Raw genomic sequence first — 72,089 nt, 5'->3', positions numbered from 1 at the left:
CTATTTATATTTGGGGTTCAGTTTAGTTACTTTACTTGATGGGCGCCCCCGCACTCCACGAACGTGATGTCAGTGCGTCTGCTGGCGTCAGCATAGCGTAGCACGCCTAATCACAGCTCTAAAGGTAACGTCCCTATTTGTGACTCACGATGTTGAATTTAGATTTATTTGTGAGAGCCTTTTATTGTTGCATTTTTAAGTTAAATGTGGGTGGCCACACGCGGTGTTTACCCTCTGGTGATGCCTGCGGAAGAGTCATGACCTGGCTGACCCCTGACATAGGAGGCTCCCCCCGGGCACGCGGGCCTCTGGGGTGACCTCAGCAGCATGGACAAACTCCCTGTGGTATCTTTACACGGCGGGAGGGAGAGACCCCATGAAGATTGGAGGTATGTCTTGAGCGGAGGAAAGCCTGGCACATTATAGTCTGGTATCTGGAAGTCCCCTCTGTTTTAATATCAACTTTCTATGCGCGAATCGCAGTCACCAGGCTCCTATTTTCTTTTTTTCTAGCGCCGAAGAGGTGTGCCCAGCCCTATGTAAGCGCTTTGGTATCGGGAAATACACTTTCCACAAGCTGCGAGCAGACACTTTAAAGAGCGCACCCCGGCAGCACCAGTCTCTTTGGCTTTTGTACTATGCACGGATGTTGATGCTCTTTGAGTAATAAGAGGGCATGCCGAGGGGGGGTCTAAGCCTTGCCTTACTCCCACCCCCACTGCTCCACACCGTTACTGTGGTTTATTTTAGTGAATAGTCTGTTAAATACACAAGTCACCACATGATTGGCTCTTGCAGGGGAGGAGTAGGGTAGGGGGCAGCTGCTTACCAGGACATCCGGGTTACAGGGAGTAGGGGGGCATAACAATGGTATGTTGAGTGTGAAGGGGCGGTTAGCACGTGACCCCAGGTCATCAGGGAACAGGCTTCAGCCCCGAGCCTCCCTTTTGTAAATCACCCCTTTCACGTGTATTAATCCAATGGTGTCAGTTGAAATAATCAATATTGCATCTCCCAGAACGCTTTGATTTTACAGGAACGCCCAGAGCTGGAACCTGGTGTCCCCGATGGAATCAGCCAGGCCATCTGATTCTTACCAGAGGGTCCCTCCCCAGTCAAGAAAGAGAGGTAACCTTGTAGGCTCAGTATATGGCCCAAAGGGGCTTGGTAATGCAGAGTCTTGGGGCCTCGAATAACCCATTTGTAAATAAGGAGAGTCCCCGGGGTGAGGGTGTGTGTGTGTGGCTGTGTGTGTGGCTGTGTGTGTGGCGCTGTGTGTGTGGCTCTGTGTGTGTGGCTCTGTGTATGTGTGGCTCTGAGTGTGTGTGGCTCTGTGTGTGTGGCTCTGTGTGTGTGTGGCTCTGTGTGTGTGGCTCTGTGTGTGTGTTGCTCTGTGTTTGTGTGTGGCTCTGTGTGTGTGTGTGTGTGGCTCTGTGTGTGTGTGTGTGGCTCTGTGTGTGTGTGTGTGTGGCTCTGTGTGTGTGTGTGTGTGGCTCTGTGTGTGTGTGTGGCTCTGTGTGTGTGTGGCTCTGTGTGTGTGTGTGTGTGTGGCTCTGTGTGTGTGTGTGTGTGGCTGTGTGTGTGTGGCTCTGTGTGTGTGTGTGGCTCTGTGTGTGTGTGTGTGTGTGTGTGTCTCTGTGTGTGTGTGTGTGGGGGGCTCTGTGTGTGTGTGGCTGTGTGTGTGAGTGTGACTCTGTGTGTGTGTGTGTGTGTGGCTGTGTGTGTGTGGCTCTCTGTGTGTGTGGCTCTCTGTGTGTGTGGCTCTGTGTGTGTGGCTCTATGTGTGTGTGGCTCTGTGTCTGTGTGTGGCTCTGTGTGTGTGTGTGTGGCTCTGTGTGTGTGTGTGTGGCTCTGTGTGTGTGTGTGTGTGTGGCTTTCTCTCTGTGTGTGTGTGTGGCTCTGTGTGTGTGGCTCTGTGTGTGTGTGGCTCTGTATGTGTGTGTGGCTCAGTGTATGTGTGGCTCTGTGTGTGTGTGTGGCTCTGTGTGTGTGTGTGTGTGTGGCTCTGTGTGTGTGTGTGTGGCTATGTGTGTGTGGGGGGGCTCTCTCTCTCTGTGTGTGGCTCTGTGTATGTGTGTGGCTCTGTGTGTGTGTGTGTCGCTCTGTGTGTGTGTGTGGCTCTCTGTGTGTGTGGCTCTCTGTGTGTGTGTGTGGCTCTCTGTGTGTGTGTGTGTGTGTGGCTCTCTGTGTGTGTATGTGTGGCTCTCTGTGTGTGTGGCTCTGTGTGTGTGTGTGGCTCTCTGTGTGTGTGTGTTGGGCTCTGTGTGTGTTTGTGTGTGTGTTGGGCTCTGTGTGTGTGTGTGTGTTGGGCTCTCTGTGTGGGTGTGTGTATGTTGGGCTCTGTGTGTGTGTGTGTGTGTGTTGGGCTCTGTGTGTGTGTGTTGGGCTCTGTGTGTGTGTTGGGCTCTGTCTGTGTGTGTGTGTGGCTCTGTCTGTGTGTGTGTGTGTGGCTCTGTCTGTGTGTGGCTCTGTCTGTGTGTGTGTGTGTGTGGCTCTGTGTGTGTGTGTGGCTCTGTGTGTGTGGCTCTGGGTGCGTGGCTCTATGTGGGTGCATGTGGCTCTGTGTGTGGGTGCGTGTGGCTCTGTGTGTGGGTGCGTGTGGCTCTGTGTGGGTGTGCGTGGCTCTGTGTTTGGTTCTGTGTGTGTGTGTGGGTGCAAATGCAATAGGTCTCGCATTTGCGAGAGATTAAGCTATTGGCATTGTAAATGACAATGCCATTTATTTATATGTTTTAAAAATAAAAATAATGTTATGAGCAATGCCAATAGCTCTAACTTTAACAAAGACGAGACCATTGCTTTGTAAATGCTTGTTTATGCTCTTGCCCTTTCTAAAGAGCATGTATTTAACCAGTGGTTAATTTGTAAAAATAAGTGCTGAGGCTCTCTTCAGGAGGCAGCTTGCAGCAGCCCATTTCTCCTGTTAGCACCACCTAAAAAAGCACCATACAAGGGGGGGCCAATAGGCCCCCACGCAAGCATGGCGGGGCCCGGCCCCTCCCGCAACCCGTCCCCTTCGGGGCCGCGTTCCCCGCCCCCTCGCCCCGGAAGTACTGGTGTGCTTCCGGGGCGAGGGGGCGGGGTCGCGGCGGCGAAGGGGTTAAGAGCCTGGGGAGCGCGGGAAGCGGCCTCTTTGTGCCCGCGCTCCCCAGGCTCGCTCCTCGCCCCACCGTGGGGCCGTTTAATTTTCTTTTGTCTATTTTTCAGGTGACTCTTGCTTTCAGGCGCCGCTTGGAGCACAGGACGCGGTATTCCGGAGACTGCAGTGGGTGCATCGTCGTCGTTGACGCCTGCGGAGGGAGCCGACGGAGAACTGCGGTGTGTGTGCTGCCGGATTATCAGGGATAGCGGAGCGAGGTCACCCAGGCCGACGAGGTTGTTTCGGCTTCCACAGCGAAGGAGGGAGAGCTGCGGTCGGTCGTTAGCGATACGAGGTATTGTGCGGGGCGTAGGGGGGCCTTAGCGGACGTCCGTAAGAGCCGGCATTGAGGTATTGTGTGCGCGCTGCAGGCTGCGCATTGTGAGGGGTACATCTAAAAGCTGTTGCAGGTACGCGAGTGCCCCGTGTAAGCATTGTTTGCAAATTGTTGGGCGGGTTAAGGAGCCGGCATTGAGGTTTGTTGTGAGCGCGCTGCAGGCTGCGCGGTGTGGGGGGTACATATAAGAAGCAGTCTTCAGGCACACGAGTGCCCCGGGAAAGCATTTTTGCAAATTGTCGGGCGGGTCCTATTTGAGACGCGTTCAGGGAAACTAAGTGAAGCAGGGACAGCTAGGGCAGAAGCCGGATGGGAGACCAAAAATCCCTTTGTTAACAAATCAATTTCGGCAGAGTGCTAGAGTTTACTGGGGTTACAATTAGCGGACTCCCTTTATTAGTGAAAACAAGGGCAGCAGAGTGCTAAACTGTACTGGTTTGATATTTTGTTGGGATTTACATGCCAAAGGTGCCCTGCCTGGTTTAAGTTGAGTTCTATTGCTGCATATCACTGCTGTTATATTTTCTCTGAAATTGCACGCTAGGTGCCCTGCTTGTTTATGCTGTGATTTAGCTTGGGTTCTATGTGCTCATACTACTGGTAGGGCTGAATTCGCACAGAAAAGGGGGCACTTTTATGTATGTGGGGTTTACTGTTCTCAGATCAAAGTGTCTCTAAGTAAAGCAATTAATTTTGGTTGTGCTGTTGTGAAGGGTGATCTGTTTGCTGGTACTGCTTGCTGGAATTGGAGATAACGTACTTTCTAATTTCAGGGGGACAAGCTTGGGACCTAAGTCTGTGTGATCCAGCTCGGGCACCTTCAACAGGGTCAGGTACGGAGCACGGTGTGCTCATAAATATGTCTCAAAGAAGGGGGCGTGTCAATCCAAATGTGGGTGTAATGTTACAAAAAATGATGCGCAGAATGTCTGCAATGGATAAGAGACTGGGGAAGGTTGATAAAATGGATAAGGCGTTAGCGGTTCTAGGGGCCAAAGTAGATGCCCAGGCCGGTCCATCTGGTAGACCCAAGCGGACGATAGTACCGCCCAAGCCAAGGGGCGTCTTTGTGTCACCACCCAGGCGAGCAAGAAATAAGAGAGTGGGGGGGCAGCCACAGAATATTACTCCCATCCTACCTCCTGCTGGACCAATTCTGCCACCACAGGTACCCCCAGCTGCCCCACTCCCGCCACTTCAGGTCCCGGTGCCCGTTCCAGGCCCGGTGCCCCAGTTGCCAGTGGCAGTACCAAATGTGCCAGTAATACCGGCGGCGGCACCAGTGCCACCCGTCGCGCCACCACAGCCTCCTGTGCCCCTAGGTGCGGGCCCTACTCCCACTCCCGCGCCAGGGCCCGTGCCAATAGACCTGGCAGCTCAGGTGGCGGCTATTCTACCTTGGTTAGGGGGGGGTGCGTTGCCGGTCAATACTGCTCTGACAGCGGAGCAGCAAACATTGGTGACGCAGATATTGTTGGCTAGTGGTAGGGGCGCAACGCCGCCTGCACCGGTTTCTCCCCAAACAGGTCCAGCCAATGACGGAGGCAGTGCCAAGACTGCGGAAGCAATGTTACCAAACGACAATGGGAATGGTAAGGAGATTGCCCTGCCTTTGCTGGGCGAAGGAACATTGCCCTCTAGGGGTGAGTGCTTAGCACAGCATGTGTCACAGAGTGTAAAGGAATTGATATGGGCCGACAAGTATGTGAACATGTTTTCATTGCTGATAGATAACAGGGAATGGGAATATGCAAAATCGCAGAAGGAAATGTTTTTGCCCAGTGAATGGAGAGCGAAGCTGTACAAGTTTAGGGTAGAAGAAAATCTCATCAACTGGCTGAGGGGTTTTGCAGTGTTCGGCGCAGTAATGGGCGAACGTTTTAAGGGGATGCAACCAGCCATGAACTGCTACCAAAGTAGGATAACAATGTTCCATGAGAATCATGCAGGGGATGTGTGGAAGGAATATGATGTCGCGTTCAGAAAGTCCAAAGAATTTGATAAAACTTTATCATGGGACAAGGTAGACTCTATCTCATGGCACAATCAATTCGAGAAGGGTCAGGGGGCAAGCACAAGCACAAATGCAGGTAGAGGTTATTTCCCCAGGCCGCAGCAGGCTTTTCAACAGCCCTTTCGATCAGCACCGGGAGGGGAGGCGGCCCAAAAGCAGAGAGCAAGTGGAGGGGCAAAGGGGGTATGTTGGGACTTCAATAGGCGGACATGCAACAGGGCACCAGGTACCTGTAAGTTCAGGCACGCATGTAGCGTATGTGGCCACACGTCCCACCCCGAAACAACATGCAGAAATAAAACTGGGGGTGCAGGAAGCAGGGGTAGGAGGAAACCTGAATAGGAAGATCCACCCGCTAATAGCACATTCACCCATCCAGCTGTCAGCATTGATCCCCTGGTTGAATAGGTACCCGAATCACACATCTGCTAGACTATTACAAGAGGGTTTCACACATGGTTTTCGAATTCCTGCTGGGGGGTACGTCGGGAGACCACAGTGTAGGAATCAGCTATCAGTCCTTGCCAATCCAACAGTGGTGTCAACTAAAATAGCTAAAGAAGTGCGTTTGGGGAGGGTGGCAGGCCCATTTCACGTCATTCCCACGCAGAATTTTGTGTGCTCTCCTCTGGGGGTGGTGCCTAAGAAAGAACTAGGGGAATTTAGGCTCATCCACAACTTATCCGCGCCAAGGGGGGCATCATTGAATGATGCTATTGATGACACAATTTGCTCTGTGAAGTATGCGTCCTTCGATCAGGCAGCAGGCATGCTGAGGAGTTTGGGCGCAGGTACAATGATGGCTAAGTCAGACATTGAGTCAGCCTTTAGACTACTCCCGGTTCATCCAGAGGACCAGCACCTGCTGGGTTTCTCCTTTCAGGGAAAGTACTACGTGGATAAGTGTATGCCCATGGGTTGCTCAATTTCATGTGCTTATTTTGAACAGTTTAGCTCCTTTTTGGAATGGGCATTAAGACAACATACGGGTCACCAATGGGTGATGCACTACCTGGATGACTTTCTTTTTCTGGGCCCGGCGGGTTCACGGGAGTGTGCGTTGGCATTGCAGGAATTTTGCGTGCTCATGCGCTCTTTCGGGGTCCCGTTGGCGCAGGGGAAGACAGTTGGACCAGTGACATGCCTGGAATTTCTAGGCATCGAACTGGATTCTGTGGAGGGGTGTTTTAGATTACCAGCAGAAAAGATCCAAAAATTCAAACAGACTCTAGGACTGTGCTTACAAGCGAAGAAGGTGAATTTAGGGCTGTTGCAGCAGACAGTGGGACAGTTGAATTTTGCGTTGAGAGTAATTCCTATGGCTCGCCCATTTTCACGCTCAATTGCACAGGCCATGAGGGGTCTTCGTGAAAAACATCACCGGACACGGCTGTCTGCTGAGGTGCGCCAGGACATGCGGATATGGATGGCATTCCTGGCGGATTTCAATGGAAGAGTGCTGTGGGGTGCACCTACGGTGTCTTCGGCGGACATTGGTTTATGGACCGATGCGGCGGGCAGTGTGGGGTTTGGTGCCATCCTTGGCAAGAAATGGGTGGCGCAGAAGTGGCCCGCCTGGTGGGAGGAGAGCGGGCTGACGGTGAACATTGGTTTCCTCGAGCTCTTCCCAATCTGGGTGGCACTGAAAGTCTGGCCCGAGGAACTGGCCAACAGATCGGTAATATTCTGGTCAGACAATATGTCAGTGGTTGAATGCATCAACCAACAAGCTGCAAGGTGTCCACTCATTTTACGCCTGATAAAAGAGATTGTATTGTGTTGCATGACAAGGAATGTACTTTTCAGAGCAAAACATGTCCCAGGCGTGTTAAACAATGCAGCTGATGCCCTTTCTCGCTTTAAGATGCAGGTGTTCAGGGATCACTTGCCGGAGGCAGAGACAGCGCCAGCCCAATTCCCGGCGATTCTCTGGCAAATTGGTGCCCCCAACTACATGACCTCGTGGCAGCCAGCCTAGCACCCAAGACCAGGACGGCATACGAAGGGGCGTTCAGGTCTTACTGCCATTTTCTGGGACAAGGCTGGGAGAGTAGTTGGACTAGGGAGGCGAGCTTCAATGAGTATTTGGGCAGCTTACACAAGGAAGGGCGCACGGTGGCAACAGCCAACAGGCACAAGGCCGCTATCTCCTTTTTCGCACGGGCACGGGGGGGCAGGGACCCTACACACAGCTTTCAGGCCCACAGGGCATTAAAAGGATGGCGGCGCATGCAGCCCCCCTCCGTAGATTCCAGGAAACCCATAGGTTTTGAACGTCTGTCAGCTGTTCTCCGCGCGCTGCCAGACACATGTAGCTCTACGTCTGAGGTGGGCCTATTTAAAGCTGCTTTCTCGTTAGCCTTCTATGGGGCATTCAGGGTAGGTGAACTCGTGGCGGCCAACAAAGGTGATAAGATAGGCGGCCTTCAGCTGCAGGATATCAGCATAAGGGGCGACACTATGTGGATCAACATCAGGAAATCTAAAACTGATCAGAACGCTAGGGGCCAAAGTTTGGCGTTACATCGGGCAAGGAACAATCCCTGCTGCCCGGTGACGCATGTGGAGGATCTAATAAGACAGCGGGCGCAGGAGTGTGTGGGGTCACTGCTAATGCATGTGGATGGGACCCCTCTGACCAGGTTTCAGTTCCAGAGGGTACTGGCCATGGGCATGGCAAAAGCGGGTTATAATCACAAAGATTTTGGGACACACTCTTTCCGGATAGGGGCAGCCACAGAAGCAACAGCTAGGGGTTTGACCACAAAGAGTGTACAAAGAATTGGGAGATGGTCCTCAAACGCTTATAAACGCTACGTGCGGTTGCACATGTTGTGAGAGCTGCCGCCATGTGGAGTATTGCTAATACCTGCTGTTTTTCTGGTTATTTACAGTTTCACGGGCCTGTGACGCAGGACGGAAACTACCCATGGAGCATCAAGACAACTTTACTACAGCATGGAGGGACCAGGAGGACAGACAGAAGACCGTAGTCATTTGGGTAGTGGGGCATTCATATGTCAAACGTGCTAACAAAATTTTTCTTGCAGGTCCAGGCAAACAAAGGGTGGAAAGTAGGGGGTGCAGGGTCTCCTTCCATGGCAGGGGGGGGCTCCGCCTCAATCAGTTCAAGGACTATATGTCGGACTTACTAGCGCGACATACTACACCACCCTCGGCGGTAATACTTCACTTAGGGGGAAATGATTTGGCAGGTCTGGGCAGAAGGGTCCTCCTGGAAGAAATTATATCTACAGCGGGTTGGCTAGCAAAGCGGTTACCAGGTAGTGTTGTAGTATGGTCACAACTGATACCAAGGATGCAATGGAGGGGGGGAAACTCAGTCAGCGCGTTGAACAGCTCGTTAAAGAGGGTCAACAACAAGCTGGACAGGTTATTTAGGACTCCGGTCTTACAGACCATCCCTCACGGTTGCATTTGGGGGGAACACTTCTACCTGCGGGATGGGGTGCACTTAACGGAGGAGGGGAATGCCCTTTTTATAAGAAACATCCTGGCATGGGTGGAGGTTTTTGCAGGAAGGGTATGACCTTTCTAGAAGGGGGGAGTTCTGGGGGGGGGCCAGATAGTCGGTTAACTACCTGGCCTGTGGCGGTAAGGTCATTAATCGGTGAGCAGCATTTTAAGGTCCTTACGGGGGGGGCGGACCCATTCACGAAAGGGGCCGCCCGCGGGAGGGGCCATATGGTCTCTCTCAGAACTTCAGGGGCAGGAGATGGTCTCCATTAATTTAAAGGGTGCGGGGGAGGGAGTCTACGCTTTCCTCAGGCTGGTAGCCACCCCTCACAACACTATGACGTCATTAAGGTGCGCGAGTGTCTGGGCCCTCCTGTTATGGTTAAATGGAGTTCGGGGAGCGCACGTGGGTGTAACGTGCCCTGGGTTGCGCATGCGCATCTTCAACGCGAGAGCGCAGCTGTAAAAGGATCTGACACCGGTTGGCGACCTTGCCGTAGGCCTTTATTAAAGTTATTAAAAAGTTATTAAAAAGTATGGAAATATTAGAATGCAGTTTAATTTTCAGGATGATTAGATTACGTTAGGAGACACGCTGTATTAGCTATTTGTTAAGGTTAGCCCATCATACCATGTCGAAACGGATGTCAATCTAATATTCTGAAAAGTGTGCATTTTAATAATTATCAGAAATGTTTATTTGATTAAAATTTTTGATTTGTTTTATATTTTAATAAATACGGCCGGGGGGGGGGGCCCGTACCCCCCCCCCTTGACTTCCAAAGACCCCCATGTGTTGACTGGTTGAGTTGGGTAATTCGGTCAGTGTTCAAGGGGGGGAGGTGGCCGGCAGTCCAAGACCATGATACAAGGGGGGGCCAATAGGCCCCCACGCAAGCATGGCGGGGCCCGGCCCCTCCCGCAACCCGTCCCCTTCGGGGCCGCGTTCCCCGCCCCCTCGCCCCGGAAGTACTGGTGTGCTTCCGGGGCGAGGGGGCGGGGTCGCGGCGGCGAAGGGATTAAGAGCCTGGGGAGCGCGGGAAGCGGCCTCTTTGTGCCCGCGCTCCCCAGGCTCGCTCCTCGCCCCACCGTGGGGCCGTTTAATTTTCCCCACCCTCCATCCCTTTTTAGCAGACCTTGGGGCTTGGCAAATGGTGAGTATCAGGTTTTGTCAATGTGCCAGAACATAGATGTAAGGGGGTCTTGATCCAGTGGGCCTGGAATTTCCTGTTTACTGGAAGGAAGTACAGAATTTAAACGTTGGTGCAGTGCCGTGATTTTAACCAATTCTTTCCTTAGGCCCCTTTTTTCCCGCTTACAGGAGTAATTGTATATGTAGATGTTATGCTTTGCTGTGTGTTAACAATTTTATCCTTAGGCCTTTTTTCCTTTAGAATAGCATTGTCGTATTTATTATGTGTGTCTGGCGGTAAGGTCATTAATCGGTGAGCAGCATTTTAAGGTCCTTACGGGGGGGGCGGACCCATTCACGAAAGGGGCCGCCCGCGGGAGGGGCCATATGGTCTCTCTCAGAACTTCAGGGGCAGGAGATGGTCTCCATTAATTTAAAGGGTGCGGGGGAGGGAGTCTACGCTTTCCTCAGGCTGGTAGCCACCCCTCACAACACTATGACGTCATTAAGGTGCGCGAGTGTCTGGGCCCTCCTGTTATGGTTAAATGGAGTTCGGGGAGCGCACGTGGGTGTAACGTGCCCTGGGTTGCGCATGCGCATCTTCAACGCGAGAGCGCAGCTGTAAAAGGATCTGACACCGGTTGGCGACCTTGCCGTAGGCCTTTATTAAAGTTATTAAAAAGTTATTAAAAAGTATGGAAATATTAGAATGCAGTTTAATTTTCAGGATGATTAGATTACGTTAGGAGACACGCTGTATTAGCTATTTGTTAAGGTTAGCCCATCATACCATGTCGAAACGGATGTCAATCTAATATTCTGAAAAGTGTGCATTTTAATAATTATCAGAAATGTTTATTTGATTAAAATTTTTGATTTGTTTTATATTTTAATAAATACGGCCAGGAGGGGGGGGGGGCCCGTACCCCCCCCCCTTGACTTCCAAAGACCCCCATGTGTTGACTGGTTGAGTTGGGTAATTCGGTCAGTGTTCAAGGGGGGGAGGTGGCCGGCAGTCCAAGACCATGATGAAAGTGGGGCATGGAGGTGGCGTAATGGCGAGAGCTACCAACTTCTGAGCTGGGGAACCAGGTTCGAGTCTCAGCGTCAGCTCGACATCCTGTAATTCTGGGCAAATGACTTAATTTCCCCGTTCCCATGAAAAACGCTGATGTTGATGATTAAGTGCAGATGCTGAGCACTAAAAACCACGGGCTCAAGTTAAGCACTTCATTTCACACTGAATTTCTCCAGGTTAGTTAGTGCTGTAGATGGCACAGCGTTGAAACAGAGGCAATCACTGTTCACTGAGACCGAATCCAAACTGTTTTGTCTGTAGCAGTGCTCGAGTCTGGGTTACACGCAGGTACACGGCGTCCCCCCACTCTTTTCACAGGGTGGACACCATCCCCCTGCCAAGAAGTTGGGCCTCACCGAAATATGCTGAACTTGTCCTGGGGACACATTCAGCAGCACCTGCACGTTTCCTGCTTTCCATTCCCAGCAACAACGTGCAGGCAGAGAGGGAGCCTTTTTTCATCTCCTGCTGAGCCGAAGTTAAGGGGCCATCCGGCCTCCTTTTGTTTGTATATGCTGACTAGGGGCCGCCTGGAACCTTACATTTAAATGCAAATGCCACAGAGGGAAAGAAAGGCACACAGCTTGCCTTCTCTTCACAGGTACTTAAGAGAGGCATGCTTTTGCCTTTGTTCTGTCCGTGTATATAGATGCAGATACTCTAAGACTGTCAGATGGGTTAGTCTGTCCCGGTATTACACAAATAATTTAAATAGCACTATTTTGTTTCTTTTATAGCGCTACGTCGTTACGTCATGAGGTCATTTGCATATTATCTTACTTGGTCAGTCCCCCCACTTCTTTTTATAGGACTTGTGACCTGTCTGTAGCACATGGCAGATTGAGAGAAATTTTGATTTAAACATATGCTCTCTAGAAAGTACAATTGTATAAAAACAGGTATGTAGCTGTGGCCTGGGTGAGTGCGCCTGCGTATGATGCAGCCCTTGATGTTTGTTGCGTCTGCATTCGGCAGTACAGCTTGTCTCCTTCATCATCTGCATGCTGTGACACCTGAAATATGTGTTGTACTCCTGCTGTAGAAACTGAGAAGGAGAGCCGAATGGGCTGTGGCTCAGTGGCAGCCGTGGCACTTGGCAGGCACTGCGGCAGCAAGCCCGTTTCAGGCTGGCCGATGGAGGGCAGCAAATCTAAGAAAGAAAGCAGACTCCTATGCAGCGTTCGCCTCGACAAATGCCTGCTTGCCCAGATGGCCAGTCTTTTGTTAATTTAATATGTCGACTCCATGGCATGGGGATAGAAATCTTGGAGACTCCAGAGCCAAATTCCTGGTATTTCTACAAGAACACTGTACCATAATGTGCCAGATTTACCCATTGCCACCAGAATACTGTAGTACAATATGTGGCAACTGATGTAATTACCTTACTGCTATTAGTATTTTAAACCAATTATAACATTTTAGTAATACAGTGTAACATGCGCTGAACTACTTTATAGTTGTTCAAGCTTCATCATCTAAGCTGCACCGAGATCAATTTTCACTCTGCCTTTGGGGCATCAACGCCACACACCTCAAATTTTTAACCAATCGGTACTGTGACTTGTGTCTAAGAGCACACATTCCTCTTCTTATCTTTTCTGTGACCTCAGAATGAGTACACAGCCACGATTGAAATCTCTGACTTTAATCCTAGGTTCTATTGCTTCAAAGACCCCAAATATGGCATTCTCCCAAGAACCATCACAAAGGTGTGAGGTCATCATCCCCACCACATAGAATTCTAAAAATGTGGACTGACCCAGCGGGCAGCTATGGTTTTGCAAAGACGAATGCGATGGACCACTGGCTCATAGTTAGTTTGGTGCATGTGCCCCAACTCTACCTAGCGAGAGTACCTTTCTTCTTTCTTCAGGCTCCTGATTTGGCCATATCCGAGTGGGTCACAGAGGAAGATTGGAACATTGCATTGAATCCTGCAGTTGGCAGGTCTGAAACACCTACTAATGTCAACACCAAAGTGATTCTCCACAAAGTCATAGGGGATAATGAGCTTTCAGATCCTTGGTATCTGGCCAACCCCAAGGAAAAAGAATATATGTGCACATCATGCGTGCACTGCCCCCATCAGAGGGAGGGTGGACCTCTCCAAAACCAAGCCACTGTCTGTGAAGGAGGCTCTCTGCAAATATTTACACACCACCTAGATCAAAATAGAGGTTCAGTTGCTTCAGTTCAAACCCCCTTGCTGCAACAAAGCAACCGAATGATGGCAAATGATGAGGGACTCAGTGCTAACTAGATTTAAACTCAAGCAAGAACAGGGTTGTTGTTAATGCAAAATTTGTGGGGCAACAACACAATATTCTAGAAGGAAGACGTGATGTTCTATGCCCTTTGGAAAGCAAAACTTTTGACTTTAGTGCCTTTCAACTTCCAGAGCTGACTATGACTTATCACAGTGGAAGTGGCAGCACTATGAATATGGTGGAAAAGGCAGTTCTCCTTACTGTAAAGTTAAAACAGGAGGAGGCACAAAGTATGTAATTGTTACATTACAGTAAGATGCCTTTAAACAATCTAAAATGAATGACTGACTTTGTTGAATAAAGCACTGGTATATCTTCTTCTCTTTAAAAAAAAAAAAAAAAAAAAAAAGACCCCTCTCCCCTGGGCCAGTTATTGATCCATTTCTCTCATCAATGCTGATGCATACATGCTGGCTAAAATACTAGCGACCCCCCTGAAGAATGTAAGACCGACTCTCATCCTTGGCTCACAGGTTGCTTTCGTTCCAAGAGACTTCTGCAGGATTCTCCTCAGACGCTCACTAATTATTGTGGCAGGTTAAAGATAATCAGGGCAATGGAATGGCTATCTCATTGGATGCAGAGAAGGCGAAATATTATTGCAAGAGGTGGTGTAATATTTTGAGGTGCTGCACTTTCTCCTTGTCTAACATGAATCAGATAACTACTTCCTTTGGTTGCTCATTGTTGGACCCAGCCTCGTGGCGTGGTCCTACCCCTCCCACATGGCGGGCCCTGGACGACATCGGCCCTCCATCGACCCGCTTTCACCCCCCTGAAACTACCCTCAACGAACTCTCGACGAGAGCAGCCCCCCTGGCAACCCACGGCTCTCCCCCCTGGAACCCGGCGAACCCTGCTCGCCCCAACCCTGCAGGTCCGGCCATCACCCCGGACCGCCATTTCAGGCCCGACTCCATCTTGGGCCCATCACGTCCCAAGTAGGTGGCCTCGGCCCGACCCCGGCCCCGGCCCCAGCGAAGCCCCGACCTCGAGGCACCAAGATCCGCCCAGGTGGTAGAGTGACCACTTGACGGATCCAGGAGGAGGGGAGTTTCGATGGCCCTCCAGCCGTCCCCGGACGCCTGGTATCGATCGCCCTCCGGCCTCCCTGGGCGCTGGCTCCACCCCCCTGCGGGGTGTCTGGACACTCTCATCCCGGCCCCTCTGACCCCCAGGCGCGAGGGTCCGGACATCAAAGGACTTCAGCCCTATATCTGGGCCAGCCCTGGATTAGGACTCCAGTTGTATCTTGGAGTCGAAGCCCTGCTGACCTCGTCGCGGCTGATCTTGATAAGAACTCTTGTACTCGGAACCAATCTCGGAGCCCTGCTGACGCTGTCGCGGCCCGACCACTCTGAACCATCCTCGGAGCCCTGCTGACGCTGTCGCGGCCCGACCACGCTGAACCATCCTCGGAGCCCTGCTGACGCTGTCGCGGCCCGACCACGCTGAACCATTCTCGGAGCCCTGCTGACGCTGTTGCGGCCCGACCACGCTGAACCATCCTCGGAGCCCTGCTGACGCTGTCGCGTCCCGACCACGCTGAACCATTCTCAGAGCCCTGCTGACGACGTCGCGGCTCCTTGCACCCCCCAGCTCGAGGATTGAGAGCTGTGCGCAGGGTATCCTAGTACCAGTTGGTACCAAGACTGTCCCGCTACCCCCTTCCCCCTGATACCGAGACTTTAAGGATCCCTCGATCCCCCTGTACATATTGCTGCGAGAACTTGGCTTTATTCTTTATATAAAGACTCTTAAGAATCTACTTCCGTGTGGTGTCCCTTTGTAGTGGTGTGATTGCTCGGCTGTTACGATTGTAAGAGAGGAGCCTCGCCAAGGAGGCCTCTCGACGGCGCTCGGCCAATTCCATTTGGAGAGGTGGGTCTCGGGGTGGTCAGTCAGACATCTTCTGTCTCCCCTGGGATCGCCTTTCTAACATTGGTGGCAGGCGACGGGATCCGAGCCGACTCAAATCGTACAGCGCGTAACTCGCCCACTACTAACAAAGACACACAGCAACCATGAGTACTAAAGAAGCCGGAACGACCGCAGAGTTCCAGAAGGAACTATTGGAGGAGTACACCCATAAAGAACTCAAACAATTTTGCAAAGACTTAGGTATCGCTACCACCGGACTAAGCACCAAAGAGGATTTTAAAGAAGCGCTGCAAACATGGGTGGAGGCCAAAGCGACACCACCCCAAACCGAAGGTGACACGGTCCCAGACGTGCCCCAGGAAACCATAACAGCCCCAGAGGAAGAAAGAACCGCCAACATAGACACTGGCCTCTCCCACGAAGACGCCCGAGATCGAGAGAGAAGCCGGCTCCATGAGTTGGAGCTCGCCCGACTCCGGCTGGACGGAGAACTCCAGCTAGCGGAAAAGAAAATGGCCCTTGAGCAACTACTGCTGCAAGGAGACCTGGAGGAGAGACGGAGGCAGAGAGAATTGGAAGAAAAGAAAATCACGTTCGAGCACGAGCGTGGCCTCAAAGAACTGGAGATCAAGGCCAAGAGCGAAGAAGCTGGCGCCGCTGTGAACCCAAGCCCCCCGCCTCCTGCCGACACGAAGGTCCACATTCCCAAGGACGTCGTCAAAGAATACTATAAAAATGACGACATCCAGCAGTGGTTTAAGGCCTACGAAGTCGCCATGACCGCGCACCGCATACCCCAAAAAGATTGGGGTGCCGGCTTATGGGGGAAATTCGTTAGCGAAAGAAGAGACACCCTGCTGGAACTGCCCGACGATGTGATGTCCTCCTATGATCACATGAAGGACGCCCTGCTCACCCGTTATGGCCTCACCCCTGAGATGTACCGGCAGAGATTCAGAGACTGTAAAAAGATCCCCGGTACTACATGGGTAGAGTACGTGAACTTTTATAGCAGGGCGCTGGAAGGGTGGATCAAGGGCAGCAAAGTGACCACCTACGAGCAGCTGTTCAACCTCATTGTATGGGAGCACCTCTCCAACAACTGCTTTGTCGAACTCAGACAGCATCTACTCGACAGCAAACTGACCGAGCCACGGAAACTCGCCATCGAGGCCGATAGATGGGTGAGCACCCGGGTCCCCCGGGCCCCGATAGGAGAATCAGGACGGAGCCCCCGGGGGCACCTCCGCCAGCGAGGTGGTGGAGGAGGACAGAACCGGAACAGAGACTTCCCGGCTGCGCTGCCCCGGAGTCCGCCCCGGGGGTCGCCCCAGAACAACACTTCGCCATCCATGACGAGAAGAGGGGCCCCCTCAGCGCAGCCGGGGCCCCGCCCAAACGTTACCTGCCACAGATGCCAGCGGCCATGTCACTATGCCAATGATCCCCTCTGCCCGATGAACCAACGACCCGGCACCACCGGGCCTCCGACCCGCCAGATCGCTGCCGCAGCCCTGGGAGAAGGAGAAGAAGAAGAAGAGGTCTACAACGAGGACCAGACCGAGTGGGAGCCCACCGCCATGGCCCTAGTCTGTCTGGGCGAAAGAGACATGATCCCCCGGGCTCCACTCCCGAGCACCACCCAAAAATACCGCCAGTGGGTCAACATTAATGGGCGCCGGGCCGAAGCCCTCCGTGACACTGGGGCCAGTGTGACGGCCGTCCGCTGCCACTTGGTGACTCCCGAACAGATACTACCAAATGTGCTGTGCCCCGTGCTGGCCGCCGACAATTCCGAGACCCTGTGCCAGATGGCCCGAATCCCCTTCGAGTGGGGGGGGGTGTCGGGCCTGCTAAAGGTGACCATCCAGGACGACGCCCCCGTGGACTGCCTCCTCGGAAACGACCTCGAGAGTTCCCCCTGGGCCCAAGTCGAGCGAAGAGAGCATCTGGGGATGCTGGGACTACCCGAGTGGGTTTGCGCGACCACCCGATCCATAGCAGCCCGAGCCCCGGCACCGACCGAGGCCGCCCCGACCGAAGGACCGGAGTGGCCTGCGCCACCGCCGCCCGCCGTCGATGAAGAAACCGACCCTGAGTCCGGGCCACCGGAGCCCAACCGCGAAGACATCGCCGAGCTCGGCGACATCCCTGAACTAGCCCAATGGCGCCAGGAAGGTGGACCCACCCGGGAACAATTACGGCAGGAACAAAAGGCCTGTCCCCCCCTCGAGGGAACCCGGCAGCAAGCCGCAGCTCAAGCCGCCGGGGACACTTTGGGGTCCCGCTGGGTCTACTGGGACCACGACCTCCTATACAGCGAACAGAAAATTGCCGAACTGGGGGCCAGCCGAGTGTTGGTGGTCCCCCTATGATTCAGAGACTTCCTCCTAAACCTGGCACACGACGTGCCCCTCGCCGGGCACCTGGGGCCGCCTGGTGACCCATTTTTTTTGGGCCGAAAATGCGCAACGATGTGAACAATCACTGCAGAACCTGTCCGACCTGTCAAGCCAGCGGAAAGAGCGGGGGAAAAGTCAAGTCCCCGCTCCAACCCTTTCCCGTGGTAACCACCCCCTTCGAGCGAGTGGGGATCGACATCGTGGGGCCCCTGGACCCCCGAACCTCTCAGGGGCACCGCTTCATCCTCGTCCTGGTGGACCATGCCACCCGCTACCCAGAAGCCATCCCCCTCCGGACCATAACGGCCCCCGTGGTGGGACGAGCGCTAATGGGGATCTTCTCCAGAGTGGGGTTCCCCCGAGAGGTCATGAGTGATCGGGGCACAAACTTTATATCAAGATATATGCGGTCCCTATGGCAACAGTGCGGGGTCACATATAAGTTCACCACCCCGTATCACCCCCAAGGGAATGGACTTGTGGAGCGGTTTAACCGAACACTCAAGGGGATGATCAAGGGCCTGGAAGAGCCCCTACGCCGCAAATGGGACGTCCTGCTGCCCTGCCTCCTGTTTGCCTATCGGGAGGTGCCACAGAAGTCCCTGGGGTTTAGCCCCTTTGAACTATTATACGGACACCCTGTCCAAGGTCCCCTCAGCCTGGTCAAAGAAGGCTGGGAGACTACAGTCCGAGATGCTCCGCCAGATGTCTACCGGTACCTCCTGACCCTTCGAAACCAGACTCGGAAGTTCCGGGAACTTGCCGAGGCCAACCTAGAGGCCAGTCAGGAGGAGATGAAACGCTGGTATGACCAGAATGCCTCGTCCATCGAGTTCGAGCCGGGCCAGCAGGTCTGGGTCATGTCCCCGGTCGAACCTTGTGCCCTCCAGGACAAATGGACGGGGCCCTTCAAAGTGGTGGAGCGCAAGAGCCCCGTCACCTATCTGGTAGACATGGAGTCCCCCAGGAACCCCCTCTGGGTTCTGCACGCCAACCGGCTCAAGCCTCACTTTGCCCGCACGGAGCTGAGCCTGCTGCTAGCTACGGATGATGGAGCCAAAGACGACTCCGAGCCCCTGCCCGACCTCATGAAGTGCGCTGAAAAACACGGCTCCGTCGAGGGAGTCACCCTCTCCTCCGCCCTGACCCCCGAACAGCGCCAGGACTGCCAAGAGCTGTTGGGGCAGTTTGCGGACCTGTTTTCGCTCACTCCTGGGATCACACAGTGGTGTGTCCACGATGTCGACACGGGGGACAGCCCGCCCGTGCGACACCGGGCCTACCGAGTTCCCGACCGAGTTCGGGCCTGCATCCAGTCCGAAGTTGCCAAGATGCTAGCCCTGGGGGTGGTCGAGCCCTCAGATAGTCCCTGGGCCAGTCCAGTTGTCCTGGTCCCTAAAGCCGCTGCCCCCGGCGCCACTCCGGAACTCAGGTTTTGTGTCGACTACCGGGGACTGAATGCCGTCACCAGGACCGACGCCCATCCCATCCCCCGGGCCGATGAACTGATCGATCACCTGGGGGCCGCCAGGTACCTCAGCACCTTCAACCTCACGGCCGGGTATTGGCAGATCGGCCTCACCCCTGGTGCCCAAGAGCGATCTGCCTTCTCGACCCCCGATGGCCACTTCCATTTCAAGGTGATGCCCTTCGGCATGAAAAACGCCCCGGCTACCTTCCAGAGACTGGTGAATAAGGTGCTGGCGGGGCTAGAAGAGTTCAGTGCCGCATATCTGGGCGATATTGCGGTGTACAGCCTCCCTTGGGCCGAGCACCTGAAGCACCTCTGGGAGGTCCTGACGGCCCTCCGACGGGCCGGACTAACTGTGAAAGCAAGCAAGTGCCAGATAGGCCAAGGGTCTGTGACCTATCTGGGGCACCAAGTGGGGAGCGGCCATGTGGCTCCCCTCCAACCAAAAATTTACGCCATCGTGGCCTTGGAGCCTCCGGTCACCCAGACAGCAGTCAGAGCCTTCCTTTGGCTCACTGGGTATTACCGGCGCTTCGTAAAAAACTATGGGAGCATTGTGGGACCCCTCACTGAACTGACCTCCAAAAAGCAGCCACAGAAGGTGCACTGGACCCCCGAGTGTCAGACGGCCTTCGAGACTCTGAAGAACTGCCATGTGCACCGCCCCTGTGCTCCAAGCCCCCGACTACAGCCGAGAGTTTGTAGTCCAAACCGACGCCTCGGAGCACGGCATCGGGGCGGTCCTATCGCAAGTTAACCCCGAGGGGGTTGACCATCCTGTGGCCTTCATCAGCCGGCGACTGCTGGCTCGAGAACAACGGTGGAGCACCATCGAGAGAGAAGCCTTTGCCGTCGTGTGGGCCCTTAAGAAACTCCGGCCCTACCTCTTCGGCACCCACTTCCGGGTCCAGACCGACCACCGGCCCCTGCGGTGGCTGATGCAGATGCGTGGCGAGAACCCGAAGTTGCTGCGATGGTCCATCTCCCTGCAAGGGATGGACTTCACTGTGGAACATCGCCCTGGCAACGACCACGCCAATGCTGATGGCCTGTCCCGCTTCTTCCGCCTCGGCGAGGAGAACCCCCAAGAAGATGGGTGACTCTCCCTGCCTTCAGCTGGAGGGGACGTGTGTTGGACCCGGCCTCGTGGCGTGGTCCTACCCCTCCCACATGGCGGGCCCTGGACGACATCGGCCCTCCATCGACCCGCTGTCGCCCCCCTGAAACTACCCTCCACGAACTCTCGACGAGAGCAGCCCCCCTGGCAACCCACGGCTCTCCCCCCTGGAACCCGGCGAACCCTGCTCGCCCCAACCCTGCAGGTCCGGCCACCACCCCGGACCGCCATTTCAGGCCCGACTCCATCTTGGGCCCATCACGTCCCGAGCACGTGGCCTCGGCCCGACCCCGGCCGCGGCCCCAGCGAAGCCCCAACCTCGAGGCACCAAGATCCGCCCAGGTGGTAGATTGGCCACTTGACGGATCCAGGAGGAGGGGAGTTTCGATGGCCCTCCAGCCGTCCCCGGACGCCTGGTATCGATTGCCCTCCGGCCTCCCTGGGCGCTGGCTCCACCCCCCTGCGGGGTGTCTGGACACTCTCATCCCGGCCCCTCTGACCCCCAGGCGCGAGGGTCCGGACATCAAAGGACTCCAGCCCTATATCTGGGCCAGCCCTGGATACTCCAGTTGTATCTTGGAGTCGAAGCCCTGCTGACCTCGTCGCGACTGATCTGGATAAGAACTCTTGCACTCGGAACCATCCTCGGAGCCCTGCTGACGCTGTCACGGCCCGACCACTCTGAACCATCCTCGGAGCCCTGCTGACGCTGTCGCGGCCCGACCACGCTGAACCATCCTCGGAGCCCTGCTGACGCTGTCGCGGCCCGACCACACTGAACCATCCTCGGAGCCCTGCTGACGCTGTCGCGGCCGGCCACGCTGAACCATCCTCGGAGCCCTGCTGACGCTGTCGCGGCCCGACCACGCTGAACCATCCTCGGAGCCCTGCTGACGCTGTCGCAGCCTGACCACGCTGAACCATTCTCAGAGCCCTGCTGACGATGTTGCGGCTCCTTGCACCCCCCAGCTCGAGGATTGAGAGCTGTGCAGAGGGTATCCTAGTACCAGTTGGTACCAAGACCGTCCCGCTACCCCCTTCCCCCTGATACCGAGACTTTAAGGATCCCTCGATCCCCCTGTACATATTGCTGCGAGAACTTGCCTTTATTCTTTATATAAAGACTCTTAAGAATCTACTCTTGTGTGGTGTCCCTTTGTAGGTGTGATTGCTCGGCTGTTACGATTGTAAGAGAGGAGCCTCGCCAAGGAGGCCTCTCGACGGCGCTCGGCCAATTCCATACGGAGAGGTGGGTCTTGGGGTGGTCAGTCAGACATCTTCTGTCTCCCCTGGGATCGCCTTTCTAACACTCATTCATGAATTGCATGCTGACTGTACCTGGTGTTCTATTATACTTGCCTCCTGAGTCCGTGAAGTTCTCCTGGGCCTGGTAAACAAATAAGTGCCAGGGCTCTTGTTAGGGTATCGCTGCAGCTTGAACCACCGATTGACTCAGTCAGCACTACTAATGACAATTCAGACTTTTCATACATTAAAATGACTAATACCTGCCATCCAAGTTATTTTTAGAGCTTTGGGTGGCAAGTATTAGTCATTTTTTATGTACATAGAATTATTAAACAACTGTTGTTGTATTGATCACAAAATTAGACAAACAGCACCACCATGTGGCTGGCTGTCATAAGTCCCTGTGCTGACAATTAAGTGCTTGTGCCAAGCACCGGAAACCACCGGCTCAAATTAGGCACTGTGGTCTTGTGATCTTTGAACGCCCATAAATTTTATAGTCATAGAAATGAAAATTCCAAGACCCACAGCACTGCCATCGAAGATCATCTCTGTGTTTGTGTAAAAATATTTAATTGTGCTGTTATGTAGAAGCGCATCCTTGAAGTAGTCCCAGAAGTTCTAACATTGTCGTACGTTTTGGAAAATCCCTGCTGCAATAGTTTACCATGCCCAGCTGTGGGCTTCTGAAGCATTCTGGTAACTTCTGCACTGGATACAAAATTATCATAAAACTGGATGATGCCAGTCAGGAACATGCGATGAAGTGTAAGGCCACAGTCTAATGTCCTCTCAAGAGCAGCTTTTGAGTTATGGTGATGTTCTCCTTCAGTACTGGCAAAGAGTAGAACTCCATTGAGTCTGGAGACGGCTGTGCTGTGGAACAACTCTGTTGCTGAAGATGTTCCAGAATTCAATCCTCATGGGTCAAACAGGTGGTTATTTATAGACTGCATTAATCCAATATCAGCTATGATAGACAGAATTGAGCTCTCTATTAGAGAACCATCTGGCTTTGCTGAGGTCATCAAAGATATTGTAGATGCCAAACGTCTTTGTCTTTTGAATGCCTTATTTGGTAACCTCATGTTAATAGAGAGTCCCAATACCCCTGTCTGATTTGGCTTCATAGTGACAACCATGGGTCAGTCCAGACAGACACCTACTCTGCTGCTCCACGTTTCTCCAGATTTTAAAGTTCAGCTTCATCTTGGGGTCTCAAGTGAAATGGGATTGCCTGGTGTCTCAGAACTACTGGTTTAACCCTGTGTTACCGATGTGCAGTGTCACCGGCTGCGCTTTGAGGCACCTGATACTTTTGGACAAATGGTCAAACCCATGTAGCAAATCACCCGTTTTGCTATGGTGGATGATCTGGGTGAAAAAGATGAGGTCTAGTGGTTCGACCACCGTGCAGCTGTTTAGGTTGCCTGTCCTTGTCTCAATCACAAAAATGGTGAATGTGCTGTTGTGACTTCTCCATGCTTGATCAATGTTACAAAGATACCTGCAAGGTTCAAAGGCATGCACACTCCAAAGGAGTAAAATATTTTTTGTGAGTGGTATTTTGGGGGTAAGTTTGAGTGTCAACCGCTGGTTTCGGTCCGCATTGTTCCCCAATGTCCCAGTCTTGATACGGGCAAGATCGTCAGCACCTTGTATCTATTCTTGGCACTCTAGTTGTGGCCCTCTACTGGATGCTTTTCCCACGGAGGAGATGAGAAACACTTCTTCCTCTTCTTCATCTTCAAGAACTGGATTGGTCACTGATCCAGCTGGATGATGCAAATCATCCTCTTGGCCATGTGTCACCCTGGGAAAAGTTTGTGACATTGTAGTTTTCTTCTGGGGTTTCTGGCACCGAGTCTGCGTGTCCAGCGTACTCGTGCACAGTGGTTGAGTCTACCTGGATTAGAGTATGTTTTATCCTGGGCAGGGCATGCAACGGCAGGCGGGGTTTCAGCACCACAATATCCAGAGTTTATTCTATCTGGTGTGTATCTGTTTCGAGTTTTAGCGCCCCCACAAAAAGAATGCTGTTCCTGGATGGGGAAGATAGTTTGTGCTTTGAAGGTTCCTCTATTTCTGCTTTCATGGATAGCTTTGCGGTGGCTGGTTCCATCTGCTCAAGAGTTGGCGAGCTCATGTTACCGTCCCAATGTCAGGATTAGGATTAAGGCTAAACCAGGCTGTCCTAATATAAGGCTTTGCAGCACAGATGAGTGACATCCCTGTATGATCTGAGCTCAGACTTCCTTGGGGTGGGATTCTCTTCCATGCATATGCGGGCTAGTTCTCTCAGCCTACTGTAAAACCGATCAATCGACCCACCCTTCTTCTGATGTACTTGCCCTAATTTGATGAAGTGGGTATCCAGAGCGGCTACAGAGCTGTCATCGTCTTTCTCACCTCTGGTGTTAGTAAGGCTTTGAATGAGTTTGAAGATCACCTGACCAGCATAGGGGAGTAGAACGTACCACTTGACTAAGTCAGCAGTTTCTTTTGTAGCCTAGAAATATTTGTTAAGTAGGTGTACCCAGGCTATGGCTGGTGCAGCCAGCTCACTGAACAGTGGTCACTTGTATGTGGTGGCTCCACCATAATGGTCCTCGGTCCTCTGGTCAAAATCATGCATAACGTGAGCTACGGGACAAAGGGCAGCTGCTGGAATGGTGGCACTACACTGACCATCCCCACTGATAGCAGGCATGCAGGGCAGCTTTAGCGGTCTTGTCTTCCAGCCACTTGACCAGCATGTCGATGCTTGCTTGGCAGTATGTACCACTTGTCCGGCTACCACTGTGTCCCTTTCCTGTGTCGTATGCAAAAGACGAATTTATGGATGTTAGTACCGAGTAGCACTCGTTACAACGCATGCGTTTCGTTGCATAAGTGATTTCGCAGTTGTGAAAGAAGGTAGTTGACTGTGTAAGTCAATTTACATGTGGAACTAAGTTTGTGAATGGGAGTCCCTTGTATTTGAGCAGAAATACCACCGACTGTGATCATTTGTTACGATAAATATGTGTTTATATATGAATTCATGGAGCCAGATTACATAAAGTATGCAACTGTGTGTTCACATTAGCACTGATTGACATAAACTCAGTGTTTCGAGAGTGTGGATGTTGAGGCCCAAGTCTCTGGGACAAGCTGAGAATATCAAGCTCTCCACCTAAGGGTGACAGAACACACACAATTGCTAAACGGACAACAACATGGAATAAACATTGGATATAGTGATAACAAGGTGCAGTCAGCGGGGATGCTGTAAGCAGTCCCTTGCATCCAGCAGGCCCCACACAGAAGCTGAAGGCAGCACACATAGAATGAGGAAGAAACTATGAGAAATGGAGATATTTCACCCTGCGTAGGAAGGTGTAGGATGTTGATGCATCCCTAGGTTTACAAGTTTTTATAAATCTGGGGATGCGTCAAAATCCATGGGAGCTGCATGGGAACACCCACACAGTGCCCATGGAACGCTTTCCCAGGGCAGAGTAGTGCAACACATCGATCTGTGCTGCGTTACTCCCGAAATTCTGTATTCACTCAGAGCCACGCAAAGTGGCGTTGCATGATTTAAAAAATCTGTCTTACCGGTCCAATCTTGCACCACGCAACATCATGCAAGAGCAATGGAAACGGCCTCATAAATAGGCCCCTAGGTTTGCCATTATTGCCCTGGAGGATTGCCTTATTGTGCTGGTGCTCTACTGGCTGGGGCTGTGCATGTGACTCTGGAAAATGTAGTCTTTGAAACACCACCAGTGCATATTTTCCACTGTCCTGAATGCCATCGTTTTCAAGTTCCCAAGCTCTTGCGCCCAAATATTTTTTGGTACCTAACACCAACTGGTGCAAAATGCTGTTTAGCAGTGTAAAATTACCTGAAATGCTTGCTGCTAAGCCTACGCATCCTGGTTCAGTGGTTTTTGTATAGTGTCACTTGTACTGAAGCAAATTCAACTCTTTCGCTGAAGCAGACTCGGAGAAGCAGATTTGATTTGAAAGCATTTATTGTGGATACAGAGGAGAAGTATCATCTCAAAGCAACAAAGGGGGCTCCAGTGCCTCGCCGCCCCGGGCTGGGATCATCAGAAGTTGAGAGGCTGGAATAAATCGACCAACCAGAGAAGGTTGTCTGGGGAGTACAAGTTCGCTGTGTTCTTAGGGTCGAGGCTCTGGCAGCCATGTTGGTCCACCATCAGCAGAAGCAGAGGACCTTTCTCTTCTGAGCACCCTGCAAGAGAAACATATTGATGTCAACGGGGAGGTGGATAATGTTGTACAAGGATGCTCCTGGTCTCCTGAACCTGCCCACACCTCATGCCAGTCTATAACTGCGTTGCACCGAGTTCTGGGGAAGTCGAGAGAGAGCCCTAGTGCTGAGTAATTATTATTACTGAGATGCACTAGCTATTAAATGTGCGGACCTAATAACTGCAGTGGAACTGCAGCAGGGGCTGAGGGTAGCTGGCAAATATAAGTACAGGGCGTAGCAATGGGTGCTTCTAATGGGAGTAGCATGTCAGGGTAGAAGTGTACAGAGTGCTCTTTTAAGCTAGCGAGGGAGTAGCATGGGATGCTGAAGGTCACGATTGAGGTGCATGGGGTGTACTGTGGAGCTAGTAATGGAGTAGCATGGGATGCGGAAGGCCACGATTGAGGTGCATGGGGTGTACTGTGGAGCTAGTAATGGAGTAGCATGGGATGCTGCAGGTCACAATTTGGGTGTCTGGGGTTTACTGTGGAGCTAGTAAGGGAGTAGCATGGAATGCTGCAGGTCACGATTGAGCGGCATGGAGCGTACTGTGGAGCTAGTAGTAGAGTAGCATAGGATGCTGGCGGTCACGATTGAGGTGCATGAGGTGTACTGTGGAGCTAGTAATAGAGTAGCATGGGATGCTGCAGGTCACACTAAAGGTGCATGGGGTGTGCTGTGGAGCTAGTAATGGAGTAGCAAGTGATGCTGCAGGTCACGATTGAGGTGCATGGGGTGTACTGTGGAGCTGGTAAAGGACTAGCATGGGATGCTGCCGGCCACAATAGAGGTGCATGGGGTTTACTATGGAGCTAGTAATGGAGTAGCATGGGATGCTGCCGGCCACAATAGAGGTGCATGGGGTTTACTATGGAGCTAGTAATGGAGTGGCATGGGATTCTGCAGGTCACGATTGAGGTGCATGTGGTGTACCGTGGAGCTAGTAATGGAGTGGCATGGGATGCTGCAGGCCAAGATTAGGGTGCATTGAATGTATTTAAGGTGCTATTACGGGAGCAGCCTGGGATGCCACAGGCCCGGATTGAGTTGAATGGTGTGTACTGTGGAGCTAGCGCGGAAGTAGCATGGGATGCTGCAAGTCTGCATTGAGGTGCGTGAGGTGTACTGTGGAGCTAGCGTGGAAGTAGCATTGGATGCTGCAAGTCTGCATTGAGGTGTGTGGGGTGTACTGTGGAGCTAGCGTTGAAGTAGCATTGGATGCTGCAAGCCTGCATTGAGGTGCGTGGGTGCCCTGTGGAGCTAGATTGGAATAGCAGAAGTCTTGGGGCAAGAACCGAGGTGTATTGATGTAACGTGAGGCTGTTGCTTGAATAGCATCGGGTGCTGAGGATCAGGACTGAGGCGCATAGGTATCCTGTGGAGCTAGTACTGGAATCGCATAGGTCTGGGTTAAGAGGCAGGAGGGGTACTGTGGAGCTAGTGTGGGAGTAGCTTGAGATGTTGAAGATCCAATTAAGGTCCAGGCAATGTATTTTGGACCTAGTCATGGCGTAGCCTGGGATACCGCGGGCCGGATTAAGATGCATGAGATGGACTGTGAACCTAACACTGCGGCAGCATCCTATGCTTCAGATCTGGATTAAGGTCCTGTTGATGTACTTTGGAGCCAGTAATAGAATAGTCAGTGATGCTGCAGGTGGGGTTTGAGGTTCATGGGATGTACTGTGAAGCTAGTATTTTTTAGGTTGACTGGATTTAGAGTGACCAATACAAGAAGGAGCCCCCCAAAACTGATATATGGCAGACAGACAGGGGAAGAAAAGCAAACCAATCACAAATAATGTCTGCCAAGCAGGATTAATAAAGATGGCTCACTCAGAGTCCATTAGGGTATATCCAGCAAAATTGAGCTCACCATAATCAGGACCAACACACAGAATCAGCCGTGCATCAATCTTAAATATAACAAATTTTTATTTTTATTTTATTTATTTTTTGTGTTTACACTTTAAATCACTGTTGCCATTTTTTAGCTTTAGAAAAATACAATTAGATTTAGAGTGAATCTATTACCATGGGATGCTGCTGGCGGTCAATTAGATTGGGATACTTCAGATGCGATTAAGGTCCAGGGATGTATTGTGGAGCTTCGACTTAACAGCATGTGAGATGCACTGCTCTGCTTGTACTAGCTTGGGGTACAAAAGCCAGGACTTGGTTGGAAGAACAGAGCTGTGATTTCAAAGGATCTCATTATTTAATGTGTGTCAGTGTACTCCAGCAAGTATTTTCTCTTCCCAATACTGGCCTTGGCTTACTCTGTTGCATTATGCTATGGGTGGCAGCGGTCAATGGAATTATCTGGCAGGGGAGGACCAAAGTATGCAGCAGGGTTGACTAAATTATGTGGCAAAAAAGGCAAATTATGCGGCCTAACGCAGCATCATTTTTTACACTATTTGATAGTATTACTTCATTATTTTGTCACTAGCAGCCCGTCCCGACATTGTCCGGGTATGAATTGCTGCCGGCCAGTAGTACATTGTTTTGTAGAATTTTGTTTTGATAGCATTTCTTATCTGTGACAGGCCTGTGAAACGCTCCGATTCACAGTGCACTGCTGATGCACTTAAGAGTGCGCGTTCAGTAGTGTGTGAACTCGAGTTTCCCTACTTTATTTTTCCTTGCAATATTATATAGCTCGAACTCGACAACATGGCATGAGCACAATTTACATTACTGAAGAACACATTCATTTGTTGTAGGCACGGGGAGACAAAGCGATTTGCCTGGAATCACAGGATGTTGAGCTGATGCCGAGATTCGAACGTAGCTCCCCAGCTCTAAAGTTCGCAATTCTAGAACTTGTGGCGGGAGGTGTGTCTAAAAGTGTATGTCGGTGCTGGCCATCAGTGAGAGAGACCTGTGCATTTTTCTAATCGGTGGTGAAAAAATATGAGTATGTTGCTGGAGATGTGGGCCACCGTGCCACCAATGTACTTACCGGGGGAGGGTAAACACTCATTATTCCGCAACTTTCTTTCCGCACACCATCACTCCGCATACTTTCATTACGAAAGTACCATGACTCCGCAATGCCATTATAACGCATGGCATTACATTTTATATGCTTTTACCACGCATACATTTACAACGAAATTCGTTGTAAATGCATGAATGGTAAAAGCATGTTTTTTTAAATGTTTGGATATGGTAAGTATGGGTATAGGGGTATATGTTTTGGGGTACTGAGGTATATGTTTTGGGGTGTTTAAGTATTTTAAGGGTTCAGATATAGTTTTGGGTTATGGGGTACAGGGGTAGTTTTAGGGTTTAGGGATAGGTATGGGTTTTGGGGAACAGGGGTATTTTTAGGGTTCAGGGCTAGGTTTGAGTTTTGGGGTATAGGGGTATTTTTAGGGTTCAGGGGTAGGTTTGGGTTTTGGGGTACAGGGGTATTTTAAGGGTTCAGGGCTAGGTTTGGGTTTTGGGGTACAGGGGTATTTTAGGGTTCAGGGCTAGGTTTGGGTTTTGGGGTACAGAGGTATTTTTAGAGTTCAGGGGTAGGCTTGGGTTTTGTGGTACCGGGGTATTTATAGAGTTCAGGGCTAAGTTTGGGTTTTCGGGTACAGGGGTATTTTTAGGGTTTAGAGATAGGTTTGGATTTTGGGGTACAGGGTATATTTATAGGGTTAAGATGGGTTAGTGCTTAAGGGTGTTGGGGTATTTTAAGGAGTAAGGGTGGGTTATGATTATGGGGTGCAGGGGTATTTAAAGGGAGCAGGGTGGACACCCGGAGCTGGAATGTACAGAACCTGGGAAGAAAAAACGATGAAATATTGGGTACAACGCTCGCTTTTTTTTCCGTAATCCCGCGCCCCGCACACGCCCACGCCCCCAGCACACACCCACAGCACACGATATGAGACATGGCATGAAGGGCGGAACGTACCACACGCCCCCAGCATTTGTCACGCCCCCAGCACACGCCCACAGCACAACGCAGACACGCCCACAAGGGACTACTTTGCCGGCACGGTTCTTTTACCTTTTAAATGTATATGGTGGGCGTCTGCATAGCCTATGTCCTTCTGCTGCAACTGCCCTTTCCAACGCTGTATTGGGTGTTGTGATTGGTGCTGTGGTTCCTGAGATTACCCGCCTCAAAGGTTTGGGCTCTCTTTTTATTATATTAGTATAGATTTGTACACGTTAAAATTGTATTGCTGTATTGGTAAAGATTTCACCGCAGCTTTACTTCAGTAACACCTAAATACAGCAATAGGCAACTGAAAGGTGATCAGTATACCTTTACGAAGCATTTCTTGATAAAATATGCAGGTTTGCAGCAGGTGATGGATTAAGTGGCAAATGCAGTGAAAGCATAATTACATGCATGTGATACCTCACATTCAACAGCAGCCTATATGTTTGTCTTGCGTAATCATGGAAATTTCGTGTACCAATTCCGTTCTTTTTCCAAGTACCATTTCTGCCTAATTTCTGCCTTGTCCTGCCAGTTCTGCCATGCCATATTATTTCTGTCTCTCACGCTAGTTTTACATTGCCTTTCACTTCTGCCTACGATTGCCAGCTCTGCCTACCTAAACCATTAGTTTATAACTGTGCCAGTTCTGTTTAATCATATCATTTGTTAACTATTACCTGCTATCCGCGAATAGAACAAAAGGAAAAAAAGGGGGGGGAGTGGCAGCCACTATAAAAAAAGGATTATCCACCATCAATATCTCTCCATTGGTAATAGAATTAGTGGATAACCTAGTCTTCAAGCTATACTTTACCAACAGCACCATGATATGTGTACTAGTGTACAGACCTCCAATAGCTATGCCTAAATTCCCCAAAACGTTTGCAAATTGTATCGCATCCCTGACAATTGACTTCTCCAAAGACCCGGTCATTGGTGACCTTAATTATTAGGCAAATGAAGAAACAGGGGGAAAGAGTGCCAGGGAATTGACCAACGCCTTACAAAGCCTGAATCTTTCACAACACATTCAAGCGCCAACACACAATAAAGGTCACACTCTTGACCAAGCATGGTTGATCAATCTGACCCTCCAAAATTTAGAAATACAACCATGTATATGGTCCGAATATTATATAATCAGGTTTGCAATAGGCGATATCTACACGTCCAGAACAACACCTTCTCCAAAGATCTTATCGAGAAACTGGCACCACATTAACTTGGAAGTATTATGTGATGCCTTAAAACAGAAACCTCCTAAAAGTAAGGATCATATAGACAATCAGGAGCAAGAAAGTGCAGACTAGCAAAGGAAGACTATCAGCTCTTATACACCCTTAAAAACTCAAACCTCACGCGTTAGGGAACACAAAGCATCTAAATAGTTTACGCAAGAGATAAGATTAGCCAAACTCCAAACTCGTCAGGCAGAGCGGAAATGGCGTAACTCCTACTCACCTGAATCCAAAGAACACTATAAAATTAATCTCAGGACATACAAACACGCCATAATGGAGGTAAAAAAACAATTCTTCTCCAATAATGTGTTGAGCTCAATTAATAAAACCAAAGATATCTTCAACACAGTAAGGGCATTATCTAACCTCGATCGTGTCACCCCACCAATCCCCGTTACTCAGAAACTCTGCAATGACCTAAGCAATTTCTTCATTGAAAAAAATGAGAAAATTCAGGAATCCATTGATACCAAACATCAGGAGGCGGAAAATTGGTTTGTAAATACCAACACTGACATCCTGACTATCTTCCCATGCATAGGCCAAGACCAACTCTTGGAGTACCTAAACATAATAAAATCAGGCTCGCCAAACAATGTCTGTCCACCTGAAGTACAAAAATCCTTCTTCAAAGCATTTCCAAAAATCACCCTCTCTCTTCTGAACCTATCTTTAACTTAAGGGACAGTTTTCAAAGAAGCAGTGATTATTCCACTTCAGAAAAAACAGGGAGTTGATCCCCAGAGGCTGGATAATTATAGGCCAATATCCCTCCTCCCCGTCTCAGCTAAGGTGTTGGAGACACACATAGCAAAGTCTCTCAGCTCCTTTATTGAAAAAACAAATTTCCTAGACCCACATCAGGCCGGTTTCCATGCAACCCACTCCACGGAGTCCATTATTCTATCTGTAATGGATGATCTAAAGGGGAAGGCAGATGTAGACAGCACTCAAGCATTGATTCTCCTGGACCTGTCTGCAGCCTTTGACACCGTCAACCACAACATCTTGGTGGACTGCCTGGCTGCAGCAGGTCTCAGTGGCACAGCCCTGAAATGGTTTCTATCATTTCTTGCAGGTAGAAAACAGTCAGTTTGGCTCTCTCCGTACAAATCGGGCACAGTAAACTTGAAATGTGGAGTACCACAGGGCTCATCTCTTTCCCCGCATCTTTTCAATATATATCCGCTCTCTTATCTTTGTGTTACGGCCGATGGGAGTGCAACTCTACAACTATGCTGATGATATTCAGCTCGTCTTCTCCATCAATGAATCTACAGAGTCTCAGGAATTGCTAAAAAAATCCATGCTGTTCATCATGAAATCGATGAACAAAAATCAACTAAAACTTAATGCCGAAGAAACAGAAATCATTATCCCAAACAATAAACTCCAGCATTGGACTCCCGCCCACTGGCCCTCCAAGTTAGGCCCGCCTCCGGCACTAAAAAACTCAATAAAAAAGCCTAGGCATACACAATGAATCAGACCTAAACATGAACACGCAAATTGGAGCAGTCACCTCCTCTTGCTTCCTCTAACTGCGTAAACTGAAGAAAATCAGAAGATTTTTCAGCAGAGAGGCATGTATCCAAATTGTCATCTCTATGATTCTGTTAAGAATTGATTATGCTAACTCTATATACCTAGGTCTTCAGCCCAATCAGATACATCGTCTGCAGCTAATACAAAATCAGGCAGCCAGAATTATATTCCAACAAGGCAGACAATGTCATATCAAGCCGCTGCTAAAAGAGTTGCACTGGCTCCCAGTGGAGCAACGCTCCAAGTTTAAAGCCAGCTGTATTCTTTTTAAAGCCTTACATGGGACTGGCCCTAAGTACATTTCATCAAAAATCCATAAGTACACCCCCCACCATACTTTAAGATCTATGCACATGAACTACTTAGAGGTCCCAGTTTTTAGACCCAAACTCTGAAACGCTCTTCCGCCCCCATTGAGACTCGAGTCAGACCTCTTTCATTTTAGGAAGATGTTGAAGACCTGGCTCTTCACCCAAGCTTACAGCTAGACCTGGACCATCCTTACCAGTAACTCTTTTTGGAAAGTAACTCCTCCAGCACCAAGAAACCTGTTGGTGAACTAGCGCTATAAAAGTTCCTATTAACATAACAAAACATTTGTGCCTACCAAATGTCTATTCTGCCTATTCAAGCTCGTTATTCCTAGAACATCTATGCCTGATTCCTAATTGGTGAAGCAAGTTTTTGAGATTAATGTCTGGGCGAGAGGACCACTTTCGGGGCACAGTGTAAAGTAGTGAGTTAGCATACCTGTTCTCTTTTATAACATTGGATGTATTTAATTTCAGCATCGAGACTTTCCCTGAAACATAAAACAGCTGACACTTGTTTCGCCCATTTGTGCTTTTTAAAGACAAATGTCATATTTTTCTGTTGCTTATGACTACTGTGTTGCATTTCTCATCTTATAACTAGTTGCTCTGATCCTAATGCTGACAGCTTCATTCTTGATAAGATGTTCATCTGCAGAACGGGAAAGAACCTTTACAACGCGGACATTACACTGCAATACCTTCACAACACGATTGTTACAACGACCGTGACGACCGCGTTGTTACAACACAGTGCCATTACAACACAAGTCGTTATAACGACTTGCTCTAGATGGCGCTCTAGACTAAGGAAAAGGATGATTTACTTTTCCAACACCTTCCCTACTGTTGCACACACTGGAATTGGAATAGTAAATTGTACTATTCCTAAATCCAGCGCGCCATCTTGCATTGTAATAGTACTGCGTTGAAACAACACAGTCATTGTAACGATCGTGTTGTAAAGGCACGCGATGTAATGACTCGTGTTGTAAAGAGTCATATTCCTGCAGAACAGATCTGTGTCCCCACTTCATTCTGCACATTTATTTTCAATTTCCTGAGGTCTACACTTCATTTATCTGTAAATGTAAATAAGTGAACAGACATCAAATATGAACTCACCTAAAAGGTTCCAGGTACACATTCCACTGAAAGGGAAAAGATAGAGGAATGGGGTTAAAAATGTTAATTCCAGGTCACCGTCTACCGTCGTCTCATAAACAAATATTTACCAAATGAGAACATTTCCATGAAGAAGACCATGGTGCCCTGGGACCTGGGTACATAATGTGGGGCTGTACTGTACAGAAGCATGTTTAGTACCTGGAGCAGTGTATTTGCCACAGGTGTGCATAAATAATAAGGGGAGAGCTCTTGCGCCCTGAGCTCACGAGCTGGTGCCCCAGTGGTCTAAATGATGCTAGTTTGTACCTGTGCACCGCAGGTGCTACTGAAACATGTGCAAAAAAATACAGAGGGAACACATGTCCAAAATACACCCGAGAGAAGGTGCCCTGGAGGTCTGCTGCCTCTGGGGCCTGAGTGAAGAATGAGGCTAATCAGTGCTCAATTTGGAAACAAATAAGTGCCAGGGCTCTCGACAGGAGGCCACTGCTGCTTGCACCACCCACTGCCCCTGTCAGCGCTTCCAATGACAGTACCAACACAACTACTAACCATCACACTCCTACAAGTGTGATAGTTCAGACTGTTCCAGGCGCCCAATACCAGAAGAATGGCTTGAGTGGCAGGTATCAATTATGTTTAAAGGCTTAACAAATGACTATTGTGCTCATTTCTAAATCTGACAGACAGTGCACCATGTGGCAGCCGGTCATACGTGCCAGTGTTGCCAATTAAGTGAGTGTGCTGAGCACCGGAAATCACTGGCTCAAACTAAGCACCGGCTAGTGCCTCTGGTTAAATAAGACTACCAGTCCCAGAATTCTCAGAACAACCACCATTCACCGAGCTTGTCACACTTGACCCTGAGAATCGTGTCATCTATGTCTCTCGCCTGTGAGTAGATTTGCGGTAAAGAAGGTACTATTCTTTCTCTTCCCTGCAGAATTTGAGGCATAGAAGGGGCCCCAGGGTCATGAGCTCAATATGTAAACTGTAGAAGGCGCCCTAGGGGGACTGTAGGCAACATGTAGGGATTGCTATTCTGCAAGAAAACAGAGCCCCAGGAGCAGGGTGTACAATGTCCAGGGGGGCACCTTCACCTGTTGCTGGCACATTGTGAAACGTAATTAGTAACACGAACGGTTCTTGTGGGGGAAGCGTGGCCCTTGACTCCCACGGCATTAGTAAATTATGGAACCCTTCTTACAAATAAGGTATCTTTATGCAATTAGTGTATTTATGTTTCATTTAAAAATGGATTATTATCTGAAATCAGGATAAACGCGATCCACAATCAAGTTTAATTTAAAAACAACGGACATTAATAAATTGTCATCGTGAAACGTGGTCGAGTTCTGGATGCGCACCTGAAAGAGATTGCCTAAACATGACAGGCATCTCTGCTAAGAGTGAGAGCACAAGAAAATGAAATGTCTACAGATGGTGCCAGAAGGAGACATTTAAATATGATCATTTCTTTATCTTGTCTAGCGTGACTTTTTAAATCCAGCTCACTGGAATAACGTATTTGAGCTAAAAGACGTTTATACAATATTGTAACGCCCTCAACGCATGCAATGTTGATTAAATTCAGTGGAATTCATATTAATTAAAGTGCCACTTTACTAGAACCCAGATGTCCTGGGGGCAGTGTATTTTCAATAACGAAATCAATTGGGCACTTACCTCCAAGTAGAGTGTCTAGTAGTCAGATAGTAGGAATTTATTTACAGAATTGATAGTGGAATAAAAAACAGATAAAACATTATGCAGGTGGGTGGTTGCCTTAGAAACCTATAGCAAGTGGGTCATATTTAGGTATCAAGAATAGTCAGCTTTAGCTGTCTTTTTTCAAGATCTACTGGGGCATATTATCAAGGGGGGCGATCGGCAATTTTTGCCGCTTTAGCAGCCGTTTTCGGCCGCTAAGCGGCAAAAATTCTATTGCCCTATTAGCAAGCTGTCGCTAACAGCAGTTAGCGACAGCTTGTAGGCGATAGCGAGCGGTTTGGGGCCCGCTTTGCATGTTAGCGATAATTATCGCTAATGACATGCAAAGTGGGCGCTCCCAACCCGTTAGCGACTGAAAGCAGTCGCTAACGTCACTAGCACCTATTAGCAAGGCAGGCTTAGCGATGGCAATATTCGCGCTAAGCGCGAATATCGCCAAATACTAACACCTGGCCAGACCAGTTCTTTGACATGTTATCCAATGGGAGGTGGATAACATGGCTAAGAACATTTAGTCGCTAATGCGTGAATATCGCTGTATTCTCAGCAATATTCACGCTATCGCCGGAAAAATAATCGCTTTGGAGATAAACTATCTAATAGCACGTTATCTCAGTGATAATTTCCGCCGATGCTTAGCGATAAAAAAATTGTTGCTAAGCCTAGTTAGCGATAAATATCGCTAATCGTTGGTAATATGCCCCCTACTGTTTCAAATACATTTCATATACTAAGAGTAAGATTTGGGTCAGCCCCTGTTCAAGACTGGATAGTGTTGTTGTCTATCTCACTTCCCTCATCCAATTGCTTTCCTCCCTATTCGTATAACCGTGTTTTGACTGGATGATTTATCCTTCCACTACTCATGTTAAACCTCGCTTATATGGGATTGAGTACTTTTCATCGCACCCACTCTGTTCAGCATCCTCCTGCCTCACTCCTATGTTCTCTCTTACCACCTATCCAGCATACTTTGAACCGTTAGCCTCTTTGCTATTTTTTATTGAATTCATTTTTGCTGCTCCCTGCAAGGGGCCATCTTAGAATCGTTTACCCATCATTCCTCAAAGGCCGGATGAACTGTGGTAATTTTCTAACAGGATTTATTCAAATAAACCAAAAAGCATTCAGAGATGGTCATAGCGGTTGCACATTTATCACAGCTGCCTTCTTTGAGCAACATTTTTTAAAACATTACAAAACACATACAAAGAGTGTGGCTTTATATAGATGCTAGCTTCATCTGCAGTGGCCATCTTTTAATGTATTTGTAGTGTTTTAGAACCCGTTCCAATATGGCTGCTACAAATGCACGTTTACCACAGCTATCTAAGCAAAAAAAGATGGCAAAGTCAATAGTTTTCACCGCTGAGTTGTGTTTTCTACGGCAGTGCTTGTTTATTAAGGTGAATGGGAAAGTATGAGAGGTTTGGCCATGAATGGGCAAGGGAAGAGAGTGGGTTTCAGTAATTTTGGGCTAGCAGACACAACTGCTTTATACCTTTACTTAATATATATAATGGGGGCATTAAGAACGTGAGTTGTTTGGATCAGCAAGTTTTGGGATGAAGGACAGAGTGGGAATGATGGAAGTGTGTTGCCGTATACCAAATAATAGAGCATGGGTGAATCATGGATGCATTTAAATACAAATCTCTAGAAGGGTCAAGGGCCGGACCAGAATAGTCCTCTGTTATGGTAGATTTAGCCACACCAAGATACAGGTAACACCTTCCTGAATCCGCTGTCCTTCCGCACAATTGTATCAAACATGTTATAAAACTGATGTCCACAAAAAGCCCCATGGTGGAGGAAAATGTCAATGGCATAAAACACCTCCAGCTGTACTGTGAAGGTCAGATTTCGAGTTCCGGCTGAGTTGACTTTCTGTCCAGGGGCAAGCTTAGTCAGTGAGATGTGGAAGGTGTGGGAAACTTAAATTTCCCAACTAAAACAGCAGGGTGCTGCATGGTCAATGTATGAGGTGACCTCCGGGGGGGGGGGGGGGGGGAGGTCATTAGCTATTTTTATTTTTCTAAAACATTCCCACTTTAAAAAAGAAATACAACTTTGCAAAAGCTTGATGGCCACCTCTCATATTTGATGGAGTTGTCCATCAACCTTTTCTTACATTAACAGGTGGCCACCGTGACAGCAGTTCATTTCAATACTTAGAAATGTCTGTGGGTGTTCCGGAAATTTCTATATTTAGCTGACAGAGTAGAAGCATTAAAGTCCTATGCCACCCTCTCTGCCTCTACTTCATCTGCTAAATCCTAAATCAAGCCTGCTGTGCACAGTGATTTTGGCAGACATTACCAAGAGATTGCTCGTGGTTAGACTATTTTAATGCATTTGTCCCTTTTCACCTTTTGACTTTCAGCAGTATGCATGGAAGCCTGAGACGGGTGAAGCTTTCCAAGTCTACTTCTGCTAATGTTTGTGAATTCTAAAAAGTAGTACATTTTCACCCATTCAAGGAGTATTACTAGGGGTGCAGATTTGTGACTTTTTTGGTAAACCGGTCATCTGCATGACTCTGGAGAGAGGAGACACAGCAGCCCTCACCCTCCTGGACCTCTCCACAGCATTTGATACAGTCTCCCACCATATCCTCACCTAACTCCTACACAACATCGGAATCTAAGAACACACAATCTGATGTATCTCCTCCTTTCTGACTGGAAAGACTCAGTAAGTCACCCTGGCACAGTAAACCATGGACGCCCACCACCTAATTTGCAGAGTTTTGCAAGGATTCCCTCTAAGCCTGACCGCCTTCAATGCATACCTCAATTTAATGATCCCTCTAGTCACCATCATTTGCTTTCACAACATTAATCTCCTCTCCTACCCAGACGATACACAACTCATTCTTTGCCATACGGATAAGATGTCTAGTACATGGATCAAGTTCAATGCCTGCATGTCTGAAATCGGCCACTGGATGAACACCAACTTTCAAAAGCTGAACACCGACAAGACCAAAATTGTAATCTTCAGGAAGAGCCCTTCACTATGGGACTCCACTTGGTGGCCAACATAGCTTGGACTGACACCCACACCCACCACCCACTCTAAGAACCTTGAGATCGTCATCAACAGCAAACTCAAGATAAATACCCAAGCCCACCCCATCACCGCCTCATATTTCCATACACTGAAGATGCAGAGGAAGATTTTTCAAATGCCTACCAATCAGCACCAGGAAAACCATCACACAAACCCTGGTCACTTGCAAACCAGACTATGGGAACACCTTCTATGTCGGGATCAATAAATAACTCACAAGGAGACTGCAGACCATTCAGAATTATGCAGTCAGAATTACTCTCAACCTCCCACACTGCATTCACATCACACAACACGTGAAGGAGCTCCACTGTTTCCCCATACAGAAACAAACACATTTCTAAGTCCTCACCCACACATTCAAGGTACTACATAACACTGGCCCTGCATACCTAATATTCACATTTGCTCGCACAAACCTTCCAGACACCTCCGCTTGTCTGGACTCTTACTTGCACAAATCCCACTCCTACAGATAACTATATCCAGCAGTTGAGTCATTTCCTATATCACTCCTAAGGCATGGAACGACCTGCCACTACATGCAAAATCCTGCTACTCACTTTTTTAATTCTGCAAGAAGCTGTAGACCTGGATTTCTAAGTAGTCCCACTAGCCCTCTATTTAGCTAGATACACACCTGCTCAGCACCAGGATACTATCCTGGGTGATAGTGCACTCTACAAATCTGCACAATATAACATAAATAAATATATGAACTCTTAGTAAAATCAAGATGTCGAGAAAAATTAGCATAGACATAGCATTACTGACTCAGGGACCCAGACTCAACTACCATGCCAATGATGTATTTATTTGGCGGTGTCGCACCCCAAACATTCCCAGTGAAGCATCTGTCATTCTGAGGCCCATAAATTGGGCATCTTTAAACAGGATAGTAACACCATTTGCTTAGAAATTGTTGTTTTTAAAGAGATTATAAACAGGAAAAGAATGGTCTGAAGCCCTATTTACAAAACAAGTTATTATACCACAACAGGTTAATATTACAGTGAGGAGGACCAGGACATTACTCCGCCTGTGGCCCATTCTAAACCCCTTAAGGTATCGAGAATGCCTTTTGCTAACTCAGGTGCAGCTTGGAAAGGGTTAACCTCACTCGACTCCTCTCGCATACAGGACCAAAAAAGCCCTGTTCAATACCACGGCCAAGCACAGAAAACCTCGTGGACTCTAGAGGTGGAGACCCTTGTTGAAAACCCGGAAGACGCCAACTGGAGAGAGCGCGGGTGGAGAACACCAGAGGAAGGAGCGTGGAGTGTTGCAGAGAGGACGGAAAGTCGTATCGAGCCAGGACGAGAAGCAGATGTGGAATCCCCTCAGGATGAGGAAAGAGACAACGCCGAGTGGGAGGAGTGGTCTGAAGAGTGGTGGACACCCCCGGAGGACGCCTCAACGCCGCCGCAGTTCGGGAGAGCTGCGGCCACAGCGGTACGTGAACTGGGGTAGCGAGCATTCCAACCAGGGGAGTGGGAGGTGAGTCTAAGGGACTCAAGGGACACGGGGTAGTGTGGCGGGCACGATCTTCTACGGACATTTCACCAACCCCTTGACACCCCTTTCACTCTTACTCACGCTATGAAGAACTGTATAACACTTGCACTAGCCTGTTAAAACAAAACTGTTTGCTACGTGTCGGAGATACGCGCCTATCTGTGAGACTTGTTAGATATTGGCTAACTCCTGACATACTAAGGAGTCTTGAACTAAGTAGGACTCAAATAAAAGAGGTCACTCCCTTCTGTTTCATTTGTGATAATCCCCCCCCCCCCTTTAAGTTTCACCTGTATCCCCACGTTCTTTTTTCCCTTCACTCCCTCTGTGGTTTCCTTAAACTAAGGTGGTGGAACGTGAGTTGCATCATATTAGCCTTCGCTTAGAGGACAGCTGCATTGACCGCCTTCTCTCCTTTTGTTTCTGCTTTATACCCCGGGGTTGTGCCACATCGTCGCCCTGCCAAGAGGAGAGGATCCACCATCAGCACAAGGGAAACAGAGGATGTTGGAACCCCATCATACCAGACTTTTCTGTTGGACTGTTTTCTGACTTTGGGTTTTTACTAATAAATGAAGCCATCATTCAGCCACACATAAGACCTCCTCACTTTACTTTCCGCCCATCCCTCTCACATCTACTGATTGAAAAGTTTTGTATTTACCATCGTGAGGCAGAACCACCATGTTTTCCTCTGTGAGTCCAAGTCCTGCCATCAGCATCTTGAAGTGAGTAAAGACTCCAGGGTGCACATCAGCTTCTCTAGCTGTAGTCAGAGAGCAGGAGAAGAACCCAACATCAGGTGCAAGCAGTACAATAAGGGAAAGAAAAGGATAAGCCACGTGAAAGGGGTAAGAATAATGGGGTAGTAAAACACACCTGTGCAATGGTTAAGATAGGCAAAGCGACTGACTGAGAAGAGAGACACAGCAATGTAGGAAAGGCATAAAGAGGCAATAGAGGCAAATAGTAGGTTGAGTTGACGTAGGGCCAAACACGCTGGGACTGTGAGAAGCGGGGTCTATTGTGAAACTGAGGGAGATGGACCTGTTATTGGACGCAGTGACAGTGGGCCGGATGTATGACGTTACAACGCATGCTTTTACATCGCATGCCTTTACAACGCGGTTTTTACATCGCATACCATTACAACGCATAGCGCTTTTGGGTGTTGGATAGTGAATAGTTTAATTTACTATTCCAACTCCAGTCCCCGTGGACACTAGGGAAGGTTATTGGATAGTAAATTAACCTATTCCCTATCCTGGAGCGCCCCCCAGCGCAATGCATTGTAATAGTTTGCGTTGTAATGACCGCGTTGTAATGGTAGTGCGTTGTAAAAGTTTCGTTGTAAGTGATGTTTACCAGTGGGCCTATTGTTGTTACTAAGAGTCAGCTTGAGATAGGGAGTGTACTATGGAACTGAGGGACATAGTGCCTTAGCTTATGGCAAAGAGATGTAGGAGTATACCATGGGGCAGAGAAATAAAGGGGTACATTTTGGGGTACAGAGACAGAACAGCCCGGCTTATGCATATTGTTTTCTAGATAGCATCACTAGCCAAGTAATAGCTCTCATGTGATGGTGCTGTAATTTGAAATTCACTTTTCTGAATAGTTGTAAGATGCATTTGAGTCTTGTGCAGGTGAGTGTTGTTGAACTTGCAGGGCTTTGAGTACCATATTGTATTGGTCAGAGGTGGTGGTTGCAGGTGGGGCCGACCGGCACTCATTTCTGAGATCCAGCACTTTTTTTTCCTCATCAGACTGTCATCCAGAGAAACACAAAAGGAGGAAAGGAGAAAGAGAATGATGGAAAAACTGAATCAAAGGGAGAAAGCAGGGATGGAGAACCTGGAAGATACAGAGAGAGGCGCTGTATATTGGTGGAATCAAGAGGCGTAAGGTGGATTTGAGACTACAAAACCATGGTGTTATGCAATCAGAAGAAAGGGAAACAGAAAGGAGCAGGAACTCTGCCTGAGGAATTCTGCTAAAACATTGGTTCTGTACGCCCCCCTCCTCTGCCAGATCTCCCCACACTCCTGGCTCCATCCGCTTCCTGCAGGAGACTCTCTTTTCCTGGTTGGACAGAAGCCAAGAGTACTCCTCCACTCCCCTGTGCCAATGGGCTGCTTCATCACCACAAACACCACTGCAGCTAGATATCAGATGGTGAATATACACAGAATCCTTCCTCTTATCCCTTTCTACACTGCCAAAGCACTGATCAGCTCTCTGGTTATTAGTAAACTGAAATATTCCATCATTATGCTTATTATTACTGTCTCACTATGCCTTGGCTCCCCTTAAAACTGTTCTGAATTAGGCCACTGAAGCACTTTCCATCCTCCCAAGAAACTCACCCACTTCATCATACCGACATCTAGCTGGCTGTCAGCTAACAACAGAGCCCCCTAGAAGCTCCTCACTCTGGTCTAACAAACAGAGCCCACTAGAAGCTCTTCAATCTGGTCTAACAACAGAACCCCCTAGAAGCTCCTGACTCTGGTCTAACAACAGATCACCCTAGACACTCTTGACTCTGGTCTAACAACAAAGCCCCCTAGAAGCTCCTCACTCTGGTCTAACAAACAGAGCCCCCTAGAAGCCCTTCAATCTGGTCTAACAACAGATCACCCTAGACACTCTTGACTCTGGTCTAACAATAGAGCCTCCTAGACACGCTTGACTCTGGTCTAACAACAGAGCCCCCTAGAAGCTCCTGACTCTCTAACAACAGAGCCCCCTAGAAGCTATTGTCTCTGGTCTTACATGGTTCAGCCTCAGGTTACCTTTCAGGGATGCTTTACTACTGTATCTCCCCTCACACTTCTAGTAAAGTTCAGCATACCAGCACATTGTTACTGCTCCAGAATCACCCTGTGTCTCAGCCAGATGCAGATCCTTTCACATTCTTGGACCATAACTCTCTTGCCCGTGTTGTAATGATAGTGCATAGTTCTGGCTGTGTAGTAACAGCTGTTTCCCATATAAGGCCCTAGGTACTAACTGAATCCATTTTAAACCATTTTTAATGGCTTGACCTCCAGGGAAGGTCTGCCTTGAAGGAGTTTCTAAGTTAACTAAACTACGACAAAACACCTGTTTAGTGGCCCTATGGAGCTTTCTAACTGTTGGAAGAGTCTTCATCCTACTTACCGTACAGTTTCACCATGGCGCTGACCACTTCTAATTCAGAGACCTTGCGTGAGTACTCAATGGCGCTATGCATATAGTCAGTCTCTACAATCCGGACTTCACTCTGTGCAACAGCTGGAAATGAGACAACAGAAGTTGCAAAAACATTTAGAAAAGATAGCTAGAGTTATAAAAATAAAATTAGGCAGAAGAAAAATATATTTTTTTCACAAGAGTTATATTGTTACTACCTTATTCTTTATCGAAACCTGTACACTGTTCCGATGAACATAGGAATATAAAAATATATATAAAAATGAATACGTGATGCATGGCTTGCCACATGGTCTAGGGTTTCTTGGCTATTTCTGGCTATTTTGCTACTCACCTGCCAGCTTTGACTACTGATAATGACTGCAAGCGAATTGAAGCACTCGTTGTGGTAGCGGGTGCGGCTGAAAGTCTCTCTTTTTGGGTCTGCTCTGCCAGCAACAGAAGCAGGTCCTCTCCACGTGTTGGTGGTGACCTAGAAACTGTGCATGATTTGCATTACGATTATTCTGGTGCCGGTATTTCACAGCAGATGCATGCACCCCTGGTGGAGTGGAGGATGGATACGATCATTGTTGTTGCTGAGCTAAATGGAGGGTATGTTTGCGGTCCTGAGGACAACGGCTGACCTTAGCAGTCTTTCTGGGCTCCCCCATGGTAGATGGATGGGCAGCTGAAGTAACTGAAGGAAGAAAGCGTTGATCCGTGGCAGCAAAATGCCTTTTGACACTGTAGAGGCCGAGCAGAACATGAGATGCACCACCTGTGTGGGTTTCCCACAAATGCGAGGTTGGGCATTCCCATAACAAGTTAAGATGAAGCAGTGTGGAAGATACCACAGACCCCCAGAACGAAAAAATAATGAATCCCCACAGTGGAAAGATGATCCGAGCTTGAAGGGACTTCTAAGGAAGACCTCAAGAAATGAAGATTTTTTTTGGGCCATGCTCCCTCTCAGCCAGAAAGCGACAGAAGGAGTTGGGGTAGACTCGCCTGATGATATGGAGCTTTCCCTTGGGAGAAAACCTTTCTAATATGCCTCTGTACATTGTTTACAGACATGATTGCTAGAATCTCTAAAACTGAGGTAGCAGGTGATGCTATTAAAAAAAAACAATCCGGGCTGTCTGGCAGTGTTACCACTGTGAAGAGGGCTCTTGAAGCAGCATGCAAGTATTTATCTCACTGCGGGCAATTTATAGAAGATTTGACTGCCTTCACGTATGTTATGTTGTGCTTTAGCCTTTGAATTTTTATTCAGCCAATCATGGTTCTGGAGAGTTGGAAACCATCTTGCATGCACTGCTGAATCTCCAAACTGGGTTTAACCTGCCTTTAATAAATGGATCCTAATCTTTGCGGTCACAAAGAAGGAATAACTTGTCTGGAAGTACTGTGATGGTGGTCCTCCAATCATCAGTGTAGGAGACAATTTTGAGAGCTGTAGTTGTAGGAAAAAGGTGATGTCTAGGAAAAGCCAACTTCTTTTCTTCCTGGACTTTGATCCTGACACTCTAGCTAAGAATAAGAAACTGTTGGTGATCCATGGAGAGATGATTGCAAGTTGGTTGACTGCATCAGTGGGCTTCCTAGTGAGACTGATGTAGAGCACCAGAAAAAACAGGACTTTTTTTTTACAAAGATCCTTTCTGGAGAGATTGCCTGTGGACTCTGGGTGAATGCTATCTTGTTTTGTTAACTACTTTGTCTGGTTCTGTGGTTTAGGGAGTTGGAGTTTTTTGGGTCTGATTACGGTCACGTGGGGGATCATTCCCCAAGAGGTAAAGAGGTGCAAGTTTTGTGATCCATTTTAGATGATTTATTGATATTAGTATGTAAATGTTGCCTCTGATTTCCTTCTCTATTCCCTATGTTTGCACTTTTCAGGGTCTGCCTCACAGCAGTGTTTATATGTATGTTTTTAATTTGAATATCTTTTTGTAAGCAGAGGTCTACAGGATAACTCCACTCACCGAGTGACACTGACATTTGTTTGTATAGGTTCCCCATGATGATAAATACATTTAAATGTATGTTGGATTTGCCCATACAGTGAAGCATGGACATAATAGTTCAATACATGAACTTGAAGAACATCTCATGCTGCTGTCAAAATATAAATCCATGTAATCCCAGAGTCTGGAGTTTACAATGGGTAGATAAGAAATGCTAGGAATTTTTATAACAATCAATGACTGAGGTGCCAATAATAAACATTACACACAAACACACAAGACACCGGTCAAGACAATAGCTAAGCCCATGATCCCAGCTCTGGTCTTTTGAGGCCACAGGCCATCAAAACTTAGTGAATTATTTTTTAATCCTCTGACCTATGATTTGCAAGCAGTGATGGCTATGAATGAAAAGGACATCCTGGTTACACTAAGGGCCTCATTTATGGGGGGTATGGCGTAGGGCAATGCAGCAAGTCACCTTGCTGCACTGCCTTATGTCAAAGTGAAAGGGCACTAATGCACCATATTTATCCAATGCAGTGCATTCCTTCCTTTCTACTTGGCACTGGCACCATTACTGCAGCCTAGCGCCAATGCAGGCACCCTTTCACTGTGGTGCAAGGGTGCCTGTGCTGTTGACAGGATTCTTTAAGTGCAGTAAGGGGTACCTTCCTGCATAGAAACTCTGTCTATGTGTGTTGCAGAATGCAGCACACATAGAAAGAGGAATAAACTAGGAGAAATGTTGTGCCTCCCCTCAGGAGGCATAAGGTTTTGGGGCCTCCCCAGGTTTACATGGTCTTGCAAATCTGGGGAAGCGTCAACATCCATGGGTGTTTCATGGGAACACACACCACAACACCCATGGAATGCCTCCCTAGTGAAGAGTAAGGTAACACCATGATTTGTGCTGCCTTGCCTTACTCCATATCTGTGAGGCCATTTAAAGCGGCTTTGTGGGGCCTCATTGATATGGTTTCAAGGTTTTCCCCACTGGAGTGGCACAAAAAAGACGCTACGCAATGGCCTCATGAATATGATCCTAAATGTATTTAATTAATTGTGGGTTTCTAATGCGCTAGAATCGACTCCCGAAGGAGTATCTCTGCGCTATAGACCGCTGGGGAACCCGTCCTGGCTTTCCTTGTGAGATGGTCCCTACTGGGTATCTCCAAGATGAAACCAGGCATCCCCGGCGTATGTGGGGGGCCGTTGTGGAGATGAGGCAAGCTAATGCCCAGAGTTGCCGAGTGTGATCCCTAGTTAGAGTAGGCACCGAGGCGAGAATTATCAAGTCCGCTGACCCTGGTCCAACACCCTGCCACGTCGGGAATTGAACGCTGGTCCCGGGCCGTCCTCTGCTCCCGGGTCTGCCGCCTCTAACCAGTGAGCCACACCACTCCATTTAGCCTGTTTACTAGTACCTATATGAAAAGGGCACAGTGGAGAATGGAAATTTGCCTCATCTATTAATCATTTTTATATTTATGTTTCAGGAATTAGCATTTCAATAAGGACTTTAAATGTGTACACAACTATTCTGTGCGGCTTTGAGGAACCGCGATGGAGTCTAATGTTGTACTAATAGTCCTGTATTAAAGGAATCACATTGTCAATAAAAATTGATTTGACTAATGTCTATCAAGATAGTATCAATTTATTGATTATGTTTTCATGACGACGTGACCACTTTTCATATCACAATGTTATTTAGATAGAAGACAATCAACCCTCTAGCTGTGACTACGTTTAATCAGTCAGACTGATTGACAATACAAATGTATTAAACAATGACTGATCTACTGCTAGAAAGTAATCTTCAACGACCCAGTTTTTTCACACAGACTTCTGTACCACAATTTCTGATGCAATACAACAAGTGTCTGATCCTGCAGAAATTTAACTTTAATATCATTACTACAATGATGCCTCTATCAAAAAGAAAGCAGCACAGGCTCTTACTAGCATGCAACTGACAGGAATGAGGGAAGACCAAGACTATAATATTCCACAATATACTTCTACTATATTGAATCTGTTGTTAGATATGGCCAGCCAATCTAAAATGACTGCTAGTAAAGTCATTCAGATAGTTCATAGAAACCCTTATAAGTAATTCAGCACTCTAAAAAAATAAAATAACATAACACAGTCGCCACCTTCTACAGGTAATGTTCAGTGTAAAGAACCTTCTATTTAAGAAAAGCGCCCCCCTAAAGAGCTAAATTCAAGTAGACTGTGAGTAAGGTGGAAAACACCAACATTACTGAGCGACCTCCCACATGACCTAAATTACTGCTATTACTAAATGCTTGCTACTGTAAAGCATAGGAGCGGGTCATTAACTCATGATTTCTCCACACATAAGTTTGATTTTTATAAAAATATTTGTATTTATCTATTGTTTCATTATTTACTTATAAAAAGACTATGACATAACAATTCTAGTTCACATTGTCATAATTTCTTTCAGCATTATGGTTTTCCTGACCATGTATAAACAAATTCTAATAGTACATTTCTTAAATAGTTATCATCTCAATCTGTGTAAAGGAAAAACACTTGTAATAGAGACACAGAAGACTTTTTTTTAAAACATGTTTTTTTACCTCTTAGAAAGCATACACTAATAAATACTCACCCCACATTCATACCTCCTTCACATACTCCACACTCGTATCACTGACTCATACCATACACATTTATCCTCCCCAGTTCAACATCGCAAACACAGATGGACATACATTCGTGTTTAGGGTAAAGCCAATGACCGTTGGATGCTATGCTGATATCTGGGACATCATACTCTCAGGCCAACCTACGTTTCAATGGATTTAAAACATTATCTCCATCTTCATTAGGACCTATTAATTCTTTCGAAATTTCTTTCTTTTAGAGCCAGGTATGCCATGGGGAATCTAAAACCACAACAGTAAAATGTTACTTGTAGCTATCACATCACTACACTCCAGCCGGAGTGTCATTCATCCTTGTAACTTGAGCAGTCATTCAAGGTTTCAGCTCTCACGAACTCATTTTAACTAATTCGGGACTCTAGGCGCCTCCTACTTATGTACATTCTGATAACACAAGAGTTCTGTAACAAAAACTTCCCCCAGGGCCCAAAACCGGCCCCCACCCTTGTGGCGCACCAGGGGATTGCCCGGTGCCCGCAACGGCCAGTCCGGGCCTGCTCCGTTGTATTAAACACACGGGGCAGACTCTATCCTTTTCAATACCGGGACTGGCTTCATCCGCTCTATTTTTTATTCCCTTTTTTTTCCTTTTCTTTTACCTGGATGACTCTCTTAAACATTTAGATGCCAATTTGAATAAATATTTTCATTGTCACGGATCCCTTTCAGCGCGCATTCATTTCTTCAGATGCACTGGAGCCATGTTCGTAAAAAATTGCATTTTTCTCCAACACCCAGTGTAAAGAACCCAACAAACTGCTACTCACCAAACTGCTCACAGGTCAAACAGGCTCATCTGATGGAAATTTAACAGTGATTCCTACTGAATCCTCTTGTGGCATGTGGATTTTTCGCCATTTATATATTTGTGTTCAGCAGAATGAAACAGGGACAATATAATGGTTCAACAAAATACAACTGGAACTAAACAACAATACCAAGTAAAGCAAATGTCCAGCTCTGTAAAGAAAGAAGAACGATGATGTGCTGTTCTGTCGAGCACAGAATATTCATTCACCATATAAAATGCTATGCTATGACAGATACTTTCTTTGTGGGTTTCTGTGACTACTTTACATCCGTGTCTGAGCCCTGCAAAGCAGGCCGCCCATCAGGACGCTTGTCAATCGGACCATATGTATCATTCCAAGTTGCGATCGCAAATGCCGAAATTCACAGAATTTCGGCGTTTGCAATCGCAATTTGGCTCAGTGATATGTATGAAAGCAAAACTGCCTCGCAAAATAAGGAATCGCAAAATTTGCGATTCCTTATTTTGCGATTGCATTTAAGGAATCACAAATTGCTATTCCCTAAATGCAATATAAGAAGCACAAAAAAAGTGCAATTTGGCCTTAAGGAATCGCAAATTACCACCAACTTCAAGTTGGTGGTAATTTTCGATTTCTTTGAGAAATGCACTTTTTTGCATTTTTCAAAATGCCATGTGGCTCACATACATGCCCTTAGGGCATGTATGTGTGCCACATGTGCACACATGTACATTTCAGGGGTGCAACAGGGTGTCCTTTTGACACCCTTACACCCTTGAAATAGCATTCTAAATTTGCGATTCTCTAATTGAGAATCGCAAATTGAGAATGTCTTCCCATTCATTCCTATGGGCCTCTAGGCCCATAGGAATGAATGGAGAGGTATTCCTTAATTGCGAATTGCAATTTGCGATTCACAATTAAGGAATATGTAGGATTTGCAATATTATTTGCAAGTCCTACATACATAGCGTTTTGCGATTCTCAAATAGCGACTCTCTAAAAATCGCTTTTTGAGAATCGCAAATCCAAAGTTTCATACATATGGTCCTTCATGTATTCTGGTGATTAGACTTGTGTTTGATAATAAAAGTAGATTTTCAACAAAAAGTCAACCAGAGACTCAAAAGGCTGGTCATTTTTAATGTGTATGCAAATTTAAAGCTTAACAAGGAAAAAAAAATTCTTAACTCCCCACCAAATAGGCTCTGTGAGTTGAGAGCAGAGCATGCAGACAGCAAGTGGAGTACACTGGGAGACTTTAAGGCTAATTTATTCATTATGGACACCAATGACGAAGGGCATCATCTATGATATATACCATTGCGGCATCTATACTGCAGCATAATTTGAAGCCAGATTGGTAGTTGAGCAGGAGATGGTTATCACTGATGTGATCTTAGAGTTGAACATAGACAACTTTTTCAATTATTTTACCGATAAATGGTAAGTGAGTAATGGGCCTGTAGTTGTTACGGTCATCAGCACCTAGGATAGGTTTCTTTCTTTAGGACTGGGAGTATCTAGCCTTTTTTTAGTGCATCTGGGAAGGCATTGACAATGGAAGGTAGGGGTAAGAGAGCATCACCAGAGAGAGCTTTAACGAAGGACGATGGTAAGACATGATCTTCAGAAGAAGTGGTTTTGATGGAGTTGAGTATGTCAGTGAGATCTGGGAAAGATTGGGCTTTGAAGGCTGACCATTGTGGGATTCTATGGGAAGGGGCACTTTAAAAAATGAAGCAGGCTTGGTGCTGTCGATGTGTTGTTGAATCTTCTGAAGAGATTGATGGCATTGCAGTTTCTGTGGATTGAGAAATAGATGGGTCCGGCACGGGGTTGATACAGTGCTTAATTGTCTTGAAAAGAGTTCTGCTTCTGTTGGTGACTTCATTTATGGTGTTAGTGTATTATTTTGCTTTGGCTTATGTGATGAGCTGTCAGTATCAAGAAGACCTTAGGAGTTCTTTTTTTCTTCCATTTTCTTTCCAGTCTGCAGGTGGATCGTTTATTGTTAACGAGAGTACCAGGGTGCTGAAAGATTTGGTTTGCTCTTGCAGGTTGTCATTGGAAGAAGGATGTTTACATAGCTTTCAAAACAATTGTTGAAGTTGTTTAGATCAGTGTTGGGGTCAGATTTTGAGTTGATAGGGTGAGAGAGAGGTTTAGGCATTAAGTCTGTGGAGAAATCTTTGAAGGATCTAGGGTTTGGTCTTCTCTATGTGTTGACCTTGGATTGTATGTTGGACACTTATCTGTTTATTTGAAAGGTTTTATATAATGAGTACGGGACCCTCCCAGGAATCAGAGTGCTTTACAAGTGAATGAAGGCACAAACATATTTATCAGTCAAACATGGTCTGTATACATATATGACAAGAGAAAACAGCCAACGACCCGCAGATCTGTGCCTGCCTACATACCTGGGGAGAAGAGAGTTAGCCGTGCCTGCTTTCCTGTGCACCGCTGGGGACTCAGTGTCCTGTGAGCCCCCTGGTCTCTTTGACACGCATAAAAAGCTCCAGCAGTCAATCCCGGGGCAAGGACGGGCCCGTCCACCCCCTTCGGAGGCTGGGCTGGCCCCTCCTCTAACTCGCCCGACGCCAGCCACCTAGTTGGCCCAGACCTTGGCCCGCAGATGGTGAAACTGAAGTCTACTACACACGGATGTGAGCCCACTAACACTTTAGACTCCTTTATTCTGAGGGCTTCAGAAGCACTGGATAAGGAGATCGAGACTGTCAACTGCAGACTTTCCACGGGGATTTGTGGGCTCTGGTCCAATTAAGGGAACATATACTCAATGAGCCGCCACTAGTGCTGTCCGTGCTTGCAGTCAATCCCCCTAATTCATCCCCATAGCCAGACACTTCTCGTTCCATGCACATGATCACCCGTACGGATACTACAGTTTTCTCATCCTGGGTCCCTTAGAACCACCCTTAAAGAAGAAAAAGGGGGAGGGAGATCAGCTAATCCAAGCTCTGCTGTCCCTGAAGGCCCTAAGGTAGCCTCCCCATCTTCTCCAGTTGATTAGATTTTAATAATTGAACAGTCAATCACACTTTTATTGCAACCGGACTTAGATAGATTAACAAGAATTGAGGCCAATATAGGTATTCTATGTTCTGCAAGGAAGGGTTCGACTCAGCCTAATTAGATGCCTTTGGTTGCTGAGCCAATTCCTCATAACAACTTAACTGTTATACCTTTGTGTCCCACCAATAATTGTATGGTCAGTTTGGGCTGACCAAGAGGGGATGAAGGGGACAGGATTAAAGATTCTTATCCAGGAGGTACGACTTCAAGGGCCCATACAAGCCTCACCCAAATTCCAATGCAGCACCATAATTACCTGCCCCTCAACCTACCCCGGTAAATTATAACGCCCTACTGCTTCAGGGGACAACTAGTGCCCTTTTTAAGACAAAACTGGGACCCGGTAGAGAACATGTATCGGAAAGAGGGGGCCGAGCAGATTGCCATACAAGACTGGCCCTTCCTCCAGCCGCCTGCCCCTACACAATACTTTTGGCAAATGTTCCCAAGCTGCATAGTACACAGTAGGAAACCCTGGACCAACTCATGTCTATAGCATGCCAATGGATTTGTAAACATGTGGGGGGGCAGAGGAGATACTTTCCTGTAGTCTAATGGCAAGAAGGGTAGCTGGGTGTGGGCCTCAGAGAAATCTATCCAGGGGGATTGTGTGGTGGTTAACTTTAATTTGCAACACCTGGCTCAGCAATTGCTCACTCGGTTAACCTCAGGGCCATCACCGAACACTCAATTGTTTGTGTTACCACTGGGCAAACCGGTAAGACCCAGCCTTGGGGGCAAGACCCTGTGGCTCCCCTTAGAATTCTTCACTGTGAGCCCCTACATATCCGACCTTGACAATCTCTCACCCCACTCCCCATTTATAACCGAATTAGTGCCCTAGCAGGCTTAGAAGGTTGTGACTGACTGAGGGAGAAAATTGAGTATTCTTACTCCTGCTCCAAGTCACTCAATAGCAGGGTCAGTAACCCCCATGTATCTCATGACAGTTTGCAATCAGACCTTTTTAAATTAATCACCTGGAATATTAATGCATTGACATCCAAACTGTCTGACCCAGATTATTTAACAATTGTTACAGTTTATGACATGATATGTTTCCAGGAAACATGGGAAATTGAATTTATTAACCTGGATGGTTATCGTTCCTTTCATTACCCCACCCCTCCGTCGCACTCGGGCCGCGCCAGGGGTGGGATCTTGACCCTGCTAAAAAATACACTAAAACTAGAAGTCTTGCCATTTCACAATGACTTCCCTTACTATCACCTTCTACATTTAAAGGGCCCAGATGGTTATACACTTTTTAAAATGAACGTTTATAATAATAATTTCACTGGCAATATGAAGCAGGCTGTTGATATGTTGGAAGGGGAAATTAACATACTTTTTAACAACCTTATACAGTCCCCGAACATCCTGTGGGAGAGCAATTTTAATGCACACAGTAGCTCCTTTGTAGATAAAACAGTGTCTGGCATAACTAATGAGTCAGGGGAGCCCATTCCTCATTTTAGGCACAACTCATGTTTGGAATAGATTGTTTCTAAATAATAATTTGGAACCCTATACATCCCTGCTTGGGCATGTTACAAAGCACATTAGGCCTTACCACCCAAGGTTCAACCTTAGACTAACTAATGGTTTCGGTACCTTTTAAAAATTCTATCTGTGAAGTTTTAATTAAGCCTTTTGGTTTTAGTGATCATGCTGCTATTATTTGTAACCTTGAATGGGAAGGAATTCATCCGAAGCAGACGAGGCATGTCAAACCCTCGATAGCCAGAAATAATGGGACTATCCTCAAATGGGCAACAGTAGACAAACAAAAAACTGTTCCAGTTGAGGGCGGAAATTGACTAAATGACATCTTGACTTGCCTAGCACTGTTGCCTAACCCCAGTCAGGTAGCCACGGCCTTTGAACAGATATTATGTGATATTAAAAGTGTTCTAACTAGGAAAAGACCTATCTTCCATAAGTTAGATCCAAGATGGTTTGATCAAGTATGTACCAAGTCCTTATCAAACCTACATCCGGCCCTTAGATCCACCCGTGGAACTGGTTAAGCTTCTGCGTCTCCGATATAAAGAGGCAAGGAAGGCAAGAACCAAAACTCTCAAGGAAGAAGCTTAGGAACAACTGTACTAAGCAGCCATTTCAAATATTCATGGTCATTTTTGGAGAGTTATCAATGCTCCCTTTCTCAAACCATCTATGAATTCCAGCTTGGACAGTCAGGTGGCGAGGAAGCTTGGGTTGCATACTTCTCCTCAATATTCAACTCAAATACTGAGGGAGCGGCTACACAGTGAGTAGCCACTATCGCTTCTTCAAAATATGTTCTAATTTTTATAGGCTCTTATTCAGTGCTCCAGTAACAGAGTCCCCGGCCCTGATAGTACTCCGATAGAATTCCTCATGGAGCAGCCAGACCTATGGGGACCAGTGCTGAGCTAAATCTGAGGCCAAAAACTATAGACCAATTTCACTCTGGATATCACGGCTAAACGTATGGGTTGCATTTTATTAAATAGATTAGAGGAATGGCCCACCCGTAACAATGTCTTGATTCAGGTGCAATATGGTTTTAGAAAGGGGAAAGGTACCCATGACCAATGCCTCAACTTAAGTCTGCTAATAGCCAAGTATACTCAAACCAAGCAAGGCAAGCTATACCTGGCATTTATGGACTTATCAGCAGCTTCTGACAGCTTTGCCTATCACCACCTGTAGAGAATAATGCAAGAAAAGGGCATTGAAGAGGCCAATATTGTTTTTATCAGGCAGCTTTATTCCTCGGCTTGAGCCTGCGTCTGTCACGGGAGACAGGGAGCATGCACTAAGTTGTTCCCAATCAACAGGGGAATTCTACAGGGTTGTGTACTCATCCCATTTCTTTTTTTCATCTATACCAATGGGGTGGAAACACCCCTGTCGAACTCAAACTCAGATGTTTCTAAGATTAAGAATGTGCGCAACCCAATTCTACTTTATGCAGACGATGCGGGGCTAATTGCCCATACGGGCTTAGCCCTACAAAAATTATTAACGGTCTGTGTAAGTTACATGAGCATTCTAGATTTAAAAATCAATGAGCCAAATTCCTTTATTTTAATTACTGGCCGTAAAGATAGGAAGGTTCTAAATTTTTATATAGCCGGTCAGAAAATAGCCCAAATTGATACCTTTTCTTATCTTGGGGTAACATTCGATAGTCAACTAAATTGGTCCAACATGATTACCACAAGGGGTTTATCGATGGAAAAAAGTATTGTTGCTCTGAAATCTTTTACAAAAGAACTAGATTGAAACCCCTTGATATGGTTAAAAAAACTTTATACTGCAAAATCTGCCTCAGTAGCAGCCTACGGGGCATGCATCAGGGGATTTTCAACTCTCCAGGCCATCGAGGATATCTTCTGGAAAAAAATAGTTGGCCTCCCCGCAAGTTGCTCTAACCTCATTTGTCACACAGAATTGGATGTTCCATATATTATTGACATAATTAGCCAAGCTCCAATTATACTATGCAAAAACAACAGTTGATGGACAGAATGCAGAACAATGTCATACATTCACCCCAGTACAGAGATCTGGGCCTAAATCCATCGCTTTTGTGCTCACCATGCCATTCCAGTTTGAACCCAGCCATGTGCAAATTAGTCTTGACCCAGTGCCTCATGGGAACAGTCCAGCCCGAACTGCCAAGCCAGGTCCTCCCTGGACTGGAAACTAGCATCGTAGACCGAAATCGGGGTTTCACCCTTCTTTAGCCAGGATAGCTTGATTCCAGTGGCATGGAGAGCACGGGACCCACATCTGGGCATACCCGTCCCACTCGGGGTGAAAAATGCAAAAACAACATTTGATGAGACAGAATGCAGAACAATGTCATACAATCACCCCAGGACAGAGATCTGGGCCTCAATCCATTGTTTCTTTTGCTCCAATTATACTGTGACATTCTATTTGGAGAAGAGACTCTGTTAACCTCACACAGAAGTTAATAGAAGACTGTCTCTTGAATATGGTCTTAGGATCCCGTAGATTACATACATTAAAAATATCCTCTCTTCCCTTGGTCTAGAGCACTTACTCACTTTACCATCACATTGCTCTACTATCTCAAAAAAATAGATAAAGAGCCAATTCTTTAAACATAGGGACACTGAGAGATTTAAAACCAACTGTCAAAAAATTTCTGTAACATCTTATCTAAAGGGTCCGATTGACCAATAAGGCATAGCCCCATATTTATTTACTGTGACAAACCCACACCATAGATTTATCTTATTAAGGTTTCATCTGAACTGTATACCCTGCATGTTGGCCCATCCATCTGGAATCTATTCTATACACAATCTTCCTTCCTGTCCATGTGACGGCATTTCCACACAATCACATTTATACATTTTTTTTTCTGCAAATTTTATGTGGAACACCGTAAGAGATTCATCCTGCTACTTATGCGCAAACATAATTACACACAATGCCGCCCAGGAAGGTATTTTTTACAATCACTGCCTGATCACTTAGCTTGGTACTCCATGGGGTCTTTTTTACCCCTTTTCCTGGAAGACCAGGCAATTACATAATAATAATCTATGAATTAGATGATTTACCTTGTTTTAAATTGATGCTCTTCTCCTTTTAATACTTTGCACAATGATGAATGTTTTTAACTGTTTCTCTCATCACTTTGTACTATGATGGATGTCTTTGCTATATTTGAATATTTGTATATTTGTACATTTATGATCTTTATAAGAATCGAATAAAGTGATTTGACTGACTGACTGACAAGAGAAAAGTTTATCCAAAAAGATAAAATTATTAAATCTATTTTAAAAATGTGTTCATAAATATAAGTTTGACTTCTTTCTGAAAGATGTAGTTAAAGGGATCAAGCTTTTTCAGGGTGAGAGACTTCCAAATATGAGGGGCAATTCCAGAGAAGGTTCTATTGTAGGTTTTCTTCCTGGAGAATCTCTGTGGTTTTGGCAGTAAGGTGTTGGAGCTTCTAGAGAATCTTGAGCCACCCGATCGTTCAAGCTTCTTAGCAAGATAGCCTGGGGTATTGAAGTCTAAAGCTTTATGACTCATGCATGCAATATGCGGTTGAATTCTTGCTTCATAGGGAAGCTAGTTGAATTATTTCAGGTCAGGAGAAATGTGATTGTTCCTTTTTGGTCCGGTGATGAGTCTTGCAGCCAAGTTAAGGGAGGCCCTTAATGGGGCTGCTGTGGATCTGCACAGGCCAGACAGGGTTGTGCTTTCATACTCAATCTGGGGATCACAAGGGCTTGCACGGCAGACTTGAGGTCTTTTTCAGGAAGGGCAGGTTTTAGTTTTCTTAATATGTGCATTTGGAGGTTTGATCCTTTAGTAGATACACTGATGTGCTTCTTCACATTGAGGTTTTTGTCAAGAGTAATTCCTAGTGATCTTGCTGAATAAATAATTTATGGTGTGCAATTGAATGCAATTAGTTGCACTAAGCAGCAATATATAAATGAAAAGTTGTTGGTCCAGTACAGATTATGGGTGGTTTGCATTGGATTGTTGGTGGTGCTGAGAAGACAAGGTCAAGGATATGGCCTTTTGAGTGTGTTAGTTATTTTACAAACAGTACCACTTGAGTCTGTCTCTGGTGTTGAAGAGAGTTTGTCTTATATTCTTTTTTAGCTTGGGTTGTCTGTGAGGTTTAAGTCACCCAAGAGGGTGGTGTGGCCATGCAGGATGAACCAAGTGCTGAAGAGATCTGCAAATTCATCAATTAGATCCTTTTTCTGTTCAGGAGGCCTGTAGATGAGAGGGAAAGGGGCTGTCTGAGTTACAGAGAGTGGAAAATAACATGTCACCTAGTACACTGCATTGGGTGTAACAGTTTGCCTAGGGTATAGGACCGGGAGGACCAATGGATTACTGTGAGGCCTCCTTCATTCTTATGTGCATGGTCCACATGATAAATGCTGTAGCCAATGGGAGGAAAGACTTTTAAGATGTGAGAAGATGTGAGTGTGAACCATGTTTCTGTGATGAGGGTGTTAAGCTTTTGATAGGTGATGAGGTCTGCGATGTCTGGTGTGTAGAGTACTGTGAGTGTTAATGAGCATGAGTTAGAATGTGTATTCTGTTGTTTAAGGGAGTGCCTGTCAAACAAATTCACAGATCCAGTCCTACTCCTCTATGCTATGCTTCAATTGGTGGCCAGCACATTTCTCTCAACCCTTAAATATAGCATGATAGCCTGTCAGTAAAAATGAGTAGGGTGGACAAATGTTGCTCAGTGCAGGATATAAAAGTAGGTGATTTGAGTTTAGCAGAATGGATACTGCTTCACATCACCCAATCTGAAGGTCCACTCATCTGACTTACAGTTGGTGGACTTTAAGTATGTCAGTGATGGAGCCTACTCTATCCGAGGTTCACATATAATACAATTCGTCCAATTTGGGGAGGACGATTGTATATGGTTTTTGGTGTTGCAGATTGGTGAAACCTGGTGGTGAGGGACAGTAATAAAAAAATAATGACCTGCACAACATAAGAAGCAGCTTCTATGGTGTTGGGGTCATTAGTTTTACTTTTTTCAAAAACAAACTCACACTTAGGAGAGAGAGGCAACATACAGATTCTTCACTGCTTTACTCACTTGTGAAGACCAGATTATAGGTGACGTCCACCCCATGTGCTGGAGAGGAAGTAATGGTCATACTTACTGCTTTGAGTGTAATAGCCTGGTCTGATCATCTGGTAGTACATGTCCTTCTTCATGCATCCATCTTGCCTGGAGAAATAATGCAGAAGTACATGCTTATTACTTTGAAGAAACCCTTCTGAAGAAGAGGAAACTCTGTCTGTAAATGCATGAAATTAACTAGGTGCTCAGTTACTAGGCACAACTGATAGACGTGTACCTTCATGATAGCCTCAATGAATAGGAAAGCACCTGTCAATTAGTTTAAATGGTTGGGGCACCTGTAGCCCTACTGTAAGCATATTTCTGTGTATCTGTGTACAGTATACAATTCTGTACTTGCTCGCCAAGCCAAATGAGCAATGGTATCACATTGTCTAGGGCTTCTGTGTGAAATTATTTGTAGTTTAATTTGACCAAATTAGAATTATATTTGTTGGGATTGTGTTTAAACTGTGATTCTGAGCATTTAGTACAGATTTGGATCTACTTCGCCCCCTTTTCTCTCTGCCACTTTCAAGCCAAGTAGGGCTTCCTAGCAGCGGAGCTCCACTTGGTAAATTTGTGTATTGAGTCAAAATTGGTTATAGCTTTAGTCTGCCCAGTCAGTGACTCCTAGGGCCACCACTGGAACTAGGTAACGTAACAACTAGGGGAATCCTTCCTTTCTAAAAAGATCCTTCAGGGCATTCAGGTAAGGGGCCATAGGTTAATGAAACTGACTGTTTGGAACTGTTAGGTCCTGGAAAGGTCCTAGGGGCAGAAACTACTCTGTCTCTCTATCTGCCAGGCACAATGATACTCATCATAACTGGGGAAAACTGTCATTGAGCTTAGGAAATTAGCATATAGGGAGCAAATCCTCGTATGCAGCACAAGGAAAGGATTGCTGGCACTGTGCTGTAGGGGACCGCCACCCCTAGGTATAGCCCATGTACTGGGCTCTAAGCGAATGTCACTCCTGGCTGGACCCCTGGACTCCCAAAGTCTATCGCTCTGGCTACAGCCCCTCAAAAGATCAACTAGGGAGAGCCCCATCACTGGTAAAAATCATCACCAGTTCAACAGGGAGCAGACAGTCACCCCGAGACTTCAGCTTGCAATTGAGACACTTGCAGTACCAGTATCAATCATCACTTCTACCTCTTCTCTCAAGATGGAAGACAGTAACTCTACTCTTTCTGATGGTCCTCCTGGTCTCAAATTCTTGTATCTATGTCACCATATGATACCATATACAACTTCACTACCTGGTCTCTCATCTGCAGCTGGATAGGCAAATAATGCATCAATGGTCCTGTGGTACCTTGCTGGCATCTGGAGGTCACAGATACAGATGAACCCAGCACACCTAACTAACCACTCAGTGCTAACCTAGCAGGTCTGTGAAGACTACATAGATCTGCCACATATTGCTGATCACCAAAGCACTGTAATATAGTACACCCTGCAGTTCCCCAATAGTCATCTTCCTTGAACACCAAAATCCTATTATGACAAAATTATGTTTATAGCACACTGCCTCTTGTTAAATCTCCTTAATTGACATTTCATAATGGCAATCATATAAAATACTATAATGAAGTCTACCCGGGCAGATGTCTGATTCACATTCACTGCTTCTCCACAACTGTCACCTCTCCCAGACCCAGGCCCATAAACTCACAAAGTAGATGACCTCCTGCCACAAACGGCATAGGAAATGGGGCTAAGAGCATAGAGAAAAATGACCAATTTAATAAAAGAGCCTGCAAAGCCAATAACTGCTGGCAGCATACCACAAAACATATTTCTCACACTTCTTCATCCATTACAATGACAAGCTCTGAATTCCATAACAAGATAACCACACCTCGATAGTTATCATGCAAGACACAGAAAAACTTCCCACGTAGGCTCAAACTAAAGACAACACACGTTTAACTGCACACTCACATGGTGTATCATACCATTCATGTGGATAAGTGTTTCAGCTCGGTCAAAAGGGGTTTTGCATACTCAGATTGCATGCTACCTCAAAAAACCTCCTGAGACCAAATTTCTAATTCCCTGCAAGACAATGGTTCTTGACTTTAAACTACTGACTGTTTCACTCTTCTTTCTTTACATCAAATTACCATCTCCTTACCTTCCATCCACTGCATGGCTCTTCCCTCTAAGTACAGCCTTCTCTACATCACAAGTTTGCATTATTCTGTACTGCTGTATCCCAGCATATTGCCTACACCTCATTTTATAGCTCACAACAGCCCCTTCTTTGAAACCACATCGCTGCAACCTAACAATATTTAATCTCCTCTATCCTATCCTCCATCAAACTATTGTCATGAACTCAAGTGCCCCCACTTATGAGTTTCTACACAGATAACTTGATAATATAGTATTTTGTCACAGCACAGGGTGGCTTCAAGAAATATGTGAACAATTGAAATAGCACACAGTGTTCTCTGGCTGACGAGTGTTGGAGCATAAGTAAAGTATGCCAAATGTGCTTACAAAGCTGTCAGTAATGCCTTTACAGGTTTAATGGAAGGCTTTGTCCGCAGAACTTGGCCTGCACCACTTATGCCAAACAGCCTTGTAACAAGGTGTTCCTTCAAAAGGTAATCTGTGAACCACTAATGCGACCTGGCGAATGTTTTTTTCTCTATTCAGGACTTTCTGGATACTCAGATTCAGGGTTGCCTCATTCACAAGAGAAAATACTTTAATAGTCTAAAAGAGGGACTGTAGAATCTTCGAAGCTGTGGCTAGATTGATTACTTTACTACTGGTTTTTTTTGCACTATAGGGAAGTTGTAGACTAATGTTTAGAAGAGAAAACAAGAAGTGGTCAGTTGAAGATAGTGGTCAAATTTTACAGATAAAAGCAGGAATTGTCAGGCTCATCTGGAAGCCACGATGGGCTCTATTGGCATTGGTCACACATAGGCCGATCATCATGATATAAGAAATATGCATTGGAAAGAGCCCCTATGCCTTCTACCCTACAGGGTAACACTCTCTATCTAGTAGGTAGTCATCACTGCCCAGCCACTGTCTGCTCTTTAATTGGTTTGCCCAACACTTACCCCGGGAGGCCCATGCTGACCTCCAGGTCCCCATTTTCATGCGCGGTGATCAAGTTCACAGGCATCTTAAACATCGATTTCATCTTCATAAATTGAGAGCAGTTTGATGCCACCACGGTTGTGTACCACTTTCCTAGAAACTAGAGAAGAGCAGAGAGCCAATTAGTGGAGGGCATGAAGAAAGCAAAGCTCACAAGACAAGAATCTTCTTGGAGGAAAAAGTGCCCATACTGGGAGCAAGTCGCCTATAGAGTCAGTGCTGCGGACAATGGACTATCAACGTATTTCTCAACTTGCATCGTAGACCCCAGCGCTGTCACCATTTGTAACCAAGTACCACTTTGTATCACAACAGGGCTTTTATATGCCCTTAAATGCAATTGTATCTCCCCAAAATGTCAAGAAATGCAGGTGCCTTGCAATTGCCCTTGTGTGTATCGGAAGTGCTAACAGGACATTATGCTGTTATCCACAAATATTTAGATGAGGAAACCTTTGTTATGAGGTTGTCACCAACAAACCCATTAATACATTTTTTATAGTGAGTGTTTACACCTAGTAAGCAGTAAAGGAGCCTGCTGGGCAGTGTGTTTTTTTCCTGAATAATACACTGTGCGGGAGACGAGGCCCCAGCAGGACTTACAGCTTTAAAAAATATATGTACATCCCGGCACTGGAGCGCATAACCCCACATTGCGCTGTTTATTTAAACATGTCCTGCTGACTAGACCAGTCCCTGCCAAGCAGCATGCCTATAAGAAAGATAGGGGAAACATCCTTTACAACGAAACTTTTACAACGCAGTGCTTTTACAACGCAGGTTTTACAACGAAAACCATTACAACGCATTACCTTGGGGGCCGCTCTAGGATAGGGAATAGATTTAATTTACTATCCAACACTTTCCCTAGTGTCCACGGGGACTGGAGTTGGAATAGTAAATTAAACTATTCACTATCCAGCACCCCAAAGCGCTATGCGTTGTAAAGGTTTGCGTTGTAAAAACTGCATTGTAACAGCATGCGTGGTAAAAGCATGCGTTGTAACGTCATACATCCGAAAGATAGCAGTAGCAAAGCCAATGGGTTCTCGCCTTTTCGACCTATTGGCTTTGGCAATGCAGTTTCACAATGCTCTCTAGCCCTGGAAAAAAAGTAAAATGCTTTTTGGCAATGCTGCATAGCATTGGTGAAAAAAAAGACCTGTACTGTTATTTAAGTTTTGTATGCTGTGTGGTCTACAAGTGCTGAGGTCTGTTGTATGTGGTTCCTGTTGTCAGTAGGGTTGCTGCATAGACTGTTTGTGCTAGGTTTCTGATTCGCTACTAGGGCTAGGGTTTCCTATTGGATTTATAGATTAGGGCTTTGGCTTTAATTGCCTGTTAGGGCTAGGGCTGTAATTAGTTAATAGGGCCAGGTCTCCCATTGGCCCTAGGGTTAAGGTTTAGGGTTCCGACCCGTTAGTGTTAGGGCTAGGGTTCCATTGGCCAATAGGGCAAAGTTAAGCATACAGCTCAGGGCGTCTCAGCCTGGGCATCGAGTCTAAGGGTGGAGAGTAAAAGGACAGCTGCCTTTTGGGTTGAATGGAGAATATAAGGGCTGTTGCCTGTTTGGGATGGGCAGAGAGGACAAGGCCAGTTGTCTGTTTGGGCCTGTTCGGGCCGGGACTAGGGCCAGAGATGCTGCCCAACTTTCACTTACAAGCTACCACCTTAAGCCCTCCACATACACCAACATTCAAACACGATATCAGCAAAGGCATTCCACTCACACAAAATTTCAATCTGTATTAAACCACTACACAACCACTGCAACCCCCCACAAACCAAACCTACACACAATTCTACCCCAACTACAACGCTAAGGCACCTGAATTATCATAGAAAACGCAACTATGTCCTATACTACTAACATATCCACACATCACCAACACAAAGCCACATTATACATAACTTTAATGCATCCAGACACACACTCTCTGTTCACACAAAACACCAGCTCTATCCTGTACTTGCTCCTAACAGATCCCCTTTCTCATGACAAATCCTATACTTAACTATCTAACACATTCACCTCCTCTTTTTACCAATTATACACAACCATACAATCCTTACACACCACTCCACCACACACATTACCTATTCCAGTGATCAAATCTAACACAAACACTCATAACTCTTGCCATCCCCTCTTACACACCACATACTCTACTCCAAAACATATCACCACCCCTGTACTATTCAAATACCACTCACCAGCAGTACTGTAAATACAAATCTTTCACGAAAAACCACTACATCAACATCTCCTCTCACTACTCCACAAAAACAAAGCACACAAATCTCAATATATTATTTTCCTTACTTGTATATTCCCTTATTATTATACTCATGTATCTATATATTTATTATTTTAGTCCTATTGTTCAAGAAAATAAATACTCTCTCAAAAGCTTTACTCTGTCCTACCATCACCCTACACCTCTATCAATGTATCCTCTATCTTCTCACTCTCTCTCATCCCAAATCCTTTCTACTACTATCTCCAAAATAACCCTTCTTCAACTCCTCTCTCCTCTACACCTCGTGGCTCACCCCAAACATCAGTTTACTACTACTATGATCTACAAAAAAACCACCCTACTAAATTCTCCCTCATAATATCTTTCCCTTGACTCATCCCAGATCAAATGTTTCTACTCTGATTCTCTTTCTCCCTAATCCTTTTCTACAGGCTCGTCCCTTCTCCATCTCTCCTTTACTCATCCCAGACCTCAACTTACTACTATGATCTCCCAAATAAAACTTCTGGTATTCTTCCCTCTTCTATCTCTCCATTACTGTATTAAATCCAACTAACAGACTCACGTATCCTTCACTCCAATTAACTTGTATATCCCTATACTAATACGATACTTATATTGCTCATTACTAATCCACTACCACTACTTTTGGGTTCCAGAGTAGTGTGCTACTCGCTTAAAAGCACTTTGATGCCTCATCAAGGGTAGTAAGCGCTATATAAATTCACTCACATAAGCAATGTTGGCTCTGGCAGGTGCCGTGCCAAGATGTAACAGTGCATATTTAGTATTTGTTTTCAAAGAGCCATCCTAATGTGCAGCATGTTTTCCCGGAAGCCTTCCCTCGCAGCCCCAGAACACAATATAATGTACTGCAGAGTTTGTACAGTAATTGCAAGCATGACTTGTGCAAAAAAAGAACTTTGAGGTAATCTTATCAACTTGAAAAAACAGCAACATGGATGTATTGGTTGACATGTGGTTTAGACCACAGTACAAACTCCATTTGCATGAAGAAAACCTTTTAAATCCAACGCTGGGTTATTATGATAGACTTGTCTTGTTTGTTGCCAAACATTAGCTTCCAGTTTCCTTTAAACGAGTATCCTATCCTTTTTGAGGTTTCTAAAACTGTCAGTTCTTCCTTCTCCCTTGATTCCCGTCAACTCTGACAGCACACGTCACCATATGTCAGGGCGTTTCCGGGTCGGTGTCAGAGCCAGTTCCAATGCAAAGGGCGTCACTGCCAAGCCAGCCGGAGCGTCTAAGGCCAGCTGTAGCCCACTGGTTAACCCTGATCCTGATTTTTTTTTATGGCCAGCTTCTGCAGGACAAGGGGTCCTAACAAGGTCATTACTTCATTCGTTGCAGCAAGGGTCAGTCATAGCATGTCCTTTATAGGTCTCGCCTAGTGAACGCAGCGCATGAGCTGCTTCGCCTTGGGAGACTATTGTCGTCGCTTTGGTGAGCGAAGGGAGACAAACCATGTGCGCACACAGACGGGCACTGTGCACACGCATGGCGTCTCCCCGCTGGCTCACCCGCTCCCACCCCGCGTTTGTTTAAGAGACATACACGCGTCTGGCGCACGGCGTGATCATATGTCCTGCTCGCTTGTTCTAGCTGTGTGTTTGGCTCCATCCCGGAGGGCAGTCTAAACTGAGGTTTATGCATGTCTTTGCTTCAAGTTTGCATCGTGTAGAAAGGTACTTTTATGGTTTCTTCTTCCTGGTATCTAGACATGGGAGTTTCCAACTTTTTTCTCAGAGTGCTACAGATGGATAGCAGGAATCGGCGCGGACAGCTGGTGCGATACATAGACGTGAAGTTTGGATGCTAATGTGCATTTTCACAGTACTAATGTGGGAGAATGCCTCTAATCTAGGTGGGGCCGTCTAGGTGGGGCGCGGTGATGTGTAAATCGTGTAGAGGGATCCGATGTATTGGAAATGAGTGTGGCCCCCAATGGGGCGAACGTTACCGACTTGATCTGTCTGCTACGGCGAAGAATAACGCGGTATTCTTCGCCGGAGCAGACAGATCAAGTCGGACTGTCCGTGGCTATCAAGCATTACATTAGGTATTACCCTTGGTAACGTTCACCCCATTGGGGGCCACACTAATTTCCAATACATCGGATCCCTCGACATGATCTACACACCACCGCGCCCCACCTAGACTGCACCCCTGAACTGACTCCATTCATTGCCCAGTCATTTCTGCCAGTGAACCCGGCTGGGTTCACTGTGAGTACTTTTGCTTCACTTTTCACGCACAGGGTTGACACAGCACACCAAACGTGACCTAGCACTGGATAAACCAGATGTCCCCCATCCTATGGTCCTTATGAGACCCTTTTTTTTTGCAACAGGGTCGAATCGCCGTCGACGAATAAAGGAAACAAACCTTGCAAACAGCACTTATGACTGTATAGAGTGTCTGTGTATCTCTCTTGTCTATATTCATAATGGTTGCTTTCCTTGAAAGAACTATTGCACAGAAACCTTGTAAATACTGTCACCAGTAATCACTCAATTGTATTTTTTGGTTCTTCATATACACACTGGGGACACCTTTGCACTGTAAAAATCCTGTAAATGTACATATTTTGATTTGTTTTTGTAAATTCAATTGCATTGTCAAAAATCCTTCTCTGTGAGCATCCTTTTCTCTCTCTGACATCCCGCATAACCCTTTTTTATAATCGCTATTATGATTTATTGTTACTATACCAAGTAATCATATCACTCCACTGGAACCGCTAACTTTGGGACTAAACATGGACATAAGAGTCCCTAGAAAATGGATCTAGTATGTGGTCATAAAAATCAATAAGCACTTTACCAAATGTATCCCCATATATCCAAGGTGGCCCAAAGACATGGTTTAAAATTAATACAATGCATGGAAGTAACTGATATCCCCGCATCTAGTGGGTCGACATGTTTCCGCCTGTGTGACAACTCCAGAACGTGGTCCCTGGCTTTATTCAGGACCAAGGTCCTTACTGTCCTAACTTCACTCTGTAGCCACTTTCATATGTCCACCAGCATGCAACCACAAAGAACCTATTTGTATAGTGCTGCTGGACAAAGTTAGCTGAATCTACGAGTTTTGGGTGGTCCTGTATTTAAACATAAAATATGAACATCAAAAGCACAGTGAGACAGTACTGTACACTGGGCATGCAAAATGAGAAAAAAAGAACGTAAAAGTAATACCAAATCAGCAGGCAATGTCTCTAAACTAAACTAGAAAGGGCCCCATGTAGGAGGTCATGGGGAAACCCTTGTAGTTATACTCTATAAGTCAATAATTTAGAATACGATTAAGAGCCCACTGAGGCCTAATGGGTCTATAGTAGAGCTCAACTTAGCCCCTTGCAGTTAATTCATCAAAGGTGTCCTTCCTTTTTATTTAGAAATCACAACAGACCTTCTGCATGTTTTCCCCTTCCGTGGTACCCGTGTAAGAGCGCTTCAGGGACAAGCGTCAGGGTGCGTCAGTATTGTGCTACATTGTGTGATCCATGTCAACATGTTGACATGCCGGGCTTCTGGAATGTATGTTTGAAGTCACGGAACTAGATTACAGGCTCGTGCTGCAAAGGGCCAATGTGTATTGCTCAGGAATTTGCAAATATAATTGTCTAGGGAACTTGATTCACCTAATATATATTCCAATAAGCCTGCAGTCAAGGAACAACAAACTAATCTCTCCTTAGTGTGTGTGTTTATAGGCAATTGTATGTGCATAGACCTTTATCTGTCATGCCTGCATTCATGTGCATATAATTTGGGCAAACATTCCACATCTTGCAGTATGCAAGGCAATATTTGTGGCGATCCTATTGTTTCTATAGGGGGAACTGGAAGTATCACATAGCTGTCATTAATGCCCAATGTATATAGCCTGCTAGTGGTTGTAAGTAATCTGGGTGTAGCCTGTAACCAAGGTATGTCATTGTTTAAGCGTTCAATGTGTGTCTTTAAATGGTACACCCACCTGTATTCTTTGTTGAGGAGGGTCTTTTGTACACTAGTATGTTGATGTACAATCACCTTTTCAAGAACCACTCGTCTGGGGTCATATTATGCGTACTTACCCTGTTTGCACCACAGCGCACCTTAAAATAGGTGCACCTGGTGTAAACAGGGAAAGTGCACCCAATCACATTGAATGCTCCGCCCCCAGGGCATTGAAATGAAAAACGGAGCGGCTTTGAAGCAGCCGCTCTATGTTTTCATCTGCAGGTGCCACACACCTGCACTTTTAAGGGGGATTACAGATCCCCTTCCAGGCGGGTGCAGTGAGTGACTGCACCTGTCTGCAAGGGGATGTCTCTGTGAGTCCTTTCCCCCCTCCAGAGGGTTGCCATCAGGGGGCGCACTGACAGTGCTCCACCTTTTATATAGCGCACTGTCAGTGCACCTCCTGACAGTGCCTTTGCCTCTGCGCCCACGTCTATAATACTGCGCAGGCGCAGAGACAAAGGGATTCCCTCATTTGCGTGGGGCCACGCTCCCATGCAAACGCAAAGTCCCTCTGGCGATATCACTGGTGCTATATGTCCGCCAGCACTATCTGTATTAAAGAAGGGGCCGCACAAGCGTCTACGGCCCCTTCTGAAATATAAGAATATAGCACACATAGAAAGAGGAGAACAACGAGGAGAAATGGAAACATTTCTCCTCATTGCGCTTCCCTACGCCTCCCTTGGCGAGGCATAGCATTGAGACGCATTACCAGATGTACGATTTCCCATAAATCTTAGAATGTGTCAGGTTCCATGAGTAATATGTGGGAACGCCCAGAGCAACACCAATGGAACACCCCTTTTACGCAAAGTGCTGCATGTAAAGGGCCGTATTTACAAGGACAGGAAAACCAGGCAGGGTGGCTTTTCGTGTCCTTGTAAATATGGGGTAGCAAAATGCGCCACCCGTGTGTCACAAACAGTGATGCACAGGCAGCTCAAGGGGTTTGTAAATAAGCCCCTAAGTTTCTAAGATTTGATATGTGTTGCTGACGAGCAGAGCGTTGGTATCCTTACCTTCTCAGTGTCAAAGTCTTTCATCACTGGGACATCCATCGCTTCAACCTGAAGAAGGCTTGTCAGGGCCAGACCCAGGCTTACCCACAGCACAAACATGATGGTCTTCTTGGTGTTGGCCTCGGTGTATCTCTTGGGAGCGGGGTTGTTTCGGGGTTCTTGGTTCTGCCTCTTAGGGGACTGTTGACTACTGGTGAGCAGGATGCACATTTATACTCTCTGAGGAAGCGAAGCAGGAAGGGCTTGTGCTGCCAGGTTGGTTTATGTAACTCGTTGCAAAACACAGGAGAACAAGAGAAGGCTTCATGTTCTGGGGACTATACGTACTGTTAGTAATCTTATACTCACGCTGATAACACTAGCTTAAGTTTTGGAACCATGGGCCTATTATCTTTAAAAGATCCTGTTTTCTGAATGAGTGGATTCAGAATCTGGCTCGCAGACATGATTGTCCCAGCCTCTCTGCTCCAGTGAGGACCACCGGCTACAGCATCGCTTCCAGGCAGGTCATGGCTAAAAACATGATTATGCGCCCACCGCTAACATTCAGAGTATTGAAAGGAAAAAAGGCTACTTGAGGTGTGGACTAAGGAAGACAGCCTTCTTCCCTGCATGGAATATGAGCTTATCTGCCTCAAGGTGAGGCCTCGCCTCATTTAGCTAAGGAATGGTGGAACTAAAAAGGCATATGAGTTGGTATTAAGCAGTACAATTCATCTGCAGACCTTTTGCATTCACAAATACAGTACGGGAATTGCTCAGTGATAGGTAGCACCATCACCCCCATCACAAATGAAGGAGGGAAACTTCTCAAATAAGGGGGAGGTAGTGGCACACTTCTTGACTCTTCCTTGGACTCGTAACCCATTAAAAAAGCACACTACCTTCCGTAGACGTATGGAGGACCAAAAGCCTTTTTCATTCCCTAAAACAATGTTTCTCTCTGTTAATTTTCATGGGTTCACCCTCAAAAAGCACGTTACCACACCCTCTTTGGAGACTTTGAGTGGCACTTCATATATGCACAGGGGTAACAGCAGCAACCGCCACCTCAACATGGTAGTATTGGAAAGGGAGGGACTGAAAATGGAAGTGGAGAGGGTGGGCTGACTGAGTGGGGTTGTGGCGACGTGATAAGGCAGGAAACAAAGTGCAACCTGCATAAGGAGACATTTAAAATTAATATATAACCACACCAAACACCTGTTTGCGCAGGGCTCAGCGTTATAAATGGTGTAGTGCTATTCACACCCAGTAAATATAGAGTGTGATAACATCGACAACGTCATTAAATTTTGACAGGTTAAATCTGCTAGAAATGTATTTGGTGAAAAAAGCCCAGAAACTGTGGATTTCTGAGTGGTAAGCACCGAAAATCCTCATGTTATTCACCATTTCAGGGACAGAACTCGAAATATGCAATAATTATTGCACCTGATGGTGTCGGGTTTCATCAGGTGCACTAGTTATATCATCTCATGGGGACATTCATAATCTAGCTTCAGGTGAGGAATTCAGCACTTGAGGGTAGTGGATGAGGATGCAACAATAGCCTGCTTCCAAGATGAATTCACCTAAAGTCATAGAAGATATATTTCGCAGAACATATCGAGGTGGTGCTGCAACAGCAAAAGCATAAAATATAAGCACAAAGCTTCTAAAATATATTGTTTTGTTTGACTATTTTTTTAATCGAGATTATGAAATAAATACCATACATTGGAATAAGAAAATAATACTAAAATATGAACTGAACATCAAATATAAAATGCAGACCTAGACATTGTTGACAGTAATATATAGGATAAAAGAATGCTTATCCCTTGGTAATAGTGAAAAATAGTTTCTCTTTGAAACTGGCATATTAATAGTGTCAACTGCAGGTTCTCTAGGTGCATACATTTGTGTGACTTGAAACTTCTTTTGACAAAGGCGGAGTTTTCCGTAATATATTCACACAGATGAGGGCACGTTCTTGTAATGTCCATATTCAAATGCATATAGATTTACATCAGTATTACACCGATTAAATTGCTGAGGTATCTTATTTTTTACAACAGTTTAGCTTTATGCCCAGAACCAATCTTAATCCATGGTTGTTTCTGAATATTACTGAAACAAAACATATATTAACAAACATGCTGTTTAAATATCTGCCTCTAACAGTGGCATTATGTGTTTTTTTTTAAAAACTCGATTTGAGAAAGTGCACTGCCCAATGTTTCAATTGTGTACAGTGTAAGTGTTTGGAGTCTGGAAAGTGAAAGTCGCGCTAGCTATGTTCAAAAGTCAAAATATCCAAGTTATGGAAAAGGACTGAGAGTGTAAGACAAAACCCCTCTTTTCAGGCATCAAATGGACCGGGTCGCGAGGACAGGGGAAATGCTGGATTGTAATGTATCGGTGCAATTAAGGAAATGTTATGTTCTACAGACCAAACATAATGCCGTTAATGATGGGGATGCATTGTATCGTGGCAGACAGGGGTTCTATACTTAATGCAATAGGAGCTGGGAAAGGGGACATTCTTACCTCATCCCCTTCGCAGGTGAAAAATCTCAGAGCTCTCACCTTTAAGTAAAACTCTCGACCGCTTTCAGGAATTCCTTTATTATGCAATTTGGTGTAGAAGGTGAGGCAGTAAGGAACTGTCTTGCATTGAGTGGCAGGCTTACTTCTTGTCTCACATTTCTCCTTTTAGGTTCAAGGACCTCAAGATGTGTGAAAACTAGCAGTCCCACCCCCAATAAAAAGAGAATCTGACTTTACTTCATTTTTGGATGCAGCAGGACACATATCCCACTTGGTATCTTTGGAGCACAGTCCCTACTGGAGGGTATGGCTTTCGTGCAGACTTGCACTGGGAGCCTGGAACTGGAGGCAGGGGTTCTGGGAGGGAAGCTGCTTTGAACTCCCAGCCTTCCACACAGGGGGAAAGTCGCTTTGCCACATCACTTCCA

General features: G+C 46.7%; 1 protein-coding gene across 1 annotated transcript; it reads right to left on the bottom strand.

Moving 5' to 3' along the window:
• Positions 1-25,601: 25,601 nt before the first annotated feature.
• LOC144753076 (lipocalin-15-like) lies at positions 25,602-69,228 on the bottom strand. The gene is made up of 7 exons (XM_078640866.1): positions 69,130-69,228; positions 61,776-61,915; positions 58,727-58,794; positions 43,485-43,598; positions 40,987-41,088; positions 34,002-34,027; positions 25,602-25,809 (listed from the first exon to the last, which is right to left on the bottom strand). Exons 1-6 carry the CDS (start codon positions 69,226-69,228, stop codon positions 34,002-34,004), a joined length of 549 nt encoding a protein of 182 aa, XP_078496992.1. The 3' UTR covers positions 25,602-25,809.
• Positions 69,229-72,089: the final 2,861 nt, after the last annotated feature.

Source organism: Lissotriton helveticus, chromosome 5_1 (genome assembly GCF_964261635.1).
Source record: "Lissotriton helveticus chromosome 5_1, aLisHel1.1, whole genome shotgun sequence".
Lineage (NCBI taxonomy): Eukaryota > Metazoa > Chordata > Amphibia > Caudata > Salamandridae > Lissotriton > Lissotriton helveticus.
The sequence above is the reverse complement of the archived record's forward strand: the minus strand, read 5'-3'. Positions and strand labels throughout refer to the sequence as shown.

Coding starts and splice junctions, on each gene's coding strand:
- LOC144753076 (XM_078640866.1), bottom strand. CDS start 69,228: ATGTTTGTGCTGTGGGTAAGCCTGGGTCTGGCCCTGACAAGCCTTCTT. Junction 61,916..69,129: donor AAGACTTTGACACTGAGAAG/GTAAGGATACCA, acceptor GCTCTTCTCTAG/TTTCTAGGAAAGTGGTACAC. Junction 58,795..61,775: donor GTCAGCATGGGCCTCCCGGG/GTAAGTGTTGGG, acceptor TTATTTCTCCAG/GCAAGATGGATGCATGAAGA.